This window comes from Peromyscus californicus, unplaced genomic scaffold, assembly GCF_007827085.1.
Source record: "Peromyscus californicus insignis strain IS unplaced genomic scaffold, ASM782708v3 Scaffold_20__1_contigs__length_68692818, whole genome shotgun sequence".
Taxonomy (NCBI): Eukaryota; Metazoa; Chordata; class Mammalia; order Rodentia; family Cricetidae; genus Peromyscus; species Peromyscus californicus.
The window spans coordinates 43,412,458-43,482,548 of NW_026294503.1; the positions used below are offsets into that span (position 1 = coordinate 43,412,458).

The following is a 70,091-nucleotide window of genomic DNA, read 5'->3' on the forward strand; positions in this document are numbered from 1 at the left end:
CATGTATGGATGGATGGATAAAGGGATGGATGAATGGATAGACTGATGTATAGATGAATGGATGTATGAATGAATGGACAAGTGAATACACAGGTGGATGCATGGATGGCTACATGGATATATAGATGTATGGATGAATGGATAGATGCATGGATGGATGGACAGATGAATGCACAAGTGGATGGATACACATACGTGTTTATATGTATATATGAATGGGTGGATTCATTCATGGATGGATGGACAGAGATGGATAAATGGATAGATGCCTACATGGGTGGCTGAATGAATGGGTGGATACACAGAGATATGGATGGATGGATGGACGGATGGATGGATGGACAGACGGATGGGTGGGTAAGGGAAGCTCCCCTCTTCCAGATACATCCCCTCTCTATTGGCTGCATCTGCTGCTCTAGAGGTCCCCAGCTCTTCCTACTCTCTGAGACTGGTCCAGTGTGGGGCTGAGACTTCTCCTCACTCAACCTTAGGCACCCCATTGGCCCTTCACACTAGCCTTCGGCTCATCCATCCTGTTAAGGACACAGTCATCCCGGTACCCTAGCCACCCCTAAGCAGCACGTTTAAAGCTTTTGAAGCTTTAGGTAACGCTCTGATATTTCCCTATTACATTTGAATGGGAAATATGTTCGCACAGTCCAAACTCTAAAGTACTTAAAGGGCTTGTGTTAAGAATGCTTTCTGGGATCTGGAGAACGGCTCAGGGGTTTAGAGGGAATACTGCCCCTGCAGAGGACCGGAGTTCAGTTTCCAGCGCCATCAAGTGACTCACAAACACCTGTAACTCCAGTTCCAGGGGGTCTCACCCTCTTCTGGCCTCCAGAGGCAACTGCATTCATGTACGCGTACTCGGCCCCACATACACATAATTTAAAAGTAATAATAAAATCTTTTCAAAAGAATACCTCCGGCTAGTGTCCCTGCCAACTGGGTCCCATCTTCAGGTGGCCTCCATAGCTGATTCCTCCTGTCCCCATTTAGACTAATCCAGGAGAATAAAGCACTCTTTACTTCCTGTCCACATTGTCCTCTGAACCTCCTTGGTTTCCATTAATTATTCACCCCTGAACTTTGTTCCCTATTTGTGAATAGCTTCCTCTCTTCCCATCCCCAAGTACCAGCATGGGAATGTCTGAGGGGTTCCCGCTGGGCGAGGAGGTGGGTCCCCGCCTCTCCCAGCTGCAGGGCTACAGCTGTGCGCATGTGCATTCTGGCAGGCGGGGCTTCTGGAGGCGGCTTTCCCCCACCTTCTGGGTCATTGGATTGGGCCTAGGCCCTTGTTCTTAACTGCCCTCCAAGACTCATTCAGGTTCCCGCAGGCAGTGCCTTAGCCAGCCCCTCTTGTTCCCTCTCACCAATTCAGAGGTCCAGACTGTTTTTGACAGTCGGGCAGGCAAAAAAGAAAGAAAGAAAATGCGAGTGGGTTGATTGTGATTTGCATTGGGCTTCCTCTCAGCTAGCATCTTTCCAGCCGGCTTGGAGCTCACCCAGTTTCCGCCCCCACCCCACCCCCCCGCAGTGTTTTCTTATGCTCTGCCCTTTATATCCTTCACGTTGGCCTTTCCTACTGATTTCCTTCCTTACCCGGGAGACTCGCTCTTTTTTATCGCGAGGGGCGGGCACGGTTCTAGCTTCATGGAGTCTGGGCTGGTTTACCTATCTCTTCCTTCATGGTTTCTGGGTGGGAGCTTCCCGGAAAAGCTTCTGCCGTTCTGGGCCATGTTTTAGAAGCATCCTTCTGTGATTGCTTCTCCCAGGTTCCTGGTTTAACATTTCACACTCGCTTGCCTGGGACAGCTCATACCATCCATCCGTGTGGAGCGCATCCTACTTCCTATTTTTCCAGATGGCCACCCATTAGCCAGCCGTTCAACCTGGTGATGTGTGTCTCCACAGTGACACGCTTCCTGCCTCCCACTAAACCACACTTAAAGTCAGGCTGGCCTGGGCTGTCCTTCTTCATACTTTTCCCTCTGAGTCCCAGCACACAGGGCTCTCAGGGCCCTTAAAGTGTCTCTTCTTAAAACATTTCATTTCATTTCATTTCTTTCTTTCTTTCTTTTTTGAGGGAGGGTGAAGTGGGGGTGGGGAGCAAGGTGTCCCCATGAAGCCCAGGCTCGTGTCAAACTCATGACTCTCCTACTCAGTATCCCAAGCGTTGGGGTTATAGATGTGCACCACCATACCCAGCTATAAATATTTTTGGAAAATCCTCTCACTGTGCCCCTCAAAACGTGGTGGGGGACAGGAGAGGTGCCATCAGGTAAGAGCAAGTATTACTCTTGCAGAGTACCTGAGTTGGGTTCCCAGGATCCACATCAGATGACGATCATCTTAACTCCCTCTCTGGGATATACAGTGCCCTCTTCTGACCGGCACGGGTACCTTCATGCATATGCACACACAGGCACCCAGGCACCATTTAAAAACAAACAAAACCCCTTTAATCCGGAATGAAGCTCTTCTGCGAGGAATGTGGCTTGGTGCTGAGGAGAGCGAGCTTTGAGTCTTCTGGGTGGCGGTGATCCTGCCTGTGAAGGCTGTCCTACTGCGGCCCCATCAAGTCTCCCAACTGACTGCCTCTGGCTTCCCTCCTCTGGCCTTAGCCAAACCCTGGGACAGGCCCCTATTCAATGCCCAGCCTTTTCCCAGCAACCGTGTCCCTACTTCCTGCCTAGTAGTCCAAGATAGTTTCTAACGCCCTCGCTCACCTCTCACTTTTACTCCAGCCTCAGCCAGAAGGTGACCCCCGGGAGCAGCAGCCTCACTCCTAATCAGTCTAGCCACCTGGAAGCCCACACAAGAGCTGCAGGAACACACTGAACCCAGGGACCGTCTGGATTTGCCTGTGTGCAGTGGAAAGCCTGGTGCCCGCATGGTCTCCAGTGCACCCCTCCTTCCCTCCATCTGAGGGAGGTCTCAGGTACTCTCCCCGCCCTGTGTCCCTCCCTGGGGATGGGGGGGAGCTTCGAAGGCTGGAGGAGAAGGGACCTAAAAGGAGAGCATGGATTGGTCCCCTACCAGCAAATCCCACGTGCACTCTATACCTAACATTCTGTGTGTCTCCTGCAACATATTTAAACAGGCTTGCGCAGGCTCCATTTGGACAAAGTGACATCCCTGTCCCAGGGAGCTCTCTTAGAGACAGACAGAAATTACAGTAGGTTCATCTAAGGAACCTCCCTGGGAAAGGGAGATGGGGGAGCTGGCAAAGGGATGTGAGGATTCAGCTGGAGGTCTCACGGTGTCTCCAGGTCCACCAAGGATGCAGTGGGGCTGGAATGAATCACACAGGGTGCACAGCACCAGGTCCCAGAAGCACACACTTAAGGCTTCTTTGTATTCTTTTCTGTCGCAAAGTGAAAAACCACAGGATATGAATTCCACTGGCGCCCTCTGGTGGTCATATGAGGAGTAGGCCAGGGTGCGTGGGGCAGAAATCAAGGGAAAGGCTGGGACTGCTACAGGCTGGGTAGGGATGAGCTGCGACCAAGGAAGAGATGTGGAGGATGGGTGATGTGGACAGACTGAAAATATGGATTCTAGAGTCTGTGGGACTTGATAGTGGTAGAATCTCCTATCTGGTGTCCAAAATGCCAGACTCTGACTGGGTAACGGCACTCGCTGCCAAGGCTGACTACCTAAGTTCCATGCTCAGGACCCACACAGTGGAAGGAAGGAGCTGACTCCTGCACAGTGCACCCACACACAAACACAATAAATAAATAAAATTTGAAGTGTAATATAAATTTTTTTAGTGCCAGGCTCATCATCCTTAGCAACCAGTCAGGTGTGGCGTCATTTAACTCTGAGAGGGTAACAACCAGAAGGGGAGGGTTGGACCCCAGAAGGGCTCTTCTTTCCTGGACATTTCAGCTGAGAAACCTGTCAGACCGATAAGTCTGGAGAAGGAGGAAGGTCCAAGCCAGAGGATGCAGTGTGGACCCGCCCCTTGCCATTCTCTAAGGACTGAGAGTGAGGACCCGAACTCACGTCCTGAACCTGAGCCCAGTGTGACGGCATTTGGAGGCAGTCCTTAGGAGGTGGCGAGGTCTCAAGGGTGGTATCCTCATGGATGGAAGTAGATTTTTATGGTACAGTCCCCTCCACCACATGGGGACACAGCAGGAGGATGGTCGCCATGAGCCAGGAAGCAGCCCTCCCCCCAGATCCTGACCTGGCAGAGCCCGGACTTCCAGCCTCCAGAAACACAAGCTGAGTTTCTATTGTTTATAAGTCATTCAGTCAGCGGCACTTTGTCATAGTGACCAAAAGAGACAGATTGAGGCTCTTTGGCTGACAGGTTGTTTGAGTGGTTGATGATTGATTGATTGATTAGTATAGTATAGTGGAGTGGAGTGTATTATCGTATTGTATCGTATCGTATAGTATACTGGTATAGTGTGCTCAGGTTTACTTTAACGCACACAGTTACGGTAAGGTATGATCAAATAAGAATTATATACACTTACCCAGCCTGTTGGGGTACATGTATGCATTGTGGCATGATGAAAGCAAACTAATGAACATGCCCATCACCCACATGGTGTTTTATTTTGTTTTGTTTGCAGGGGTGAGAACACTTCAGCTCTTGGCAAGTTCCAAATACACAATGCATGCTGTAGAGCAAGCACACTCTTCCGCTTCGAAGGCCTCACCCCGCTCACCCCGAGCATCTGTTCCCAGCTCTCAGCTCTGTCTTGGCTGTAGTGAACGGTGCCGTGGTGCCTGGTTCCTGATTGCGGATCTGCGACCAGCTGTCTGCATGTCCCTTGCGAGCCTCTGAAGACGTGAATATTGCTGGATCATACGGTTCCATTTTTAAGTTTTGAGGAAGCCCCGGGCTGTTTTCCACGATGGCTGCTCATTTGCATTCTCACCAGTACTTCAGGGCAACCTTCCTCTCATCCTCCACCACAGATCTTCCACGGGCTGCCTTCCCAGTCTGATGGCGGAGTCTCCTTGCAGCTCTCATTTGGATTCCCCCTGGTGACTTACGGAAATGAGCTTTGTGTTCACGTGTCTGGGACCACTCTTGTTTTGTTTTGAGACGTGTCTGCTCAAGCCTTTGCCAGCTTTAAGATTAGATTCTCCTCCTGCTATTGAGTTGGGTTTGCTCTTTATATATTCTGGATAGCAGCCATCTGACAGATGTGTGCCTTGCGAATCTATCTGGCTGCGTGCACTCTCTCCATTCGGTTGATTGCTGGCTCTGGCACCTTCCGATCTGGTGCATCCTCTGTGTCTTTCTTGCCATTGTTTGCTGTCTCTTCAGGACCACATTTTAAAAACATCACTGTATGAGGCAACGCCAAGCACTCTCTCTGCTTTTCTCCTACCACATTTGCAGTCCCACATTCATGGCTTTTATCCATTTTGAGTCCATGATGAAATGTTGTGTGAAATATGGGTTCATTTATATACCTTTATTATTATTTTATGTGCACCGGTGTTTTGCCTGTATCTGTGTCTGTGTGAGGATGGAACATCGCCTGGAACTGGAATTTAGTTACAGACAGTTGTGAGCCACCATGTGGTTGCTGGGAATTGAACCCGGATCCTCTGGAAGAGCAGCCAGTGCTCTTAGCCTCTGAGCCATCTCTCTGGTCCCTACTCTACACATGTGAACATCTAGCATTCCCAGTACTACGTAGTCAAGAGACTGCCCCGACCTCCTCACATGTTCCTGAAAGCCGATTGGCTATAGATGTGTGTACACTGATTTCTGAGCTCGCTGCTGTGTCTTGTTGGTCTGTATGTCTGCTTTTAAGCCAGCACCATGCTGTTTTGACTACAATAGCTTTGTAGTATATTTTGAAATCAGGTATTGTGATGTCTCCAGTTCTTGCTGCTCAAGATTGCAGCATGAGGTGCAGGCCTGTAATCCTAACACTGGGGAGCTGACGCAGGAGGATCACAAAGAGAGGGCCATTCTGAACTACATAGTGGAAATGAAACGCTATCGTGTGTGTGAGAGAGAGGTTGCTTAGATAGTCCGCTATTCAGGCTATTTCATGATTCTATACCTATTTTAACAATTTTCATTCCTGTGAAAGATAACACGTAAATATTGACAGGATCACTACCAATTCTATAGAGTACTTTGGTTAGCGGGGGCATCTTTGTTTGACTGATTTTGAGACAGGGTCTCACGTAGCCTAGACTGACCTCAAATTCCCTATATAGTCAATGAACTTGACCTTCTGCCTTCCTTGCCAAGTGCTGGGATTGCAGATATGTGCCACCATGACCAGTTTATGGAGGCTAGGGATGGAACCTAGGTCCTTGAGCATATCTAGAGAATCACTCCAGCAACTGAGTCACATCCCCAGGTCAGCATGGGCATTTTAACAGCAGGGGAACTGAGTCACAAACTCAGCGGTGATCATAGGATACTACTTACTGTGTCTTCTTCCATTTCTTTCCTGACTCCAGAGGCTAAGATCTGCAGAGCTCCCAGGTGGCTCCACCTCTTAAAGGTCCCTAATGTGGGCCTAGGAAGAACCAAGCTTCCAACACACCTCACACATCTTACAGAGAATCAGCTGAGGCCTCATTTCCAGATCACTGGCTGGAAGTGGGGGCAGGGTTGAGGCCAGTAGGGTTGGCCTTGACCCAACTTGACGAGTGTCTTACGAAAGGAGATAGGAACACAGACAAGCACAGAGAGAAAAGTCATGAGATTTGGCCATGATGGCTTATACCTGTTGTGCTAGCACTCAGGAGATGGAAGCAGAGGATCCGGAGTTCAAGGCCAGCCTTAGCTAGGTACATGAGATTGTCTCGGGCTGGGCGGGGGGAATATAGAGAGACAAAGAGATCAAGTTGTAAGCATGTGAAGATCCAGGGGGAAAAACTGCCCTGAGCCATAGAGATGCCTAAAACAATCCAGGGCTGGTGAAATGACTTAGTGGGTTAGGTGACTGCCACCAAGCCTGATGACCTGAATTCAGTCTCTGGGAACCACATAGTAGAAGAAGACAGACTCCCAAAAGTTATTTGACCCTTGACTTCCATGTGTGCACGGTGACACACCTGCACACACACAGAAACACACACACACTACGCTTAGGGGAATGCTCTGGGGCAGTCCTCCAGGAAAGCTTCCAGAAAACCAAGGGAACTACTGCCAAGACATAACCAGGAAAGGAAGGAACCAGGGTCAAGCCAGAGGTTGGACACTGCCACCACCACTGTTTCAGTCACTCATCCCTCAGAAAGCATGTGACACAGTGCCCAGTGCTGCCACCTACTGTCACCTCTTTTCCACACTCACAGACCCCCTGGCCGGTGGCTGCCACCAAGAGCAGCCAGAACACCCCTGTGTACGGCACATCCTACTGACAGGATAGCTGCAAGGTATCCAGGACACAGCATTGTGACTGCCTATCAAGGCCCTGGCCACACAAGTCAGGGTGCTCCCCCACCATCACTCTCTGACTGTGTGATTCAGGGAGACTCACAGAACCTCTTTCAGGCTCAGCCCCACTCACAGGCTGGACGGGGTTCTTGCAGGGTCTCAAAGGGCTTTGGAGACAAAGGTGTGAAAGCCTTCACCCCACTGAGGATCTGGCTCGAGAGAGGTTTCTCCACAAGGCAGGTCCTTCTTTGTCAGGGGAAAGCAAGAGGTGTAGATGGGTCCTAGTGCCTGGCCTCTCAGCCCATTTCCTTTTGAGACTCATTCCTCCCCCGGCCCCTGAGGCCACAGGCACACACTGACCTACATGCACATGTACACCGAGGTCACAGCTTCACCACATGGCTTGCACAGGTTGTTCCCACCCACTCTTCCCCCTCCCCAAAAGGCCCTCAGACCCCCTCCAGCCCACAGCCCCTTCCTAGGTTCTCCCCAGGGAACTGTTGATGTTGTCCCCTGATACTGTCCCATGTGGTAGTGGATTAACCCAAGGACTGTCTGCTCCCAGGGTGGGGTGGACCTCACTGCACCCCAGGTGAGGCGGGAACACTGTCTCTCATGTGACTCAGATCAGCATCACTCCCGCAGAACCTGAACACAAAGTTTTGTTCTCTGGTAACAAAGAGAATCTCTGGCTACAGACAGTTGTGAGCACTAGACAGGAAGAGCGAGCGGGCGGGCTGATGGTTGTCCATTGTGTCCAGGAGCACAGGGACACTGCACAAGTGACTTGTACCCCCATGGGGCGTGTTCTCACAGGCGAAGTAAGGGGCAGTTGGCCACAGAGGACAAGCCTAAAGCCACTGTGGCCTGTGGACAGACGGACAGAGAGGCAATGATGGAGGGTTGGGGGGATGGTCAGAGGTGAGGGAGGGAGGGATGAGAGAAGACAGAGGGATGAACAAAGGTGGGTGGAAGGAGGGAAGAGGATGGAAGGGAGGAAAGGGAGGAGCTAGGGTGAGCAGATGAGCACACTGGAGGACCATCCCAAGACTCCCTGTGAGAGCTTTGCATTTTGACTATACCCACCATTCCTACCTCCCTCTATGGGGCATGCGGGGGGGGGGGGGGTGTGAGTGACCCCGAGGAGAAGCTAAAAACTCACAGTTGATAAACAGTGCCCATGCCGTATCATTAACTATCAGAAGTAATGGGAGGGGGGGGGGCGGGTGAATGTCAAGACGCATAAAATTCTGAGTAGAGAGTGATAGGATCTGACCCAGAACATCAAAGGCCTACATCATCAGCTCTAGTCAGACCCAGCCTCCACCCCTGCAGCTCCTGACTCCACACAGCCCTCGGGCCCCAAGGCCCTGGCACCCTTCACTCTGAGACCAGCGATGGAGATTCAGGAGGATGCATGGAGAAAGAAAGACAGAGGTGGAGCCCAACCTCGGGGTCCCTTGGGTGAAGGTTGAAGGTGAGCTTGAACCGGGAACCCAGCAGTATTTCTGTATGTGGTCCCCACTTCAGCCACACGAGGGCGCCAGCATGCCAGTGTGCTCAGAGTAGATTAACTGCCTCCCTGGCTTCCTTCCCTGTGGCCTAGACTCCTAGGTGCCCACCGATCCCAGGCCTAGCCCTCCCACTGCAGCTGGCCGTGTTGGCTAGCTGCTAAGTCTGTTCCATGGACATTGTTCCACAAGATCCTCCAAATGCCCCTTGTTAAAATAATCGCCTCCCCTTGTGGGGCTGTTGTCAATCATTACTCTCATTCTCACAGAACAGGAAGCTGGTCCCTGTCCTTGGAAGCTGGAGGAAGCAAGGGAAGAGCTAGCAAAGGAAGAGGACCCCGGTTCTCAGTTTCCATAGCACCCCCATCCCCACCCCAAGACCACAGAGCACCCTGAACCTGTACAGGGGATAAATGAGTGATTGTTTCCACATTACAACAGCTCCATTTTTTTTTTCTCCTTTTTTTGGAGGCAGGGTCTCATGTAGCCCAGGCTAGCCTCAGACTCACTATGTAGCCAAGCATGACCTCCGATGATCTTCCTGCTTCCACTTCCCAAATGCTGGGATTACAGGGTGCACCACCACACCCCAGTTTCTGGGGTGCTGGGGATGAAACAAGGGCTTTGTTCATTCGAGATAATCACCCTACCTCGGAGCCATGTCTGCAGCCTACAGTACCTCCACTTTGTGCAACAAGAATAGCAAGCTCGGCTTTCACCTCGCTGCTAGGGCAGAGCCCTGGTGGAGGCCTGGGATGTCTGACCCCAGTCCCCCGGCCTCAAGTTCCTGTCTGGAGTCCTTGTCCCATACCTGGGAGGCCCACAGTCTCCTGAGGGCCAAGTAAGGATGGCTTCCGTCCATAGATAGGTCATGAGTTCTCATCCCCCTTGATGCTGAGTGGGCAAGATGTCCCCCCATGTCTGTGCCAAGGCTGTGGTGGACCCTGTTAGCCCAGGAAGTGTTTCTCAACCCCACCCCTTTGGAGGTCACACATTAGATATTTAACATCATGATTCATCACAGCAGCAAAATTATAGTTATGAAGTAGCAATGAAATAGTTTTATGGTTGGAGGTCACCACAATATGAGGAACCGTATTAAAGAGTCACAGCGTCAGGAAGGTCGGGAACCACTGGCCTAGGTTGACACTGAAGAGCTGGGTAACTGTGGTCCTCAGCGTTCTGACAGTCTGGCGGGCCCAGAGACAAATGAGCAAAAAAAAAAAACCTCGAAGTGGTTCAGAGCCCGGGGCCACAAAGGAGGACATGAAACCTGGCCGGGGCTGGCAGTGCTGGGCCGAGCACCCCACCTCGCTTCCTCTTCTGTAATTATAGAGGAGACACTTGGGCTCCTCCTGTGGGCTGCCCTGCCTTCAGAGGACTACAAACTCATTGCCTGCACACGGCCTTAGTTATTTTCTGGCTGCTGTAATAAAATACAAAAGCAATTAGATCACAGTTTGAGGGCGCAGTCCACGGTCGTGGAGGATCAAAGAGACCAGAGCTTGGTGTATCTGTTCACACAGCGTGCACAGCTGAGAAGCAGAGAGCAAGGAACGCTTACACCCGGTTCGCTTTCTCCTTTTTGTGCGGCCCAGGATCCCAAGCCAGGGAATGGTGCCACCCACAGTGGGCAGACCTTCTCCTCACTTTAATTTACCTCATCAAGGCAATCTCCCACAGGCACACCCAGTGGCCATCTCCCATATGATTCTAGAGATCATCAAGTTGAACAGAGATATCAACCTTCACAAGCTACCTTCTCACCACCGCTGAGTGGGACTCCCTCCACCCAGCCCAGGCAAAGGCAGGCTTTTCAGCAAGCAAGAGCTGTGGAACTAGCGGCCTCGGAGTGAGGGCATAGAACCCCACCTCACACCAGGAAGTACGAAACCTGTGGCTTAGCCCAGGGCCTTGTTGGGAGGGAGTGTCACCACCTCCAAGTGACTAGGGAAGAGATCCCAACCTTTTGAAGTCACTCCTTGCCTTTTGCTGGGGTGGAATGTGGCAGCTGTGGGCTGTGGGAAACCAAGGACCAAACGGCCTCAGAGCCATGGGCTCATTCAATAGACCCTCCACATCCCACAGGCAATGAGCTAGCCAGACGGTCCCAGAGTCCACAGCGAGGAGTGTGGAGAGGGCAGAGAGTCTTGTAGGGGGTGTGGGAGCCACTGAAGGGATTTTGTTCTGTTCCCTTTCAGGAGGCTTGTTGGAGTTTTGTTTGTTTAGGGCCAGCAAGAGGGCTCAGCAGGTAAGGGTGCTTGCTGTCAACCCGGATGGCCTGAGTTCGATCCTCAGGACCCACGTGGTAGAAGAAGAGAACTAAGTCTTGCAGTTGTCCTCTGACCACCGCACACACGACCAGGTACCCACATGTTCCTCAACACACATGCACACAAATAATTTTAAATGTAATAGAGTTGTGTTTGTTTAAATTGTAGTAAAATAGGCATAAAGTTTACCATTTTTACCAGTTTGAAATGTGTACTTCCTCATCAGGAGCATCCACACAGGCAACCAGCATTTCCAGCCCTCTCTAGAAGGTCCTCGCCTTTCAGAACTGGAATTGCATTCATTCAATAGCAACTCCAACCCCTCCCCTGAGGCAACCATGGATCCTCAGTCTCTGGATCTGATGCCCTAGGGATGTCCTTTAGTGGAGCCCTGCCGTTCCGTCCTCTGCGGCTGCCTTACTTCCCCAGCTTAGTATCCGCATGACTGATCTGTACCATAGCCCGTGACAGGATGCCTTCCTTTTGAGGGGTGAATAATATTCCACTGAATATGTGCATACCACCTACCGCAGTCCATACATGCACTCATTTAGCCGTGGACACTTGACTCCACCTTCTAGCTACTGTTAACCTCTATGGCCAGATAGCCGTTGGAGTCCTACTCTGGTTTCAAGTCTAAATCATCAGATTTGAGTTTTAGACAAACACTTCAGACACTATGGAAGTGGGTGGGGGGCGAGGTAGGATTGGAGGGGGCAAGGCTAGGAACCAAAGGACTGCCACAGCTGGGAAGGTGGCAGTGGCCCTCGGAGGTGGGGTGGCAGTAATGGCAATCAAATTGTGTCCTGGGCCACTCAGTTTTATTTTTGTTTAAGGTTTATGTTTATTTGTGTGTGTGTGTTTGTGCAAATATGGAAATATGTGTGCGGTGCCTGCAGAGGCCAGAAGGGGGCATCGCGTCCCCCAAAGTTTCAGAGGGTTGTTAGCTGCCACGTGGGTTTGGGTGCTCTTAAGCACTGAGCCGCTGCTCGGGCTGCGTGGCCAATGCGTTCTGCACACACCGCCCTTGTGTGGTAAATCGTCTTCTCATTTTCCCTCCGCCCTGTGCCGTCAATTCTGAGGAGAAATGATCTGAACGGCCAAGACACTAAGCGCTGGAACTGCTGATTCCAGGGTAAGCAGCCAATGCGCTCTGCCCCAGGCCTCTCTGCCAGTCATCTGTCCCTGTCGCCTCTCACAGCCCGGTTCATCCGATGCTCTCCAGATGACATTGAAGTGTGGCCCAAGGGCTCCCTAATCTTGATCTTTAATTAAGAGTGGACGACGCGCATTGCAGAGCGATGGCGTGTGGGTCTGGAGAGTTCTAGGGGACTGGCCTAGGAGCTGAGAGTCGATTGCATCCCAAGGACACTCCAGCTTAAGGACAAAAAAGACACCGGCCTTGAATAGTAATGGCTCGCTCAGACTTGCTGCCCAGTGTCTCCGGCACCCCCTTCTCCCCAAGAGAACCTCCTGCAGACCCAGGCCCTCTTAGATGCTCTTTGTTTCTGGGGGCAGCCTCTTTTGTTCCCATTTTCTGGGGCCATTGAGTAAATGGGATTTCCCCCCACACACCCCGACTTCATAGATATGTGTTGGGTGATCACAGGGCCCAAGAACACACAGCATGTCGATGCCTAGAATTTGGGTCTGGCTTCCTTTGCTGTCACCGCCATACTTCATCTAGCCAATTTTTCTTCCTCTTTCCTTCCTTTTGAAACCGAGAATCTGCCTCCCTAGGACCACACTTCCTACATCCACAGAAACCAGCGACAGGAAACTTGGAGGGAGCTACGCCACACTGTGGGGGTGCGGCAGCTGACCTTCAGATTTGCCTGAGCTTCCTGGCAGCTGAGGCAAAAAGGGAAACAGAGCAAGGGCCTCAGTTCTCCTCACTGCAAAAGGAGAAGCATGCCAGAGCCTTGGTGAAGCCCATCTTCCAGACAGCCCGATACTCTGAAGAGAGTCCTGGTATGTGCGGTTCCGGTTGATGTCATACCTCTAGCACAGCACAGATGCGCTTCCTCATGTCTTCCAGTAATTTCATTGCTGAAGGCTACAGCCCAGAGTGTGTGTTGGCACCTCCACAGGGACAGGAGGACATTTTGTCGCTTGAGTCCCAAGCATCCCAGCATACGGGTGACGGGGGGCCCCCCAGACCACCTCACAGGGTCCCCACGGGATCCGGCTGCAGCTGTGGAGAGTCCTCTGCCCTGACCAACTTTCCTAAATCCCAGCAAAGGCAAGCAAGACCCTGCCTATGACCAGGTTGGAGCAGCCTGGGAGCCCAAGGAGGGGACAGTGGCGGCAAGGAGCCAGCATCGTGTTACCACCACTCCCCCACCCCCAAGCTTCAATGAGATACTGCTGTGTCCCATTTTAGAGAGAGGTATGCTGGGCCTGGAGGCAGTCACCATGGCTCAGAAGCGGGGACACTGAGGCCGGAGCGTGGCAAGTCCTCAGGGTCCCATGAGCTGCAGCTGACACCCTGGTTGTCCCTCCCCACCAGCCACCACATTCTCGACCCTCCACAGACAACCTGAGCTTCGTTCCTCCCAAAAGCAAGTGTTGAGCACCGACTGTATGCAGGTCTGTCCTACTGTCGGGGGCATGGTAAACCCAGCGCAGTCGCCCTGTTGCCCGAGGCATCTTCGCTCTGTCTTACGGATGCACAGAAGACACTCGTGTATATAGCGCTGTGCTCCAAGCGGTACGGCCGCCATCCTCTTCGGATCACCTGCTCCTGAGGACCAAAGGCCGTGGCAGCTGAGCTTGTTGACTGACACTCTATCACAGAAGGAGGCGTGAGGAGGGTCACTCTACGCTCACCTGAGGTTCCAGCCACTCCCCCCAACCACTTGTGGATAATCCTGACTGCACACGGCCCTGGAGTCTAGGCAGGTGCTAGAGTATATAGAATGGAGGTGGTAGGGAGGGCTCCCGCTCTGGGGCAGCCATCATCCATGCTGGATGAAGATGTTCAGAGGCTTCGGGTCACCCCACCCCTCAGGCAGCCCCTCCCCCAGGCTCTGTAAGTCAGCCCGAGAGACTCACTGGTTCTCCAGGATGAACTTCAGTCATATTTTGGGTTGTCTTTGGGACCATAGGAGAAGGGGGTAAACGTTTCTGTCTCCTTGGAAGGTGCTCCGGCATCATTCTCATGGGCAGTGGGACCCCCGGTGCCCGTCTCATGCCTGGCATTCCTCTGCTCTGCCGGCCCAGGGCTGAGCCCGACAGGGGTCCCTGTCCCATAGCCCAGGGATGTCTCCCCACTTGGGCCCTCTGCCCCAGAGCCCTCCCTTATACGGCCTTGGGGGCCCTCCTCTTGGGAATTCTGTGTCGCTTCATCTTCTTTCTTAAAACAATTCTATTTATTATTCTGTTTGTGGTGGGGAGGGAGGGATGTGTCCTCACACGTGGAGGTCAGAGGACCACTCTGTGGAGTCGGTTCTTTCCACTTTTCTGTGGAATCCTGATCATCCGGCCTGCACGGGGCCATTTGGTGAGTCCCTATTTATTTAATTTTAATATGGTGTGTGTGTGTGTGTGTGTGTGTGTGTGTGTGTGTGTGTGTGTGTGTGCGCGCGCGCGCACGCACGCGCACGCAAGTGAAGGCCAGAGGTATTTTCCTCAGTCTCTCTCTACCTTATTTTTTTGAGGCAGGGTCCTCTCTGTGAAGAAATGCCCTGGTGACACGCAATAGCAATGGGATAGCTGTGGCTTCTTTCCGACCACTCCCTCCTTCTCCCCTCCCCCTTTTTCTTTTCTTGAGACAGGACAGCCCAGGCTGCCCTCCACCTCACCGGTGTAGCCAAGAATGACTTTGAACTCCTAATCCTCCTGCGTCTACCTCCTCAGTGTTAGGATTCCAGATGTGGGCCTCAGTCAGTGCTCAGCTCTTCAGCTCTGGTACCGATAGTCCCCCGTCCAAACCCAGCCCTGACCCTCAAGGATTGGGCCAATCAGTTCCCCCTTGAGGCCGGGCTGTGTTTAGTATCAGGGCCGGGAGACGGCTGAGTTGTAGTTCACCACCATCAATGTCTCAGACGCTGTCCTAGCGTTGGTTTGTTTCCCTGTTGCTGTGACAAAGCACTCTGACCAAAGCAGCCCGAGAGAAAGGGTCCGTTCCGCCCACCGCTCCACGGTCCAGTCCACCAGGACAGGGAAATCGAGGCAGCAGGAGTTTGAAACAGCCAGTCAAATCCCACCCACAACCAGGAAGCCGAGGAAGATGAACACATGCTGTCCCTCATCTCCCTTTCTCTGTTTTAACACAGGATCCCCAGGATCCCAGCCAGGGAGTGGTGCCACCCACAGTGGGCAGGTCTTCCCACCTCAATGAACAAAATCGAGGTGCCCCCCCCCCCAGGTATGTCCGGAGGCCTGTCTCCCAGGTAGCTCTGGACTCTGTCAAGTTGACAGCTAACAGTAGGCATCCTGATATTATCACCCTAGTCACAGTCCCTTTAATGTCAGGCACTGACTCCTCCTACACAATGTAACTGGTCTGCATTCCCCAGTCCACAAACCTTCTGATGTGCCCCACATTAGCTAAGGGCCAGTGACGCTGGGAGGAGTCTCGGGGGCAGGGGCAATTCCTAAGAGGTAACTTAGACACAGCAGTGGGACCTTCGACCCCTGACCTCTGCTCCTCCTGCAGCTCCTGAGTCACCCCGCCCCCCAGCTCTCAGCTCCCAGCTTCCTGCTATCTATGGTCCTTCCTAATCCCGCAAAGTCCTGTGGCCAACTTGGATGGGAAGTGGCAGGTGTGGGAGACACAGGGCATCTGGGAAATCGGAGTGCTGCAGAGCCCAGCCTGCCCTACTCCACAGGCCAGTTGAGTCCAGGCCCCCAGGGTGCCCCCTGCTGTTGATCCTCGGGACTGTACCATGCCCTCTGCTAGGTTCTGTGGGTTAATAGCTCAGACTCCAGAAGAGCAGACCCCACCTCCCTACCTCCTTTCATTTTTAAAAATTTATTTATTTACTTATTTATTTACTTATTTACTTACTTATTTACTTACTTATTTACTTATTTACTTATTTATTTATTTATTATTTAGTGCAGGGCCTTGGATATGCTAAACAAACTCGCCACCCATGAGCTATGTCCCCAACCCTCTTTTTGCTTCTCATTCAAAGATAGGCTTTCCACTAAACTGCCTGGATTGGCCTTGAATTTTCAGTCCTCTGCCTCAGTCTCCCAAGAAGCCCGGATGACAGGCTTATATCACCAGAAATGTCTGCATCGCTGGAGGAGGGAACTGCATGTGGGCTCTGTATCTTCCATACCACCTCCCCTCAGTTCGTTCGTTCATTCATTCATTCATTCATTCATTCATTCACCCTCACTTAAACACTCCCATTCTCCTCACATTTTAAGAGCTACTAGGACACAAAGGTGACCTGGCCCTCAGATCAGTAAGCCAAATTGTGGCCTGAATTCCAAGGAGTAAGCGTTTATCTGATGGACGTTTCTTTGTGCCACCCCGCTTCCTCTGTGGGATTTAAACCAACACACCAGAAAAGAACTAAGCAATGGTGTTGTGGCTTTCAACCAACAATGGAAAAAAAAAAAAGCTAAAGCCAGAAAGAAAAGCATTTCTTGAGCACCTACTATGTTCCAGGAATCTCACGCTGCCCTTTCTACATTCCCAAGATGGAGTGTGGCCACTCCCTTCACAGGCAAGCAAAGTGAGACTCAATGCCGATGCATGACTAGCCCAGAGTCACGTGAGTCCTGAGTGGAGGAGCTGAGAGAGACCACTGAATCTGGCCCCCAAAGTCACACGGAATAATTGAACAGATTTGATGGTGAGTTTCCCAGCAGCCTGGGGAGAAAGGGAAATTAGATACTTCATGAGATGGGGCTGGGGGAGGGAGGGGGAGGAGGGAGGGCGGTGGTGCACATTTCTTTGAAGGGAGGAAGCCCTGCCCTTCACTGAATGAATTTGTCTTTTCTCGGGTGAGAATTGATAAAAGAGTTCAGGGATGACCCTGGAAGCAGGAAATCCTTTGGCTTGTATATAGGGTGGTGTCTGGGTAAAACCCCACACACTCCCAGAGAAGGTCTATCCTCAGCACTGTGTGTGTGTGTGTGTGTGTGTGTGTGTGTGTGTGTGTGTGTGTGTGTGTGTTTCTTTACCAGCTCCCACCCCAGGTCTGTCTTTTTTCCACTTCCCCGCCTTCCTAGTACTCAGATGCCAGGGTCCTGGCTAGCCTGTGAAACACAACTGTCTCTAGGAAGTGTGTGCTGTGTCAGGAGCCTGCGCACAGACCCCTGTGGCCAGGGCTGGCTTCCTCCCACAGGGTCTGGGCGGGGCGGGCAGGAAGGTGCGGTGACCAGCCCTGTCGGCCACCCACCAGAGCAGCAGCTGGGCTAGCAAGACAAACAGCTGGACCACCTTCCCCCAGGGCTTCAGAATGGACCTGTGTCGTGCAGGTAAGTGAATGGGGCCCAGCCATGGGCCTCAGCGTTTCCTCCTGCAGAACAGGGAAGCAGTGGGAGCCTTGAAGGGAGGGCCCTGGACGCCACAGAAGTAAAACTGGTTTGAACCAGTCCCAAACATCAAATCTTGTGTACAGAGGCAGGCACCAGGCTGGGCTACTGGTCCCAGGGTCTCACAGGGATCCGAGTGGCCGCTGACCTCCTGGGCCAGCTACGGGATGGACGGTGATGTAACAAGTGGGCTTAAGAACAAGACAGGACATGGACGAGGGAGGAAGGTATCGAGAGGCCTCCAGGGGACACAGCTTGAGTGCAGAGAGGATCCTTGGGAGTTCTGAGCAAGAGTATTCAGGCAGAGGGAAGAGCCTCCGTGAGGGCCCAGAGGCAGCTGGAAAGAATGACTTCTGATGAAGGTGAATACTGTTGGTGGTGACGTGGATCTGGATGGTGCAAGGGCCCTATAGCACTTTTTCTGCTCTTGGGTCTGGTGGCCTTTGAGGGGGCTGGGGACATTGTCTGAAGGAGTAACATGTACAGTGAGGCCCTGATGCGGTAGGTGTCATTCACTCAGTGGCCAGGGTGGTGGGTCTGAGGGACACAAAAAGGAGGCTGCCAAGCTGATACAGGAGGGACAAGCTGGTGTGGTTCTCCAGGGGCAGAGAGCAGGGCTGCGGAAGGAGCCATGTCCCTGTACCCTGAGCCTCAGAAAGTTGCCCTGGAGCTCTAGGCTCTGAGGGACAGTGGCAGCTATCTGAATCCCCAGGTCTATGTAACTCTGAAGTGGTCCAGACTGATGTCTTTCTCCAAATGAAACCTAACCCTGAGCAGCCTGGCCCCACCCACAGGCACCGGGCACCCCCAGAGGCTATGTATGCCTAGTGCTCGGGATCCCAGAAACCTGGAGACCCATCAGGCTCTTTCAACAGCCATTCATTTATGGACCAGACACAGGCAGGAGACTGTGAGGGATGTGATATAAGGGGAGGCTGGGGCTTCGGTCACCTTGCCCAAGGATCTCCTTAACCTAGACTCTCTCTGTCTCTCTGGGGGCTTGTGGGGGAGGGGAAGGTGAGTCCAGTCCCTCAGAGACTGAGTGACTAGGTTGAGGTTCAGGGCCACTGAGAAGGCAAAGGGTGACAGATGACAGGCGGGTCCCACCCCAGGTCACTCGGGGGCAAAGGGAAAGACAGAGTCCTTTACTCATTGGGGTCCTGACATCATGGGGTTACAGGACAGTCCACACCTGGTGTAGAGAAGGAAATTGAGACTCTCAGAAGTTAAGGGTGAGATCTGACTAGGCTCAGGTCATAGGTCAATAAACAACCTAGCAAGAAGAGCCTAAAAGAAGGGCCCACCTTAGGCAGGGGCTGCAGAAGGTGGGATGCACTTCAGGCCAGCCTAGGACAGACGGATGGACAAGGGCCAATCTGTGGAAGGTTTGGGGTCTCCACGGACTGGTTTGTCTTTCGGTTCCATTTATTCAGTCACTTTACAAACAGCTTCAAAACGCAGGGACTGAATGGGAGCAAACACTCCAGGGTGTTGGGTGGAAGGAAAGGGGACTGTGACCCACACCTGACCACACCCGCCTCTGGCACAAACGGGGACAGGTGGAGAGGGGGCTGGGACTTCCTGGAGGAGGCGGCTGGGAAGGGTCCCGCAGAAGTCCATGGTGGCGGGGGACTCCCCTCAGATTCACTGTCTGTGAATGGCTGGCCTTTGGTCCTCCTGGCCTGCCTCTGAGAATGTGGAAGTCTGTCCTGCAATGCTGGACTTCTTCCTTCAGCGGGCCTCAGTCTCCTTGGGACGTTTACGGATAGGGATGGTGACAAAGACTCTCCCAAGCTGTCCCCCCCCCCCAGCTCCTGCCATGGGCCTGGAAGGCAGGGCAGCAGGTCTGAAGCAGGTCACCCTCTGAAGGTGAGCCCTGAGCACAAGAAAGCTCGGCCTGATGAAGGCCAGCGGTGGACAGAAGGAGGAGGGTGGGCTAAAACCAGGGGCCTGGGGGGGGGGAGGAAGTTGCACTCGTGGGCCCCACTTGCTACCCTGTCTCCCTAATGTCCCTCAGGAGAACCCTCCCTGTATGCCCAGCGGTACCCCCTCCACCGAGAAAGGGGAAGTGGAGCCAGCTGTCCTGGAAGCAGGGCGGCAGGCACTAAAAATAAGATGGAAAAGAGGAAGGGCAAGGGGGAAGTGGTGAGGAGCGGGGGCGGGGGCTCCAGGGCACTAGGCACGGGGCACTCACTGGCCGAGACTGGAGCACAGAAGGTAGAGGGGCAGGAGTGAAGGGTGACGGGAGACTGGGGAGTACAGAAGGTAGAGCGGGCAGGGGTGAAGGGTGACGGGAGGCTGGGAGCACAGAAGGTAGAGCGGGCAGGGGTGAAGGGTGACGGGAGGCTGGGCAGCACAGAAGGTAGAGCGGGCAGGGGTGAAGGGTGACGGGAGGCTGGGGAGGCTGGGATGCTCATGCTATGGTGGTATGCCTGTATGTTTCCAGTGTTTAAACTGCTTCAAATCAGGCCCTCCCAGGACCCTAACCAGTGCCTGAACCCCACGCTTGGTGGGTCCCGTCAGAGGTGGCCGCTGCCTGGCAGTGTCTGCATCGGCCTCTGATCTTAGATCCTTAGATCTGGAACGGACAGGGGGGTGAGGGGGAACCTCTGCTTTTTGACAAGCAGCTTGACGAACAGTCGGAGGGTCCTTGTGGCCCCCACGACCTGTGGAGATCATGGCCTGCTGTCTTTGGCGTTCAGATGTACGTGTACAGCCGAAACCCACTGACGTCAGGGCTTGGGGAGAAGGGGACAGTTTCCTCTGAGGGTCCCTGAATACTTGGCCGCCGCAGAGCCTGAGGACAGCTGAGCAGGGGAAGGTTCAGGCCACACCTCACTGCCCCTACACTGTCCACTCCCCTAGGAACCCTATTTTCTTGTATCTATTTCCAGCCACCCCTGTGCCTCAGTTTCCCCAGATGTCCACTGACTTGTAGGACAAAAGGAGGTCCTGCTGCTGGCAGCTTCCTCCTCTTCACACTGTTGTGGTTGGCACAGGGTTGGAACACCCGGGCTTGTGGGGTTCACAAGGTTACAGAAGGGTTGTAGGCTCCGGCCCCAGGTGGGTGGAGTGTGAATCCCAGCTCCACCACCATCCAGCTGTGCTGGCTGAGGGAGGTCATCGAACCTCTCTGAACCCCAAGAGTATCACATATAGAAGGAAGTTAGAAATCCCTTTTTCAAAGCAGTGGGGATTGAGAGACAGAAGAAGGGCACACAGTGGGTCCTCAGCAGAGGAGGAGGCGTCGGGAGCACTCAGGGCTGGCACACACAGGGAGGCAGGGTGGCACTGGAAAGCCCAGCTTCCACCGTGGTAGTTGGATGACGATCGGGGCCATGAAAATGGAAGAGTGACAGGACCTGGTGATGGCTGGCGGGGTCTAAGGGTTGGAGGGAGGTGGCGTCAAGGTGCTTGGGGTCAGGGTGCCACCCCTAGGGCTTAGGAAGAGGTTGAGTGGAGGGGAATTCCCAGAGTTGTTTGGGACCCAGGTGGGGCTTGCCAGCCAGCCAGTCTGGGTTTGGTGAGAGACGCTGTCTCAACGAAGAAAGATAGATAGTGATAGAAGAACATGCATAGTGTCAGCCTCTGTTCTCTACATAGGTGAACATGCATGCTCATTCACTCTCACAATACACACATGCATGTGCGCGCGCACACGCATGTACACACACACACACACACACACACACACACACACACACACACACACACCAGGAATCTCATACTGCCTCTTCCCAGCTGTGCGACCTGGGATATGTCACCTCATTTTCCTGAGTCCCTGTGTCTTAGACTGAAAACAATCCCTATTAAAAAGAAATCACAAGGACTAAATGACTTGGTTTCCTCGGGTGTTTGGGGGCTTGGACTTCAATGAGACTTGTGTCTCAGCCCTTTCTGGCCCGCCTTGAACAAGACCTCTAGCCTGGCCGGGACAAAAAGAAAGTCCCATTGAGCCACCAGGACAGCACTCCTGCTTAAGGAGCCTGCAACCAGCTGCATGCGTAATGGGGAGGGGCAACAAGTGTCCTGGAGGGGCCAACCAAGCAGGGGACCTTCTCCGCTGCACCTCCCCATGAGGCTGCTCCGTTCTCCAGCAGGCCTTGGTGGTGACAAGTGCGGGGGGGGGGACGACAAGCAGGTCCCACTGCACACAGCCTTTGCTGGGAAAGAAGCCCTTTGGTTTTCATGTGGTCCCATGGTGGTGAAAGCCCTCAGGTAAAGGAGCAGAGCCACCCATGTCTACATGAACTTCTGCAGACTCCAGCCAACATGAATAGCTGGGCCAGGATGGGGCTCAGTGGTCGAGAATCTGTTTGGCATGTTCAAAGCCTTGCGTTCTATCCTTAGCAATACAAAAATAAAAATAAAAATAAAAAAGGACTGGCTAGTCTTTGCGAAAGCAAACGTTCAGGTCCATGGACCTGCCAGAGAAATCGTGGCTCAGTGCCAGTGCCTGCAGCTGGCTGGTTGGACATTCATGAGTGGTAGTCAAGGGACCCAGAAAGGAGTTCAGCTTCTCGCCACACCATGCGGCCACTTCCTTCACCGTGACAGAGCTAAGGTGGCCCAGTAGGAAGCTGGTGACCAGGTCATTAGCGGTGCTGTTTTCACACTCTTCCTGCATGCCTGCCTGCTGGTGACCCCTGTAACTCTGTGCTCACTCTCCTCCTTAAAGCCACCCATGTCTCCTCCCAACCTGTGCCCACCATCTTTCCACTGTCCTTTTTCTTGGCCTTGGCCTCAGCTAGTCACTACTGCCAGGAACTCAGGGGCACCCTCTCTTCCTGAACCACAGGAAGTGGTGAGCCAGGTACCCTGGCCGAGATCTTCAGTGTGGTCTTTCTGGGAAGGTCTGGAGTTCCTTAGCTGCCCACATTGTTGGCCATAGTTGGTTGTTTGCTTTTGCTCTTTTTTTTTTTTTTTTTTGAGACTGTGTCTCACCCTATAACCCAGGCTGGCCTCAAACTTGTAATCCTCCTGCCTCAACCTCCCAAATGTTATGATTACAAGTGTGAGCTGCCATGCCTGGCTCTGTGTGAGTGAGCATTGTCTGGTGGGGGAGTCAGAGCCACACTAGCTCTAGCACCATGGGTCTCACTTTGTTTTGGGGGCCAGTGGGATGGCACAAGATTGGAAGCCTGTCCAATCCAGGGTCCCAGCAGACGTAGTGGCTTCACCCCTGTGCAATCTTAGCCAGTTTTACTTCTCTTTTCTGAACCACAGTGTCTGAGAGCAGAGACTAATGTTCACCGCCCATTCTGTTTCCCCTTCTTACAAAGTCAGGACAACAGGATAATCTTAGTAAAGTTCATTTGCCAGCCTCCCTTGCAGCTAGGTGTGGCCAGGTGACCCCACAAAAGCCACAGGAAATCTCTCTCCAGGGAACAAAAGGAATTACGATGGAGAAGTGGGGCTACCCTGGACAGGGATGTCCAAGAATGCCTCTCAGTGGTGGTAGCATTCAGTCAGGCCCCAGGGGTAACTGCAAGTGACTCACTGCCTCCAGCACCGTGGTTCTCACTTTGTTTCAGGGGCCTCCCCGGGAGGAGCCCTGTAATACAGAACCAAGCAATCTTCCTCTCTCTCCAGATCCAGCTGAGCTCAGCAGTGGGGAGGCCAAGGAGCTACAGCAGATCAAATGGCACCGGAAGCAATTACTGGAGGACATCCAGGTATGTGGACACACATGTTCACATTCATAGACTCACACACACTCACATGCAATATAGACTTATACATGTTCACACTCAGACCCACATCTTCACACTCACAGACCTATATATGCTCTCTCTCTCTCTCTCTCTCTCTCTCTCTCTCACACACACACACACACATTTATAAACCCAAACATGCTCATACTCACAGACCCATACACACTCATACTAATCACCAAACTAAACACACTCACAAGCCACTAAACACTATCATATTGCCTACTCTCCTGACCAAATGCTCAGAAAGCCAGCCAGACCTTGTCTTCTCCCCCACTCAAAGGCCCAGGCACCAGTCCCCAATTCCACCCCCAAGACCCAGACATCAGCCCCCTTGCCCACCAGTCCCAGACCACTGACTCTTCTCATCTCAACCCCAGGTCCCAGAGTCCCTCACCCTAGCTCCAGACCCCAGCCTTACTCTCACCTTTGGACAAGGTCACTCCCACCCTGGGCTCAGCTCTTGTGAGTTTACCAGTTTCTTAAGATGATCACTCCCACGATTATCAGGGACCTTCAGATTCCTCAACCATGCCTTGCTCAGTCCATCCTCTGGGCCTTTGCATACACTCCTACCTCCACCTGGGGTCCCCCCTCCCAGTTCTCACATTCCTGCTCTTCTCCTTCCCAGACAAGGTTCTACCTCCTCCTCCTCCAGGCCGCCTGCCACCTAGACACACATGCACACTTGATTCCACACCAAAGCACCCACTCTGCTAGTATCTTAGTGAGCACGTGCATGTGTCAGGCTCTTTCTCTGCCACTGCTGTGGTCACTTGCTGCAAAGTTACTTCCTTCGCCCCTTAGCCACCCGCTCGTGATCCCAACGTCCCCAAACTCGAACTCCATGAAAACAGAGCCTGGGCCTTGCTCGCCACTGGATCCCAGTGCCATAGCTGTAGCATATAGGTACTCATTAGCACTAGTGAGTGTGCCCCCATTAAACCTGTGGGTGGAAGCCAGGCCAAGATCCCTGGGAACAGGATCTCTGTGACCCCGGAGCAAGGGGTACTGTGCCAGTTCTGATTTCCAGGAAGAGCCCAGGAGTACCACATCCCAGCACCCCTCATCTTGGGGAGAGGGTGGGTGCCTCTTGGGCCACTTGCCCTGTTCATCTACTGCCTGCAGGGGGTACCAGGACATCGGCCCTCCTAGCAGTCCAGCAAATGTTGGTTGGTGGGCAAACTGGGGGCCTTCTCCGCACTGGGCAGTCCCTGGAGTCAGGCTGAGGCAGGCTGGGGTGGAATTGAGAGCAGCGCAGGCCTGGAGTCAGCACAGCAGACATGTGGTTGCTTGATCGGCCATGGCCATTTCCTCTTCCCTTTGATCCATGGAAATGCACAGCTTCTGAGAGGCCTGTGCTGCCCAGGCCCTGAGGTACCCATAGCACCCGGCATGTGACAGGCACTTACTGACAAGTGACAGAGAAGATGTGATGCCAGACAGGAAGTGTGTGATCTGTTCCCTAGGTGGCCATAGAGAGCCACGGAGGGATTCTGAAGGAGGGAGAGCCGTGCCATGCTTCTGTGGGAAGCTGCCAGCCAGGTCGAGCGAGGGGTTGTTGGTGGACATAGAGGGTAGTGGCTGGCAGTGTGGGAAGAGAGAGCAAGCTGGAAATAGGGTCAGGTGTGGGCATAGGGACTCCCACCCCTGAGGCAAGGGCCCGTGGAAGGACAAGGGCACACAGGGGCACTGAGCACCTGCTCTGAGGGTAAAAAGGCATGGGAAGGAAAGGGTCTGAGAAGGCTGAGGGAAGCGCACAGGGAGCGGCCCGAACCACAGGCTGAGTGGGGGCTGTGGGGACATCCTGACCTCCAGGCTGACCGTTGAATGTGTATCCACAGAAGCTGAAGGATGAAATTGCAGACGTGTTTGCCCAAATCGACTGCTTTGAGAACACCGAGGAGAGGTGAGGGGCCTGGCCTCTGGGAAGACAATTCCTGGGTACATCTCACTCCCCCTGTGCCACGGGTGGTGGGAGGACCCAAGGAGACACCACAGCCCCATCCAGACTGTGCGGACCACTCCCCACTGACTCTCAAGCGACCCCCATTCTCTCCCCCTCCACCCCACCTCCCCACACAACCACCCTGGTCAGGGGCAGCTGGAACCAGATGAGCAAAGAAACTTCCCCTGCATGAGGGTGAAGTAACTATGGTAACTGGGGATCAGAAGCCTGGCCTGGAGTAGGCCCCACTGGCCCACCTCATCCCACATCCATCATCCCTCACACAGGAAGGGTCCTGCTGATTCTTTGCCTAGGTCAGGGCCTTCTCTCTGGGCCTCAATTTCCCCATTCGTATAAGGAGAAGGTTAGGTTCTCACACAACCTCCTAGACCACAGCCTCTCCACACTGTAAAAGTTACTTCCTTTGCCCCTTAGCCACCCACTCGTGATCCCAACGTCCCCAAACTCGAACTCCATGAAAACAAAACGACATTCCGGCTACAAACTGGAAAAAAAAAATCTCAGTGTTTTAAGTAAATTTGCCTTTGTGTTGAGTGGCATTCATAGCTCGCCTGGGCCAAATGCAGCCAGGTGTGGCCAGTAGGCTGGACGTGCTTGCTAGGACTCTAGGGCACAGAACTACAGATCTACGCACGGTGTGCAGGTTGCCGGCCCCACCTCCAGGACCTCTGCCTCTCCAGCATCTTTTGTGCATGCACACCCATGCATGCACATGAACATACACTTACCCTGGGTGAGGGCTGCAGGGGGTTCTTGCAGAGAAGGAAACTCAGGCCTGGGAGGGATGAAGGGACTCACCTCTAGTGGCCTGGCCCAAGAGTGTAGCAAGACTTATGCTCAGGAGTAGCCTACCTTCTCGCCGGCCCCATTATGTCCCAGCGTTCTGCATCCTCCCCGGTGAGCTCTGCTGGGCTCCTGCGGGGGCTCAGAGTTCAGTGCTCGGCTTGCAGCCCCGCCCCTCGGCACCTCCCACCCCGTTCTTGCTTTCCCAGGTGGTCCAGACCACAGGGGCTGGGGATTCATGTGGAGTTCCCAAGGCATGTTGACTCTCCTGAGGAGGGCCCCCTGAGGGCTTGTGGGGGACAGTGGCATCCGGAGCCACCATGTTGATATGCCCCCTGTTCACAGCCGGATGGCGCAGAAAGAGAAGGAGATGTGTATCGGGCGGAAGAAATTCAACATGGACCCTGCCAAGGTACATATCCAGGGGAGGGGACATGGATCCCACCAAAGTGGGCATCTGGGTGGCCACAGGAGGGGGGCATGGGCCTCTTCAAGGTGCACAGCTGAGCTAAGGGAGGAGGCTGCCTTCTGGGTACCTTTGTAGCTGATCCCACAACCCACCCAACGGAGGAGCAAGCTGAGACCCCTCAGGGCCAATCCTTTGGTTCCCAGCTGGGCCTGGCCTTTGTCCACTCCACAGCAGTGCAGCCCAAAGATGGGAGGCTGTGAAGCCCCCTCCCCCATTCCCTTTCTTCCCTGGCCCTATGCCCTCCTCTGGAACAGGGTTGGGGCAGTGAGGCCCTTAGACAGTCAATTCTGTCCCTAGCATGTCTTCCAAGCCCAGGCTGCAGAAACCCATTCTGAAGCTTGGTTGCCCATGACCTCAGAGCCAGCCTGCAGCCCTTCACTCTGCCAGGTGGCCACAGGCTCCCTCTGCAGCAGGGGCAGCCACAGGAGGAAGCCACACACTGTGCTAGGGCAAGGGTCCAGGCGGCCACAGAGAATGTCGAGCTCTGGCTGAGACTGCCTCGGCTGCATGTGTTCACTTGTCATAGCCACAGATCCAGGACCACGGCTCCACTTACCTCCCCTCAAACAAACGTGCACATATGTCCCCGGCTCTGGCCGCAGGATGCCCCGCATCCTCAGCCTTCCATCTAAGAGCAGCAGGGACACAAGAACCCAGAACACCAGAGACCAGTCCATGACCCCCACACATCAGAGGGGCGATTCTTTGTGCCTGGGTCGCAATGAGAGGGGGTCATGAGCCTATGAAATGAGCAAAGCCAGCTTCAGGGTGACAGGAGGTGGTGGTTTGCCCTCCCACCTCCTGGAGAAGGAGAGTGAAGGTCATCGCCATGGAAGCTGGCCACCTCCCAGGTGGGGTCTGTACAGTCTCCTCCCCTTTTGATTTTGCTGGTTTGTGCGACTTTCACACAATGGGCCTAGATTGCTAGTGTGATGAAATGAAACTATTGGAAATAATAAGAGTTTGGAGGGAACAAAAGGAGAGGCCGAATCACCAAGTCTTAGCACTGTGACTCCCAGCAGCCACGGGAGGGTGCGGTCTATGCATGCCAGACTGGAGAGACCCCGCCATGAACATACTTCACTTAGCGCTTCTCTTAGCATACCTCCAGACACAGGGGGCTCACCACCTCCCAAAGGCAGCTCGAGGGCACTGTCCCAGAACAGGCTGTGCGGAGTCCAAACACCAGCCCCCCCCTCCCCTCCTCCCCGACCAGGGGCCTATGCTATGGGGGCTGCACATGGGGCTCTGTGTCACCTCCAGGGCATCCAGTATCTCATTGAGCACAAGCTGCTGACCTCTGATGTCCAGGACATCGCCCAGTTCCTGTACAAGGGTGACGGCCTCAACAAGACGGCCATTGGCACCTACTTGGGGGAAAAGTAAGAGGACCCCAGACAGGGAGCGGGAAGCGGGGGGTGTGGGGGTGGAGGTGTCACTCAGGGTGCTTGGAAAGCCATCATGCTTGGGATTTGAGCCCTGACTCTCAGGCTGGCATATTCATTCATTCATCCACTCACTCACTCACTCATTCATTCAATTCATTCATTCATTCACTCATTCATTCAATATGTTGTTTGTATCTACTGTGCTCTGAGATCTCTTCCAAATGCTAGCTGTATAAGACAAGACGGTCAAACTCCTGTCTTCAGGGACTGGTGCTTTCTGCCCGGGACAGGGACAGAAATGAGCTCTGTCTGGTACACAGAAAGCAGCAGAAAGCAGGCCAAAGAGCACAGGGCTCTGAGCTGGGGCTCTGGTTTCAGTTCATGTGGAAGTGGGGGCAGTGCCCACTGGAGGGTTCCAGGCAGTGAGAACAGTCAATGCCAAAGGCCCGAAGGCAGAAGCAGCTCAACTCACAGCAGGTTGAAGAGAATGAAGGACCGTGAGGGAGGAAAGGGAGGAAGGGGGCGAGGCAGGGGGATCCGTGGAGGCTCTAGACAGGAGTGTCTGACTGGTGGAAGGGACAGGCCACAGCTGAGGAGTCTCAGTGAGTCACCCGCCCTTCTCCCACACTTTCTGAGTGAGGCGGCACACAAACCCCTGACCTGAGAGCCGGGGAGGAGGAGGAAACAGACAGCCCTGCTTCTCCTGCGGCTGATGAGGAAACTGGAGTGTGGGGGTGTCCGGGGCTTGAGTAGGGTCACCAGGCAGGAAGTGACCAAGGGAAAACTTGACTCAGGGGCCCAAGAGGTCCAAACCCAGAGCTTACCGCCCAGGGCTGGGGTGTATGTGTGGTGTGTGTGTGTGTGTGTGTGTGTGTGTGTGTGTGTGTGTGTGTGCAAGTTACCAAGTATCCCCCCTTCCCCTGTCCCTCTCCAGGGACCCCATCAACTTGCAGGTCCTACAGGCCTTTGTGGACTGCCATGAGTTTGCCAACCTCAACCTCGTTCAGGCCCTCAGGTGAGTGGTCCAGGCAGGAGACATGGTGGCCGTGGGGGTGGGGATCCAACCCAGGGCTGCATGCAGAGCAGGAAGCTTGAGCTGGGAGAGCACAGCCCTGCAGAGCTGAGGCAGGAGAATCCCAGGCTTGGAAGCCTGCAGCTGCCTCTCATTGCTCCACCACCATTATTAAGGCCTGAGATATTTGCAATCGCCCTTCCTCTGGGCCGTCTGGGGACTCTAGTGCTGTGTGCTAGCACTTTCTAGACAAGCGCGTGTGCACTTTATCCCCGCGTCCAGCTCCATGTAGAACATGGCTGCTATCGCTTATGATGGCCTGATTCCAATACTGGTCACTATGTGTGTTTTCACATTCATGGGCACAGCGCGGTGCCCGAGTCAGCAGCACGTGCCCCCGAACCATAATGTCCTCTCCAGACCCTAGCTTTGCCATTCATTCCCCATGTGACCCAGGGCAAGGCACAAATAAGAAACCTAGGGGTTGAGGATTTAGCTCAGTGGTAGAGCACTTGCCTAGCAAGCGCAAGGCCCTGGGTTCAGTCCTCAGCTCCGGGGGTTAGGGGGGGATGGAACCTCAATGCTGGGTGTGGTGCTTCACACACATAATCATGACACTTGGGCAGGAAGATTGCTGTGAGCTCCAGCCAGCTTGGAATACGTAGTAGGTTCCAGGCTAACCTGGGCTACTCCCTCTTAAAAAAGAAAGAAAGAAAGTAAAGGAAGGAAGGTTCCCCGAGCCAAATCAGCACCAAATCCAGAAGGCAGAAGGACTAAACAAGGAAAGACTTGTAACCAGCCATAGCTGGTCACTCCCATGTGTCATCTCTAAGTCTTAGTAAAACTTCATGTCGCTTAGGGAGTCTTAAAGCTGCTGCTGGAAGACTGCTCCCAAGAGAGGCATTTGAGCTGGGCTTTGAAGGATGAGTAGGAGTTTGCAAGGCAGAGGAGGAAGAGGTCACTGCCATCCATCCAGGGAGTATGGACTTCCTGGGGGAAGAGCCTAGGAATCACTCATCTCCAGTCATTCATTCATTTATTCCTTTACTCATTCAATAAGCTGTTGCTGAGCAGGTTTTAAGTGACCTGTGGCGACAAGAAAGCTTGGCTGACACCAAGTCACACTCTGTCCCATTCATTCAGAAGGACAGAGGCAGAGCACCCCATGTTGGGGGCCTAGAGGAGGTCAGAGTTCTCATTCTCAGTGGCAGGTGCCACTGAGGGCCCCACCTGACTCCCTGACCATGGCCCTGTCCCCCTAGGCAATTCCTGTGGAGCTTCCGGCTGCCTGGTGAGGCCCAGAAGATTGACCGCATGATGGAGGCCTTTGCTGCTCGCTACTGCCTCTGTAACCCAGGTGTCTTCCGGTCCACAGGTGACAAGCTCCTCACACTCCATGCCTGTCTGGAGCATGGTCCTGGGGGGAAGGGGCAGGGAAAATCGGTGCAGCGTGCGGCAGTGTGGAATACAGGAAGGCTTCTGGGAGGAAACATGGTCTAGCGAGGTTTTCAAGAGTAACTAGGAGTTCTCTAGGAAGTTACAAGGGGAGATGCTTTAATGTCTCACTTAAAGACCCCAGTGCATCCTTGGAAGGGCAGATTTGGGGCAAGGGGCATGGCGGTGATCCACAGGCGCAGTCTCCCATACCTCCATCTCCAAGGGACACTAAATATTGAAATAGGGACAGGATGGGGGCCACCATGCCCCACCTACCATGCCTCTTCTTTGGCTCAAGAGTTACCACACAGCAATAGCCAAGCGTGTGAGGGGGTTCCCGTGTTCCCGGCACTTCATACGCAATGCGCCTTTGGACCTTCTTGTCAGGGTCATTAAATCCCAACATCACTCCCTAAGCTCAGCAGCAGATTGTCCCTGGTGAAGCAAGAGCCAGAGTCCGACGGGAAGCCACTTGTCCCAGGGCAGACTGCTCCCTCTCTGCTGTGCGGAGGACAGCAGAGAGCTTTTGCCACACTTGGCCACGACCTAAGAACCGGCATTTGCTTGCCTGCAGGTTTCACACACCTAAACACTCGATGAGGGCAGGACATCAGTTCCTCTTGGTCGCCTGCGACTTCCAGGGGTGGTGGCACACACCTATAAAATCAGCATTAGGGAGGCTGAGGCAGGAGGATTGCTGCCAGTTCAAGTCTTAGCCTGGGTTTCAAGTGAGACCCTGTGTCAGGCAGTCCAGTCAGTCAGGCTAGGTTGAATGGAAGGCATTTTAATCAGCCAATCAGTTTGTCACTGCGTGACCTGGAGCACGTGACTCAACCTCCTTGTGCCTCCGTGTCTCATCTTTAAGATGGAGGTGTAGCCACCGCACCTGTCTCCCAGGATAGGCCTGGAGGTGCGAGAGCTGAGCACAGGACGGGGCCACTGCTGTGGAAAGGAGAATCATCACCGCTTCCTATAATATCAGCTTTCGAGAGTCACGTGGGCAGGCTGAAGGTCAGGGCATTGGAACTGCCCCCTCAGGTTCTGGATCCTCAGAAGACCCCGAATGGCAGCCACACCCCCAAGCCTGCACACACGCACGTCTGCACAATGCAGCAGACTGCTGGCAACGAGACCCACCAGGCAGCTTAGAACAAGCCACTAACTAACGGGGCGGCTGACAATGAGCTCCCGTTCCCAGGAGGCAGAGAACAGAGTGGGCGGGCCTGGAAGGGCTGCAGCTGATGGCAAGCAGGATCTGAAAGGGAAGGAGGGCAGAGCCGCAGGGGGCAGAGCTGCGGAAGCTGCAGCTGAAGTTTGCCGGAGTGGCAGGAGAGGCTGGGCCTTGAACGTCTGCCGCCACGCTCAGCCAGGGGCGGGGCGGACCTTCAGGGCCTTGCTAGGACTGGGACAGAGGAGGGGGACAGTGACCTGGGCCAGGACTGTGACCAGTGCCAGTTTCCACAGACACCTGCTACGTCCTGTCCTTCTCCGTCATCATGCTCAACACCGGCCTACACAACCCCAACGTCCGGGACAGACCGCCCTTCGAGCGCTTCGTGTCCATGAATCGCGGTATCAACAATGGCAGTGACCTGCCTGAGGAGCAGCTGAGGGTGAGAACATAGTATCTTACTGGTCCTCTGGGAGTCCCATCCCGGGTGCGAGGGTCCGCCAGGCTAGTCACTGCTGTGAGGTGGCCTCCTCAACATGACCTCATCTCGACAAGGATGGCTGCAGGTGGACCCCAGGAAGTCCTTCAGATTTAGATTTTGGGGAACCCTGGCCAGCCGTTATTTACACTTCCCCCGAATAATACTTGAGGCTGGGAGTGTGGCTCAAAGGCATATGCACAGGCCATAGGATCCATCCTGAGCCCCCCAGGAAAAGAGGACAGTGCCTCCTAAGCACAGAATCCCAGCTTCTCTGTAACTCAGGGGAAAATGCTTGGCTATGGTCCTCAGAGGGAGAAAGCCAGTCTCCCAAAAGTCCCCACTAGCTCTACAGCAAGGCTAGTCCCAAGTCTCTTGTCCCCGTATCCCAACACCCCATTCCCACTACACTGCACCAGTGTTCTGGGCATAGGGACCCAGGGATGACTCCATACAGATCCTGCCTAGACCAAGTCCCAGGGATCTACACATGAATTACACCCACACTCAACCCCCGAAGCCCACTGATGTCACCCATGCTGACTGTGGGAGCTTTACTACAGAGAGGTGTGCTGCTGCCATCTTGGGGGACAGGCAAAAGTGTCAACCAGAAGCCTGGCTGGGGCAGGGGGCTTCCATACTGGGCTTAGACAACTGGATAAGATTTGTCTTAGGGTTTCTATTGCTGCAGCTGAACACCCTGACCAAAAAGCAAGTTGGGGGAAGAAAGGGTTTATCACTTAAGGGAAGCCAGGACAGGAACTCAAGCAGGGCAGGAACCTGGAGGCAGGAGCTGATGCAGAGGAGGGGTGCTGCTTATTGGTTTGCTTGCCCTGGCTTGCTCAGCCCACCTTCTTATGGAACCCAGGACCACCAGCCCAGAGATGGCACCACCCACCTTGAGCTGGGCCCTCCCCCATTGATCAACCATTGAGAAAATGTCTTACAGCTGGATCTCATGGAGGCATTTCCTCAAGTGAGGCTCCTTCCTCTCTGATGGCTCTAGCTGTATCCAGTTGACACACAAAACCAGCCAGTACAAGAGTCTTACTGGAGAAGCAAGGGCAAGGGCATCCCAGAAGGAGAAAGCAGAGTGTAGCTGGGAAAGGAGTCAGCATCCAGTGTGCTGCCCTGAGATGGGGTCGATGTGGGCAGGGTGTCTGAGTGCTGAAGGCCAGCCTCAGGAGCACACAGAAGGAGGTGGCTGCAAACACCAGACGCTTGGCCTGGTGAGAAACAGTCATACCATTCAACGACGACAAGAGACATCTGGTACTCAGAGCGCCAAAGTTCCCCCAGGATCACAGTCGTCAGAGCGGTGAGCAAGGACACAGCCCGCAGATCAGAGCCTGGCCCCTCCGAGTTGAGCACTGCATCCCCGTAGCCCACAGAACACAGGTCCCCCAGGAGCCACCTGGAGCTCCGGTCAGCCCCATCTCCTTTATGCACCTGATGGGTGGCCTTGGGTGGTTCCCTGGGGTTCAATCCACTGCTCCCTCCTAGAGTGGGGGGTGATCAGCCTGAATCACGGCTGCTGTGATCAGTCTTTTTTTTTTTTTTTTTTTTTAATGTTAAGGGCAAGGCCTGCCCTGCTCACAACCCAGGCTTAAAGGCAGCCCAATATCATCAGAAAGAATAATTAAGAATAGACTGGGGATGTGGCTCAGTTGGTAGAGTGCTTGCCATGCCTGCACAAGGCCCTGGGTTCAATCCCCAGCATAAACCAGGCATTGTAGCACACACCTAGAATCCCAGTACTCAGGAGGTAGAGACAGGAGGATCAGGAGTTTAAAGGCAGCCTTGGCTACATAGCTTGTTTGAGGCGAGCTACAGAAGATGCCATCTCAAAACAAACAAGGAAAAAAGAAGCCAAAAAAGACAAACAAACAAACAAACAAAAAAAGAACCAGCCCTCCAAGCAGACTGGAGCGTCAGAGGTATGACGCTTGGGGGCATCACACATTAGAGGCATCACACTTGGGGGCAGAACCACCATGCCTCCCACAGGTGCCCTGAATGTGCAGGGCCTCCTGCTGACAGATGGTTCCTGCCTTCCACCCTGCCTTCCTCTGCACCATCCCCTCCTCATGTTCCCAGGCTGGAACTTTCTTGCAGGTGGCCTACTCTGTCATCTTCATGTAACTCCACCCCATCCAGGAGGCCTGGGAGGGGTCGGGCGCCCTGGTCGGCAGCCCAGAGCCAGGCAGAGCCTCAGCCAGCTGGCTGCCCGACTTTCAGCCTGCAGCTGGACTCTGGAACCCCTCCAGCAGGAGTTAGCAGAGCTCCTAGGCAGTAGCTGGTGAACAGAGAATCCTCCCCAACTATGTCACAGAGGGCCCAGGCCTGCTCAGAGAGCCATCCCAGGTTTCCACAGGCAGCCACGTGGACCCAAGATCCTCTCACCTTCTCCCTGGCTTCATTTGAATGTTTTTAAAAAGCCAGAACCCAGTGTCACGTTGTCTCTTTGCAGAAGTGAGTTCTCCATGGACCACTGTTGCTCAACTCTCTAGGAAGCCCCAAAATGCTTTAAAGTATACCAAGAGGCAGAAGTAAATTTACACAGATGTATGCCCCAAGAGAGGTCACCCCAGGGTCACACAGCCCTGGAAGGTGTTCTTGTAGCAAAGACTATGAGAGAGATACTGTGGTTATAGGGAACAGGCAGGCTGGGTGGGACACAGTACTTAAAAGGTTCTAGGTGAAGAGTTAGGAGCTGGGCACAGGGATGAATCCCAGCTTCTCCCCGGGCCGTTCTGGGCTTCCCTGTCAGAGCAGTGTCCTAGGCATACTGTCATTGTGCCCCCCGACACACACCCTGTTCCCAGGGTCCAGCTAAGGTCACAGGGTGCCACTGGAGGTAGCTAACCCGAGACTTCATGTCTGTAATAAGAGAGTCCCAGCTTGAGCCGTGTCTGACTCCAGAGCTCCGCCCCCTGCAGAGACCAGAAGGTAAGATTTTTGAGGACAGAGGGCCTGAGCATGCTACCACCCCCTGTCACAGATGAGGAACTGAATCCAGAAGGGGTCCACTGAGGTTTCCAGGCTCTTGTGTCCCAGAGCACAGAACTGGGCCAGGGACACACGGATCGTGATAGAAATAGAGTTTATTAAGGAAGGAAAAAGCATTTCTGGGAATGGAGGTGGGCGAGAGAGCTGGGACAGGACTGAGAGTCAAGGGCTACAGGCCACCAAGTCCTCTTCCTTCGGGGTCCCTCACACCTTCTCCACCATTTGGAGATGGAGGGTCTTCTCATATGTGTTCTGTACATGTATGTAGGTCAGAGGACAACTTTCAGGAGCTGGTTCTTTCCCTCCAAAGAAATGAACTCAGGTCTTCAGCTAGGCAGCAATTGCCTCTACCCATTGACCCATCTTGCTGGTCCATCATATGTAAATTTTTTTAATTCTTTTTTTTAATTTATTTTTATATGCATTGGTGTTGACCTGCATCTTTGTGAGGGAGTCGGATTCACTGGAATCTGAGTTACAGACAGTTGTGAGCTGCCATGTGGGTGCTGGGAATTGAACCTGGGTCCTCTGGAAGGGCAGCCAGTGCTCCTAACCACTGAGCCATCTCTCCGGCCCCGTATGTAAATTGTGATGTCTCCTCATGCCTTATCTGTCCTGCCACACTGACTGGGAGAATCACAACTAATATCTCTAAGAATATCAAGGGATCCCTTTGCCTTCAGACTGTTGGCTTTGGGTGTGGCGAGATCCAGGGGCTCGGTGGCCTGAGGAGGCTGCATGTCACAGCAAGCTGGACTTGCACACTGGCTGTCTCTTGGACCCTGGCTACTGCAAAGATGCCCAAGCAGCTCTAGGCCGATAGCTTCTCCCGGAAAAATTAAACCCCTGGAATTAAGTCCTAGTGACTGGTTGGGGTCACGTGTTTCTATCTAAACTAGCCCCTGTAGCACATAAGATGCAAGGCTCTACACAGCCAAAGCGGAGTCACTGTCCCCTCCCGGAACCTGGGGATGGAGGAGGGTGCCCAACACACTGAACAACCTAGACAGAAAAGAGAGGAGAAGGGATCCTGGGACAGGGCACCAGAGCCCCAGGGAAAAGAAGGCCATGCTGTACACCCAGGGCCCTGAGAGGTCTCTGTGCAGTGGTTTGTTCAGTGACGGGGACTTCAGGGTGTTTTCAAGACACAGGAAGTGTGGGTGTGCTGCTGTTTCTGTGAGGCGGAATACACACGATGGTACTGTGACCGCAGAAACTTCCAGGTACTCCTGTGGGTTTAGCAGAGGCTGAGGCCCCGTCTGCCACCCTGAAGCCTCCTTGGGCCTGGCTAATACTTGTCTGAGCAGACAGCTCACCTCCTGCTAGGGCCTTCCTGTCTCAGATTCCACCAGCTAGGCCACCTGGGGATTCCCAAGGTAAAGACTGCCACCCCCACATCCATGCACCCCTACCTCCACCCCAGCCAAAGAGAAGCTGATCCCCACTTTTCTCTCACCCCCCACACCACATGAGGTTGCGAGGGATATTAAAGGCTTGCTCCAGCCACACCTACGTAGACTCAGGAAAACTAGCTTTAGGCCTGTACTCCATGGGGACCCCCGGACAAAGGACAGGATGGCAGTAAAAAAGGGGAGTCAGGCATCCATTCATCTACCAACCCATCCATCTATCTATCCACCCACCCATATATACATAAAGGTGTGAAATCATCCATTGCAATACTGAGAAACACTTCTGCAAAGCCAGATGCACTGATCGGTAATGGCTGCACACTGCCTTTTGGCTTTAACAAGCGGGAACACGTTAGATATGTGCCACCATGACCTCTGTCAGGGGAAGGAAGGTATGCAAGCCAAGGATGAGATAGCTCCTACCCTAGGGAGTGGGTGCAGACCTGCCAGAGTGTTTTGAATCTCCTTGGGGCACTGGGCTCCCCCAGCACTGGGACTGGCAGCTCTGCAGATCTTAGCCTCTGGAGTCAGGAAAGAAATGGAAGAAGATACAGTAAGTAGAGAGCTAGCCTATGATCACCGCTGAGTTTGTGACTCAGTTCCCCTGCTGTTAAAATGCCCATGCTGACCTGGGGATGTGACTCAGTTGCTGGAGTGATTCTCTAGATATGCTCAAGGACCTAGGTTCCATCCCTAGCCTCCAGGGTCATACCTTGTGTATAATAGCAGCTTTACCAGACAGTTATCCACGGAGGACTGAAGTCAGCTCTTGGGGGACCCTTTACATTCCAACCCCTGTAATCAGAGCCCATCCTGGATAGACACTGTGGTCAGCACTCCACTGGGGACCTCTCTTGCTGGGGCCTCTGAGCCTGAAGCAGTCAATTCCCTCCTCCCCAGGGCCTTCTCTACCCTCGCCCCAGCATGTGTGATCTAGAAGGGTCTACTGTCCACCGAAGTAGAAGAGGGGCATCTCCCAACATCAGCACCGCCTGAAGCAGTCTCTACTCCAGCTGCTGTGCCCGGGGAGGGTGGGGATGTGTGTCTGTGTCCCCATGTGCAAACCTAAGGCACCCACCCTGCTCACTCTGCCCTGGGGCAACACAGGAGAAGGCACACAAGGGTATGGGTGTAGCCAGTGCAAAGGAGAGCATCAGTCACCTGAGGCGACAGGGAAGCTTTCACAAGAATGGCCCAGGAGTAGGTTTACTGGGAGAGCAGGGCTGACCTGCTCAAGGACACACAGGCCAGCTGGTCCAGGGCCCAAACTCAGTGGACTAAATCCATCCTTTCTATCCCCTTGGACAGAACCTTTTTGACAGCATCAAGAGTGAACCCTTCTCCATCCCCGAGGATGATGGCGGTGACCTCACCCACACCTTCTTCAACCCTGACCGTGAAGGTTGGCTACTCAAGCTGGGTAAGACCTCTGTGCACGCACTCTGATAAGCTCACTTGCACACGTGTGGCTGACACACATGCATATACCTCAGGAGTGGACCTGCACAGTGTTTGGTCACCTGGCCCCCAGCCCAGCATCTACTTACCCTTTCTATCCTTCCTCTCATTTACCCTCCGAGCCACCATATACCCACCCATTACCCTACCCATTCATGCCTACTTATCCATCAACCTAGCCACTCATCTGTCTATCCACTCATCTCATCATCTATTCACCTATCCACTTAGCCATCCATCCATCTATCCATCCACCGACCCCTCCACTCACACCCTTCCACTTACCCATCCATCCATCTACCTACTCTTCTATCCACTCACACCCTTCCACTTACCCATCCATCCATCCACCTACTCTTCTGTCCACCCACCCATCTCGTCATCTATCCACCTATCCACTTATACATCCATCCATCCATCCACCCTTCCCTCCACTCATTTATCCATCCACCCATCTATCTACCCACCTACCCATCTATCTATCCACACACTCCTTTTTTTTTTTTTTTTTGGTTTTACGAGACAGGGTTTCTCTGTGTAGCTTCGTGCCTTTCCTGGATCTCGCTCTGTAGACCAGGCTGGCCTCGAACTCACAAAGATCCGCCTGCCTCTGCCTCCCAGTGCTGGGATTAAAGGCGTGTGCCACCACCACCCGGCCCACACACTCCTTTATCCACCCATCCATCCTTCCACCTACCCATCACCCATTCATCTATCTACCCATCCATCAACACATCTACCTATACATCTACCCATCCATATATCCACCCACCATGTATACATAAAAACAACTACCCTTCTATCCACCCATCCATATATCCACCCACTCATGTGTACATAAAAGCACCTACCCTTCAACCCATCCATCTGTACATCCACCCATCCATCTATCCACCCACCCATGTATATATAAAAAATGCTTACCCTTCAACCCATCCATCTATCCACCCACCCATGTATATATAAAAAATGCTTACCCTTCAACCCATCCATCTGTACATCCACCCATCCATATATCCACCCACTCATGTATACATAAAAGCACCTACCCTTCAACCCATCCATCTGTACATCCACCCATCCATATATCCACCCACTCATGTATACATAAAACACCTACCCTTTTACCCATCCATCTGTCTTGGGGGTGCAGGTGGCAGGGGGAGGCTGGATGTAAGGGAGCAGTAGGGGACAGAGGCTCCACGGACAGTTCTGTTTCTCTCCCAGAGGACGGAAAGAAGAGTCTAGCAGGGTCCCTCTGTTCAGGACTATTGAACATGAGGTGCTGGTCCTTGAACAGCCCAATTTTGGGGTAGTTTATTCTCTGGAAGCCAAGACTCGGCAGGGTTAGGGCATCTTCTCAAGGTCACACAGCCAGCAAGGGTCATACTTAGGGCAGCTGAGGGCTGGATGTCCCTGAAGCAGGAGGAGGGAGAGAGGGATTGTAGCTCAGACAAAGAGCCATGATGAGTGCTCCCCGTGGCTGAGGGAAGCAGCCAGCCCTGCCTCCTCCAGGAACAATCCCAGGAGCCACCCTAGCAGAACCAGATAGCCAGGGCCTGTGGTCTTCTGAGGTAGGTGAAGAAAAAATGCCTCATCTTGGAGGAAGGGTCTCAGCTGGGCAGTCTCCATCACTTACTGTGTACCTAGACTATGGCAGACTCACCCAAAAATCCCAGATGTCCACCAAGCCTTCTGTGTGTCACCACACCCCAGCCTCTCCTCCTACAGGCCTGTGGGCCTCCTGTACTGCCCCAGACACCAGCTCTCAGCCCCCAGAGTATCTCCAAGTCACAAAACCAGCCAGTAGAGGGGCAGCAGAGCCTCATGGCGGAGCTCACAACCCCACTCTTCAGCATCAGTTTCTGCAGTTGGACTGTGGCGACCATGACCCAGAGAGTACTAGCCACATAGCAACGTGGCTGAAAGCTTGGGCTCCAGGGCAGCAACGTTGGCGTTTGAATGCACAGGACCGTGGACACATGGTCTAGCTTTTCCCAGCCTTGGTTTCCTCATCTATAAGAATGGGGTGGCCAGTGGCCCTCCTCCTCCTGGATGGCCACAAGGATTCACTTCCTCATTTTTTCCCATGTCTGATAAAGCTGTGTTAGCTACGGTTCCCAATGCTGCAGCAACATGCCTAACACACACGCTTAAGGAAGGAAAGGTGTGCTTGACTCTGAGGGAAGAGCTCCTTGTGGCGGGAGCTTGAGGTGGCCGGTCACATCGTGTCCACAGTCAGGAAGCAGAGAGCCGTGAAAGGCTGTTGCTCAGCTCACTCTCTCCCTTTTCATTCTGGGACTCCAGCCCCGGGACAGGGCTGCCCACATTTAAACTGTGTCCTCCCACCTCAGCTGACCCAGTCTGGAAACTTCCTCACGGACATGCCCCGAGGCTCGTTTCCAGAGGACTCTGGATTCCCTCAGCTTGACAGTCAATGCTATCCACCATAAACACATAAAGCAAGCCTCGGTCTGAGTGGACTCTGGTGGGGGTCAGGTGACAGTGGCCACTGTCCCCTCTACCTAACTCTGGGAACCCAAATGCAAGGCAATGGGGTGATGGGAGCTGCTACGCTTGGAGTCTAGAAAGGATGGATCTGGAGGCCTGGGGAGCAGGGGAGGCACACAAGGCTCCACAGCTTGCCTATGGGGGAGCATGGTGGCCCAGGAGGAGGAAGGCTGACCTAACACGCTCTGCCGGCTTCTTTCAGGGGGCCGTGTGAAGACATGGAAGCGACGCTGGTTCATCCTCACAGACAACTGTCTCTACTACTTTGAGTTCACCACTGTGAGTGTGTCGGGGGTGGGACTAGAACACAACCAGCCATGATGAACAGGTCCCTCCAGCCGCTGCCACCACCAGAGAGTGCCGGGCCCTTTCAAAGTGCTCAGCCCCCCTCTACTCCCATTTCACAGAATTAAGGGGCAAAGAGGAGGAGGGGCTGGGAAAGAGGGAGCACCGACTTTAAGTTGTGGGGCTGTAGATCCATGTTAGAATGTGGGCCTTACATGTGTGAGGCCCTGGTCAATTCCCAGCACTGAAAAAAAAATCATTGTTCAAAGATGGATGGATTGCCTAAAGGCTAGGCATGGGGGTTCATACCCATAATCCTAGTGCTTAGAAGGCAGAGGCAAGAGGGTCCTAACATGTTCAAAGCCAACCTGGGCTATACAACAAGATCCTTCCTCAGAAAATAAATAAATAGACAGACAGACAAACAGATGATAGATAGATAGATAGATAGATAGATAGATAGATAGATAGATAGATAGATAGATAGGCTGGAGAGATGGCCCAGCAGTTAAGAGCACTGACTCCTCTTCGAGAGGACCTGGGTTCAATTCTCAGCACCTACATGGCAGCTCACAACTGTCTGCAATTCAGTCCCGGGGGGAATCTGACGCCCTTTTCTGGCTGTTGTGGGCACTGCACACATGTGATGCATTTACATGCATTCAGGCTAAACACCCATACACATACAATAAAAATGGAAAAAAAAAAGTTTAGTTGGGTCTCCCAGATCCCAAACAGGGTCTAGTGCTATGTCTGTCTATGACTGGGAGGTCTGGAGAGGTGATCTGGGGAGGACCTAAGCTCACATTTCCTGTCCTTGACCTCACTTCATCAGGACAAGGAGCCTCGGGGGATCATTCCTCTGGAGAACCTCTCAGTGCAGAAGGTGGATGACCCCAAGAAGCCGGTGAGAGTCAAGCTGGGGGGTCCCAGCAGAGCTCGGCCCCATTCTGTAGGCTCTCTCCTAGAGCTCTGGACCCAGGCTGGTCAGCGTCATTGAAAAGGGCAAGCCTCAGCTGTCTTGTGGAGCTTGGCTCTGGCACAAACTGGGGGACTTTTCTGAGCCTTGGTTCCCCCACCTGTTACATGGGATTTTAGGGAGCCTGGTACACAGCAGGTGCCTGGTGTCCTCTCCCCCTGAGCTGTGGGGGAAGGGCATTCTGTGGGATGGCTGCTCTCGCCTCGGTGTCCCCACACACCGTGGGGAGGGGGTGGCCTAGCCTGTCCCTCAACCTTGCCCTCACCTGGCCCCTCCCACAGTTCTGCCTGGAGCTGTACAACCCCGGCTGCCGGGGCCAGAAGATAAAGGCGTGCAAGACTGACGGGGATGGTAAGGTGGTGGAGGGGAAACATGAGTCCTACCGCATCTCAGCCGCCAATGCCGAGGAGCGCGACCAGTGGATTGAGGCCATCAGGTGAGAGCAGCCGGGACACTGAACGCCTCCTGTCACCTTCCTGCTTCTTTGGGGTCTTCTTTCCTTGTCTGTAAAGACTCGAACTCCAGGTCTCCCTCCTGGAGGGAGGCCTTTGGTGGGCAGGTTCTTGAGCCAGGCACCACGTCAAGTCTAGTTAATACAGAAGGAAGAAACCAACTTCACGGGCTCAGTGGGAGGGCCCGGGAACTTGCAAGGAGCTCAGCCAGAGGGGAGACATGGGTAAGTGGAAGACCTGTCAGCTAGAAGGCATGTGTGGCCACTGGACAAGGACCATGTCCTAGAAACTTGAAGAATTAGAGAGGCCCAGAGATGGCAGAGCCTTGGCCAGAGCCCCACAGCAGTGAGGGGCCCAGCTGGCTCTGCCATGAGCTTTCTTGCTTCCCCCTGCTTCTCTAAAGGGGCTGGAAAAGGAATCTGGAGCGGGGCGGTCTCTGCTGGGCTCCCACCTCCTAACCTGAGGGCTTGTCCTTGCTGGGCCTGCCTGAGACGAGGCTCACAGAGCAGAATTTCCCTATATCAGTCCCTGGCCTTTTCTGTGCATCGGGGTGAGCCAACACCTCCCTGGGGGTCACACCCCCCAAATCACAAGTCCGGAAGTCCTACGTTCCAGCAAGCCCTGAAGTCTCATTTCCTCCCGTACCCCCAGGGCCAGCATCACCCGTGTCCCCTTCTATGACCTGCTGTCTGCTCGGAAAAAGAAGATTGCCAGCAAGCAGTGAGCTTCCGGGAGGCGGCTCTGGCAACCCCGTAGGGACTGTGGTAGCTGGACAGACACCTCTCACCCACTGCACCTGTTCCTGCTCACAATCCCACCCCTCCCCATCACTGGAACTGGCTACGGGGGATGTGGAACCTTGGAGGGCACAGAGCTCACAGGGAAACTCCTGATACCTGTGCTGCTTGACAAAAGGAACCTGTGGAGCTCCACCCTGGACCGCTGCAGCTGAGGGTGAGGACGGGAAGATGAGCCAGCCCAGAGCCCACTACCAGTGTGTCCCACCCTCTCCTTCCCCAGCAGGAGGACCATGGATTCCTTGGAAGCTTCTAGTTCAAAGGCACCCCGCCCCTCAGATTGGGCCAGGCCCTCCCTGCCAGCACCAGGTACCAGCAATACACACCAGCTCCGAGCCTGAAGCTTCAAACACGGCCCTCTGCTGAATCACAGCCCTTCTCCGGGTCTTACAAAATGCGGTGTTTGGACAGGAAACATCTTGGCCCTGGCTGCCTTTGGTCAGCTTGGCTTCCGGGGGGAGCTGGGACACCAGGTGACTGAACCAGACAGACTGTGCTGGGAGGTTCTGAGGACATTGCTGGCACCATTTTTAAGGGCGTTGACTTGTGAAGAGGAGCAGGAGAGACCCTCGAGGCAGCGGTGGCATCTGCGGCTGGCAGATCTGAGCTACAGCTGAGAGAAACCGCTCCGGGCTCTGCCCACCAGGAGGGCTGCCTGGAGGCCACAGTGAGCCAGCTGGTAGCATAGGAATCATGCTTGGACAGACTCTTGCAAGCCATGGCACCACTACTAGATGCCCGGCCGGCAAAGCTAGGGTAGGGAGGGGCTACAGAATGGTTCCTTGTTCCTGCCTCCTGCCAGAACAAAGCCAGCTTTCCATACACAGCACGCCCTTGTGTCCCCAGGGAGGCCTCACCTGGAGACTTCTCCCCTAGAGAGCGCTTGTACCTTCTCTCCTGCCTGAGGAGCCCCCCACCCCCCAGAAAACTCCTCAGCAAGGCTGCAAGAAACGGGGCTCCCTGTGTCCTGGGCCAACCCGGGCCCTAAACAGAAGCAGGAGGTGGCCAGGCTGCCTCATCCTCCGCAGGAGCCCACATGTGCACACTTCCTCAAGGTCAGGAAGAGAAGTGTGGTAGGAGGGGTGAGACTCCTGTCTCTGGACGGACATACTCCTGGGAGCTGGGGCACCGACAGGCAGAGCCCTTGCTGGACAGTTGGGGACTTGAGCTGAGCCCACCTCAGCTGCCCCCGTTTAGGAGTTAAATGACCCTTAAATGTTCCTCTGCCTCCAGCATGTGTGTGTGCACAGAGGCTGTGGGACCTTTGCCGGCCCCCCCTTCTCTTCTTTCCCAGCACCAAGGTGGTGGTGGGGCCATCAGTTTATTTCCTGTTCTGACACTTGGAAGCAAGAATAAAGCTCATGATCCAACGTGTGGCCAGAAAGCTGTCCTTTCTGTGATTGTGTCTACCATCCCTAACCCCTCCCAGATCCTCTCCCCTCATCCAGGAAGAGTGAGCACTCAGTGGTCCCTAGAACCTTGTCTTCGGGACACTGGGGGAGGTGCCATGCTGGACAGAAGTTCCCCCAGGAGCTGGGCTTTCTCTGGGCTTCTTTGGGGCAGGGGTAGGGGCTAGGCTGAGTTGATTCTACTACACCCAGGGGAAGACAGAATTTTCCAGAAGCCAGCTCTATCTACAGATAGAGTGGCTGACATAGAAGAGAGGTAGTGATCCTATTGCCTCTGGAGGGATGCAAGCACAGGCTGGCTCAGGGACCAGTGTGGAGCAGGATGGTGTAACCTTTGCTGATGGCCCTCCCACAGATGTTTATAAAGTGTCCCTGCTGAACCAGGAGCTGGCAGGCCAAGACAGAATCCCTGCCACCTGGGCTCATGGTCCAGTGCTCCTGAGTCCTAAGGCCACTTCCTGCCTCCGTTACCCAGCCCCTGCCTAAAATCCCACCTTTACAGCCTTCCTTGAGGATCCTTGTGGCTGAACCAGCTCAGCTTGCCTATACTTTCCTTCTTTTGGTCCATGTACTAAGTGCTTATTGTGTACCAAGGTCTCTGTAACAGAGCCAGGGGCCCAAGGATTCCTGTGACCACAGTCACAGCCTTGCCCTCAAAACAAGTTCAAGTCTGGAGGCTGGAGAGATGGATCAGCAATTAAGAGCACTTGCAGCTCTTCCCAGAGGACCCAAGTCTGGGTCCCAGCACCAACATCAGGCAGCTCACACCACCTGTAACTCGGGGGACCCAACCTCTTCTTCTGGCCTCTACAGGTGTACAGTAAACACACACACATACACAAGCACACACACACGTGCATGAATGTGCACACACATACATATAAATAATAAAAATAATGTAAAATAGCATGCTGAGTGTAGCGGTACACACCTTTAGTTCCAGCACTTGGGAGGCAGAGACAGGTGGATCTCTGTGAGTTCAAGGCCAGCATGATCTACACAGCAAGTTTCAGTCCAGCCAGAACTACATAGTAAGACTGTCAAACAAACAAACAAACAAAAGCAACAACAACAACAAAACCTTCCTTTCTAATGGGCGAGACAGGTGAGACCCAGCCAAACTGGCATATTCAGGGTGCAGAACTGGGCTGAGCCGATGAACAGTCCATGAGGAGGGTGTCTAGGCCAGGCAGCCAGGCCTGTGCTACAGTCACCTCATCCTGCCAGACTGTGAGGTCCATGCAGGTCTGACTGTTCACTTGCTGAGCACCTGGCACACGCTGGTTTCATAATAATCGTTAGTTTGACTGAAGTTACCTGATTAGAAAACAAAATGAAAACAACAACAACAACAACAAATCCCACAAAACTCGGGGCCTCAGCATCAATAGGTTCCAGGGTCTGGTGGCCTCTGAGACAGTGAGACCAAGAAGACAGATATTTATTTCGAGGGGCAGGAGAGGGTCCAGGACCACATCCCTCCAGTACTCTAGGAGGTCCCTCTGACTCTGGTCCCGACCTCCCTCGTGGGTGGGTGGCTTCTGCTTCTTTGTAAATCAGGCCAGCAGGGGGCGCTCACCACACACAGATGAGCACTTTTCCCGCATGGAGAGACAGAGCCTGGACCCATGACCAGCACAGAACCTGGGGTGGGCATCGTGGATCCGGGAGACACCTGGTTGACTGGGGCCTGTGGCCGTAAGCAGCCCTGTAAGGGCCTCCTCCTCCTCCCTTACAGGGACCACACGCTCCTGCCTCTCCCACCCTCTATCTGGCTGTGTACCTCAGAACAGGCTGCCGCCTCTTGGGATTAGATTCTCCTCCCTGAGAATGCTTTTCATGGCACTAACCTTTAGTGGCGATGTCTACAGGCAAGGGGGTCTCAGGCATGGACCTGGTGCAGCTCCTGCCCTAGGCTGGATCAGCAGGAGCAGGGTGACAGCAGGTCTCCCCATGCCACTTACTGTGAGAGGCTGCAAGGGCAGCCACGAGAGCCACTCAGGAGGAGGCCTGGGTTCAAGGGCTGACTCTCTCCGCGTCTGAAGCAATTTCTTCAGCATTCAGATCCTCAGACTGCCCACCTGTAAAATGGGAATAGCTAAGTATATATGAAATGCTTAGGCCCATGGGGCCAGCAAAGTGGCTTCACGGGTAAAAGCACTTGCCACTGAGCCTGAGGATCTGAGTTAGAACCCGGGGACCCACACTGTGGAAGGACAGAGCCAACTCCTGAAAGTTGTCCTCTGACGGCCGTATCTGTGCTGTGACACACATACGTGCATATATGTGCAAGTACACACACACATGCACACACACACACACACACACACACACACACACACACACACATGCACACACAGACACAGAAAGCTGAAGACAATGATGTGCAGTTCCTTAGGGGTCTATTACATGCTGTTTATTGCAGTATCCTCACAAGGCACACAGCCTAGATGCTGTCACAGGGAGACAAAGGGTCCCTGGGGGAGGGGAGACTCACCAAGGGAGGGAAGGAGGTCATCGGGAGGCTTCCTGAGAGAGGTGCCATGAAATACAAGCCCAGGAAAGGCCTGGGGTCCTCCAGCCAACCTGGCCTGTGAGAGACAGGATGAGGTAAGATGTTTGGGGAACTTCCCTGGGCCCCAACACAAGCCCCTGTGGGCCAAGAGGGCGCTGAGGTGGTGGTCAGGGTCAGGGCTGAGCTGGGGCGGATGCTGCTAATCCCCTGCCGCCTCCATGCCAGGCAGTTCCTAAGTGCAGGAAGCGCTGAAGGGCTCCAGGGCCGCAGCTGTTGAATGCAGGCCAGCCCAGCACGAGGAGGCCTTGCCTGGCCCAGAATGCCTGGGGAGAGAGAGGAAACGGCCAGGGGACCACTGCCAGGAACCTGGGGGCTGGAAGTCTCTGCAGTGCCCAGATGTCGGGCGGCAGGAGACGGGGGCAGGCAGCCTGGAGTCGGAGGCAGGTATGAGAGAAATGGAGAAGTTGATTTATTAGGGACGATGAAAGAGGCTAAATGTGTTTGCCGCTCAGCGATGACTCAGGCATTCCCCAGGGGTTCCAGAGAAAGAGCATCAAAGAACCAAAGGCAAGCCGCCTCCTACCAGAGCAGGGCCAAGTCCCTCCCCCCCAAAGCAACACAAAACAGCCACGCTGGCCCACTAGGCCCAGGCACCAGCTGACCTCACCCAGAATGGCTGAAGAAAAGGCCCCTCAGAGAGAGACAGGTCCAATCCTGCATTTTCTCCAAACTTCTATGTGATCTTAGTCCGGTGGCTGACCCTCTCTGTACCCACACTCACCAGAAAGCACTCATCCGCCACGGACCGGGTCCCACCCTCTTCTCTCATCCCATTGGCTTCTCCCAGAGGCTGAGGGATTTTTCCTTTACCAGAAAAGCTCCCAACGGCTCTCCAGGAGAGAAGCCAGACTCCACAGAACCTGGGAAAGAGAGGGCAGCTTTCCGTGCCAAGCTGCAGGCCTGGCGCTGGGAGCCGGGTTGAACTGTGTGCAGCTAGAGGTCACAGAGATGACGGGACAAGAAGGGAGCAGGGAGTGGTGGTGGCGGGGGGGGGGGGGGGGGGGCATCCCCGCCTGTAGGAGTACTCTGGGAGGTGTGGGAACCCCCCCCCCCCCCCCGAACAGCAGCTAGACAAGTGTGAGAAGTGAGGATCGGGTTTGGTGGACAGCAGGGACCTACCTTGGAACAACGGGATATGGAAAGCAACGGAGAGGCCCATCCAGGCAAGCATGCACAGCCTTAGACTGTGGGGCGGTATCCGGAGCCCCTCTGAGGATACTCCATAAGGATGGATTAAGGAAGCCATGGGGGAGGGTGGGGAGGAGGGGACTGGCAGGTACAGAAGGAAGATGGCGGCGGGGTAGCAGCAGCCTGAATGTCAGGTGGCCTCCAGTCTCCCCCACAGCCTGGTACAGGGCCAGGCTCAGGTCACAGTCTGTGGAGGGGGCTGCAGGACCCCCTATTGGAACTGTCATCTAGGCTAGACAGGAAGCCCTCCCCTTCCTTTGCTGTAACCCCCCCCAACCCCCCCAACCCCCCAACCCCCACCCCCGTCCTCCAACTAGTCCTCTCCTGATCCTGTCCTGTCTCCCTTTCTTGGCCACCCTGCCCTGGCCTGATGGCATATTGTAAGTAATTGCATACCTGATCTGCAATCCCGGCTTCCCAATGGCCAACGGCGTGGCTCTGGGCCGTGCCAACTCATCTGCTGCCACTGGAAGCCGGGGATTCCCAGCTGCAATCCTGGGACTGAGTCTACAGCTGACCTGCTGGCTCAGGACAGCCCCAAGGAAGAAGTAGAATTTCCATGGGCCTCAGAAGTCCCTGGCCCCTCCCAAGCCCACTGGCTTCTCTCAACTTAAAGGCTGTGGTGAGTAGCCTTAACAACCCTGTCACTAATGACCCTAGAAAGGTCCCTTGATTTTCACTTTCTTAAGAGGATTGTTTTGTGGTTTGGGTTGCTTGAAACAGAGTCTAGGCTGGTCTAGAACTCATGGGCAGTCCTCCTGCCTCAGCTTCTTGAATATTGAGGTCACAGCTTTCTGAGATAGGGTCTCACTCTGTAACCCAGGCTAGCCTCACCTCACGGCGATCCCCCTCCTCGGCCTCTGAAATTCTACGGTTCCCAGTAGAACCTCCTCACTCAGCCTCCCCTTCGTTTCTAGAAGATCCAGTGTTCCTCCACATTAGGCACAGACAGCCCAGTCCACCCAACCTTGGCCAGATGCTGCAGCCCAAGATGCCAAGCACATATCAGCCACCCCGCCAGGGCCTCTGCCAGCATGCCCCATTCCTCCTCCTACATCCTCCAATGCAGGGACAGTTACCCTGTGCCATAGAGTGCCAGCCCAGCTGGTCCCAAAGACTCCATCCTTTCTCTTGCCCCAATAATGTGGTCACAGCTCAGCTTCTGGTACAACAGCGTAGAGGTCTGAGGCTTCCCTCATGGAGAGTCAAGTGCTGTGCACCTGGCTCCAAGGTGCTCCGTCCCATCTCCAATTTAACCCCAGCCCCATCCAAGGATGTCTTAGCCAGTAACAACAGCCTGCCATCCTTCCTTCCTCCCTTCCTCCCTTCCTCCCTTCCTCCCTTCCTCCCTTCCTCCTTTCCTTCCTTCCTTCCTTCCTTCCTTCCTTCCTTCCTTCCTTCCTTCCTTCCTTCCTTCCTTCTTTCCAGAGGAAACAAAAGCTCACCGTTGTTAAGGCACCAACACACTTGCCCCCTTGAGGAAGCCAAAGGAAGAAGATTCCTTCATCTTGGGAACATATCGTTTCCTCCCAGCAGCCTCCAGGGAGACAGGACCACTCCCATCCAATAGACCTCCACAGCCTGCCCATCCTCCGAGGCTAAAGTCTAGCCATCCCATCTCCCTAAAGCAGTGGTTCTCAACCTTTCCAATGCAGTCCCTCATGTTGTGGTGACCCCCCCCAACCATACAATTATGTTCATTGCTACTTCATAACTATGATTTTGCCACTGTTATGAGTCCTAATGTAAATATCTGTGTTTTCCGATGCTCTTACGTGACCCTTGTAAAAGGGCTATTCGACCCCCCCATAGGGGTTGTGACACTGCCATAGAGGCTATCCCCTGAGTAAAGGCCCAGAAAGGACCCATCTCTGCTGCAAAGAAATTATTTTTTAAATAAAACATCCACCATCCAAAAAAAAATTATAAGACATTCTCCATGTAGAAAATTGGACACTGTAATAGAGAAGAAAATAAAAGTCAGGAGATTTCCTTTACTATACCTGATATTGCCAGCATTTCCCAACCTGTCCAGCACGCCCACACATGTAGTGAGTTAGGTCTCCGCTGTAGTACTGCGGATACAATTTGGTGGTCTGCCTTCGTCCTGTGGATCCCCACGTCCCACAGGACTAACCAGTCAGAGGAAGTGAGGGCATCCTGCAGTAACAAGTCCCAATCCCTTACTGTTGTGGAGCAATTTCCTGCGAGATAAAATGTTCCATCCTGGAGGGAAGCTCCTTAAGACACAGGCTATTCTAAAGAGAGACGAAAGGTTCCATCCTGTCAGGCAGCCCCCTTAAGTTCAGAAGCAAACCACTCAAAGGCTTCAGGGACTACTCAAAAGCTTCAGGAAGTCCCTGAAACTGACTGGGGTCTCTAGGCCCCTCCTTTAGTATCTACTAGCAGTAAGACCTGCCCTCCAAGCTGAGCCACCTAAAAGAGGCGGAGACCAGATGAGTGACCTGGAAGAGGCTTGGACCAACTGAGCTACCTGGAAAGGACACTCTCGAGCCCAACCAGCTGCCTGCAGGCTGTGCACTGAGCTCCAGGTTTCCAGCTGTGTGAGCTGTCACCCATGCTGGGGTGGGCTTTGGTGATGCAGCTGTCTTTGGGTCATTTCTGTCCCTGTCAGTAACTCTTCACCCACACCCCTGTAAGTAACCCCAATAAATGCATTGGGCCACCAACTAGACTAGACTTCGGTGGCATTCATTCTTTGTCGTTGGTTCCCTGTCTGGGATAGGTAGACCTTTGTCCACACCTTCCCAGGAACACTTGCAACGAAGGGCATGCCTTATGCTACCATGGAGGGAGTTGAATAAGGGTCTCTGTCACAGGAACTCAGGGACTCAGCCATCTTGGTAGGTGCCATCTTGGCACGGACCACCAGGAACGCTGTCTGGGAAGGACAGTCATTTCCCCTCAGGTTTCAAAGTCGTATGGTCACCTAGCTTCAAGAGAAGTGAAGTACCATGCTACTCCCTGCCCAGAGAGAGGACAGAGCAGAACAATTCTGCCTGCAGCATTAACAGCAGTTACACCTTGGGTGGCCATGTGTCCCCATTTGCTCAGGGCCGAGGTGGTTCTAGGATCAGGATGCCTCATGCTGACCCTGGGGAAAGCCTTGGGCGGAACCAAAACCCGTTGTGCCGTGCCGTACATCCTTCACCAGCCACCTTTTTGCCGCATAGCAGCCATGCTGCACGATCCCATAGCTCTCACGGCTGGAGGCTCAGGTTGCTTCCAGTTTTACACATTTCTAAACCCAGTGCCAGGCTTGGCAGGTCAAGGTGCCCGCAGGAGAAAGGGAACTAAAGCAGTCAGATGGGCATCGCTTACCCCCTGAAGCCAGAGAGAGCCGTCCCAACCACACCATCCCAAGGAGCACTTGAACAAATAGATGTGAGGTCCCCAGGGTATCCGCTGAGTCTTGGTTGGAACTTACTAATGTGGTTTCCAGCATGTGCCTAGGCCATGTTGATGGTTCTGGGTCTGAGATCACACTTTCGAGCTCTACCGACCCAGCCATTCTGTGCCACCTGCTTGCCACCTGACAGCCGACGATGAGGTGACTCATCCCTTCTCGGTTTCTTCACCTGTGAGTTGGGGCCTGTACCCACATGGCAGGCTTTGAGGGGACGCCCAGGCTTGTGACGAGCTGTTGAAGACAGTGAGTGTTCTTCAGTGGTAGATTAAATAACTTCATGTTTTAAAATATTTGTTCATTTGAATGGAATTGCATTTATTAAAATTTCCATGGCTTTCAGAGCTGAGTGGGAATGAATTATCTCTGTGCCGCGGCTAGGCGCATGTGTTTCCTCTCGCGCGCGTGAATCACCAACTCCTGCCTTTTGCCGTTAAGCTGCAGAGCCCCTGCCCTTCCCCACCTGCTCCATCCAGAGCAGACAACCCACCCCCACAGCCTTCCTGCTTGCTGAGAAGATGTGCACAGCACAGGAAGCCAAATCCACTCACTCTGTTTCAGTGGGTTTTTTTCCCCCCAGTCAAGGTCAAGCTTAGTGGATGATTGGTCCAGATTGTGACAAACAGAAAGTGGGTCTGAAGGATGGATGCTGTGGATTCTGTATGCTGTGAAGGTGTTGCTCTGATTGATTGATAAATAAAATGCTGATTGGCCAGTAGCCAGGCAGGAAGTATAGTGTAGGCAGGATAAGGAGAGAGGAAATGCTGGGAAGTGGAAGGCTGAGTCAGGAGATGCTGCCAGCTGCCGCCGCCACCATGAGAAGCAAGACGTGAAGGCAGAACTGAGAAAAGGTACCAAGCCACGTGGCTAAACATAAATAAGAATTATGGGTTAATTTAAGTGTAATATCTAGCTAGCAAGAAGCCTGAGCCATTAGGCCAAACAGTTTTAATTAATATAAGCGTCTGTGTGTTTATTTGGGTCTGAGCGACTGCGAGCCAGGTAGAACCAGGAAACTTCTGGCAACAGATGGGACTCCCTGCCTCTTGGTGGCTGCAAGAGAAAAGGAGTGTGCTCCTGGCTCACTCCAAAGTCTGGTCAGGAACTGGGGTCTCTCTGTCCTGCACCTACTGCCACCATGGGCTCTGCCGTATGCTGCCATGTCCTATCTCTCTCTCCCCACCTGCAGGTTCCTTCCAGAAAGGCTCCTGGGAGGTTCTATTGCCCACTACCAGCTGGAAGCAGGGGCATAGGCTTTAAGAACCGATCCCATAGCCCTGCACTCAGAAGACAGAAGCAGGTGGATCTCTGGGAGTTCTGGTCAACATAATGAGTTCCAGACCAGCCAGAGCTACATAGTGAGACTCTGTCGAAACAAACAAACAAAAAGAGAAAGGCCTCATAACCCAGCACGGTCCCCCCAGCATGGTGCCCTACCTCAGAATAAACAAGAACAGCCCCAGTTTTAGACAAGGCAGTTGAGTTAGCTGAGTCCCATGAACCTTGACTCTCTAGGTCCCTGTTCTCCTGTATATACTATGTCCAGGGGGCTGGAGAGATGGACAGCTCAGTGGTTAAGATCACTGGATGCTCTTCCGGAGGACATAGGTTCAATTCCCAGCACTCATGTGAAATCTCACAACCATTTTTGTGATTCCAGTTCCAAGGAATGGGATCCAGCACCCTCTCTGGCCTCTGCAGGCACCAGGCAGATAAGCATACAGGAAAATCACCCATTAAAATAAAATAAAATAAAATAAAATAAAATAAAACAATACAATGTCAAAGTCAGCAGAAGGAGTTAAATTGATCCACAGCTACCACAGCAGTTAAGTGGGGTTTGCCGTTCTGTCTAGTTCTGTTCCCAGGGTGATGGCCTTTTCCTCTATTTGAACTGATAATGGCCAGCTCTCCAGGCAAGCTCCCCCAGGGGCCCCTGCCACACTGCCACCGAGGGAGTCCTGTGTTTAAAAGCATTTGAAGCACCACCCAGAGGCTACAGAGATGGTAGTATGTCATTCTTTAGTCATTAAGGAAGATAATTGAAAAGATGGAGGACTGAGGCACTTGGGAACCGGGCACCTTCCAAGGCACACCCCTGGTGAGACCTCCCAATGACCCGACAGGTGGAGGAGTCTTGGAGATCTCAGGTCTCCCCACTGGGGAGTGGCTGGAAAAAGACCCTCTTTTAGGTGGTGGGCTTGGGACTGGTTTTCTTCACGCTGCCTCCTAATTGAGCTGGGTGTTTGTTTTGAGACAGGGTGCCACGCTATGGCTCAGGCTGGCCCTGAACTCACTACATAGCCCAGCCTGAGCTCAAATTCAAAGCAATCTCCTATTGCCTCAGCCTCCCAAGTTATTTCTTTCATTTTTATTACATCTATTTGGAGGGGCCCCACAACCCAAGGCCATGCTTTGCTTTGTGTTTTTTTTTCTTTTCTTTCCCTTTTTCTTTTTAGACTGGATCTCACTATGTAGCCCAGGCTGGCCTCTATTTCTCTGTAATTCTCCTGCCTCAGCCTGTGTGTGTTGGGATTACAGGCATGCACTGTTAGGTTCACACAAACATTTGTAAAGGAAAAGAAAATGAACATTTCCTGCCTTGTGAAGTTTGTATGAGCTTGGACTTTCTGGGTTCATGTTAGTACACAGAGTAATTGCTTTGCAGTGCAGAGGGTGGAGATCAGGGCCTCTGTGGTGCTAGGCTGGCACTGCCCACTGGGCTTCACCCCCGCGCCACAGCTGTGTTTAAACACAGCCCTTTTGGTGGTGGTGTTTCCATGACAATAGCCAAGCTGGGTAGTTCTGCCCACAAGGTATAACTGCAAAACCAAGAATAAGGACCGTCCAGTCCTTTCCAGAATCTGGCTGCCATCCCTCACTAATGGGACAAGTGGCACGCTCCCAGCCTCAGTTTCTCATTTGAGCAAATGGGAATGCTGGTCAATGAGGGGTAAGTGTGAAGTCTGGGTAAGCTCCCAAGGCTGAGCCCCGTGCCCTTTCTGCACCTCCAGTGAAAACACCTGTGTTGTGTAATGGGTGCCGAGCACCCACTCTTGGGTGGCCCTCACTCCTGACCACTGCATAGGGGTGAATATCCTTGGAAGATGAAGCATCTGGCTCACACTTGTTCTCTGGATCCCTGCTCCCTAGCTGAGCCTCCATCGTGGCAAACCCAGTCTATGCCCAAGTCTAGCTGGCCTCATCTCCAGCATCCAGAGCACACATTTCCTGGACGGTGGGGCTGTGAGAGGCCTGAATGGCTGCCGTTGTCTCTGCTCTCTGCTCTTCTTGTGTGTGTGTGTGTGTGTGTGTGTGTGTGTGTGTGTGTGTGTGTGTGTATCTTTTGTTGGCGGTGGTTGGTTGGTGTTACTTTGCTGTTATTGTTTTGGTGGGACGGACAGAGTCCCATGTAACCCAGGCTGGCCTCGAACTCACTATGTAGCCAAAGATGGCTTTGCACTTCTTGTTGATGTGGTGCTGAGAATTGAACCCACGGCTTCATGCATGCTAGGCAAGCACTCTACCAACTGAGCCATTCCTCCAGCCACTTTCTTTTTCATCCCAGACTCTCAAGACAGGTGGCCTGCACCCCTCTGGCTCCTCACTGCCCTGACACTGGAGGTCATAGCCTCAGTCAGTACCTAAATACTGTGAAATGCTATCTTTCTCTGATCTCACCATGACAGCCTGCTCTTCCTGAACCAATGGATGGGTCTTTGTCCTGGAATTCTCTTCCTTATCCGAAGTCCAGTGTGGACCCACATCCTCTGTTTGTCTCCCCCGCCAGTCTCAAAGCAAGCCCTAAGTCTAGGACACCTCTACAGATCTGTCCTCAACCTCCCGGCTGCCCCTGGTGAGATCTTGCTGTCCTTATGAATATGTATGAGCGCCTCCTGTTGCCCTTATGAATATTCATGAGTATCTCCTGGTGCTCCTGTTAGTCCAGGGAGCACCAGGACTTGGATTGGTATTTCTGAACCTTCAGTCCCAGCAAAAGTGTGGACCAGACTTAGCTAAATGTGTAATAGATGAAAGCCAGATGGGGCGGCACGTACTTGTAATGCACCATTCAGGAGCTGAAGAAAAATTGTGACTTTGAGGCCAGCCTGGGCTACTGAGACAGGCAAACACTCTACCAAATGAGCTATATCTCCAGTCACTTTCCTTTTCACCCCAGACTCTCAAGACAGGTGGCCTGCACCCTGTCTCAAAAAGAAAAAAATAAATGAAATAAGCCATTAATACAGCTAGGACTCCCACTCCCCTTTTGCTCCTGGTTCCTGCTCTGAAGGCTTCAAGCTCTCCTCAATGAAAGGGCATGGGTCCGCTCTCTGCTTATCTTCCTTGTTCACCGCCCCCCGTTTTATTTGCTCTGGCCATCCTTGAAGGCTTCACGGGACGTCGGGAACCCAGGAACATCAGAGAGTTCGGGGAGCTGGGACCCCGATGTCAGGATGTCTAGTTGGGTGAATCCTGCCCGCTGTCCCTCTGGGGAAGGGCCTCACCTCCCAGAAGAAGACCCAAGGCCTCCCTAGCTGCCGGGTTAACGAGTCGATGTTTGAAGTTCCAGGTCTGCAGTACCCAGTGGTAAATGTGATTGGCCGTCTGGCTAGACCTGGCCTAACCTGTCCTGCTCAGACCCCAGACTGAGGTTCAGGCAGCCACCCCAGAGCACCCTCCCAGTCCCCTCCCAGTCCTCAGCCCAACCTCTCTACCTCACTCCTTCACCTGAATAGCTCCGGCAGCTAGTGTACAACTAAGGCTGCTGTGTCGAATGTCAATGAGGCCAGGCCTGAGGAGTCCATCTGGGGACCAGAGACCAGGCAGAGGTTTAGAATGAAGAGGATGAGGAGTGTGGGGGGTGGGGGGAGTGCAGGACAGAAGGCAGGGTTGGAGCGGGAACCACAGTCAACAAAGCAGGTTGGGACCGGGGCCAGGCTCACTGTAAAACTGCCCCCAAGGGCAGGAAAGGGGACAGGGGAGAGAGGGGGCTGTCCCAGAACAGAGAGGAGGAGGTTTTAGGGGTTGAGGAAACAGAGGGATGCAGTGCCTGGGGACTCCAGTCTTCTTCACCTGTGGTTAGGGACGCTAGAGATTCTGTTGGCCTAGGCAGAGAAACCCTGTGTCCAGACCTGGGGGAAGCAGGGCAGAGGACAGGGTCGTTCAGAAAGCAGGTGTGGCCCGAGCTGGCAAATCGGAAAGACCCCAGCCTGCCATGCTTACTGGTGACCTCATCACAGTTTGAGGGCAGACCCCCGCCCAGAGTCACCCACCCTTCCTTTGCCTACCCAGTGCCCTGCCTGATCCCCTTCATTCCCACCCCACCATTTGCTCAGCTAAGCTTTACCCTGCCGACTCACCCATCGCTCCAGCCTGGCCTCCCTCAGCAGGGACTCTCTCCAGCCCTCAGAGTCCCATGCTGCAGGACTCCCAACCCTTATGTCCTGCTGGCCCGGGGGGTCCAAGCTGTCCCTACTAACTGCTCTAAGTCCTCACAGTGCCACAGAGAAGCCTCTGGGCCTAGTGGTTAAGCTCCCAGGCTTGGGATGTGCCTGGGCCAGGTTCAGCGCAGGGCCCTGGAACTCCAGTTGCACACAGTAGGTGCTTCTTCATACATGCTAAGGCCTTCCTCCCGCTGCATCATCACGTGTGCACACAGCAGGTGCCAGTGACGGCTCTTGAGCTGAGGTGACTCCATTGGGGAGGCATAGGTGCCACCTCTGTTGGTGGCCTCCCAGGCAGCCCAGCTTGGGAGAAAGCTCATTCTCCTTGAGTCTGCAGCTGGGGCAATCAATCGGTTGCCGTGGAAACCAGGCACGAATCAGAGGCAGGCACTTCTTGGCTAAGCCAGCGCCACCTACCCACCCACTCAGGCCTGGCTGTGAAGGTCCCTCACTTAGAGCTGTTGGGGAAGGTACAGAAAGAGGAGGAGGGAGGCTCTGATATGACTCGGAACATCAGTCTGCACCCCCAGTCTCTGAGGCCCCCAACGACTAGGTGGTATCTTGCGGGAACTGACCCTCCCAAGTAGTCCCCTCTCCTCAGGTTTTTACAAGGCTCACCCCTTACATTATAGCAGTGGTTCTCAACCTGTGGGTCATGGGGATTGTCGAATGACCCTTTTTACAGGGTTTGCCTAAGACTATCTGCATATCAGGTATTTACAATATGATTCATAACAGTATCGATAATAAATTTTATTGTTGGGGGGGTCACCACAACATGAGGAACTGTGTTAAGGGGTCGCAGCATTAGGAAGGCTGAGAACCACTGCATTATAGCCTTACCCGTTGGTACTTAGAGCAAGACCTGAGGGGAGGGGTCATGGGCCCATTGGGCAGAAGGGAAAACTGAGGCACAGCCCGGGAGTCCCTGGCAATGCAGGTCTAAGCCCTCTCCCTGAGCCCCATCTCCCAGTCTCTCCTCCCCAGCCTGAGAGGTGAAGGCAGGGGAGGAAGAGTGGACAGAGGAACTCTGCCTTCCCACCAGATGAGAACTTGAACTTAGCACTTCCTGTTCCCATTCATGACAGGCCTACCAAGGGCCATTAGCCAAGCCTGTGGGCCTGCTCCCTCCTGCCCACCCACGCAGCTGCAGGCTCTGACTCCTGCAGAGCCGCCAGAACTGGACAGAGCCCTGGCTCCACGTCAACCCAGCCAAGCCCATCACTAGGCTCCTCACTGGGAGAAGCCTGAGTTTCTCAGTTTGGAAAATGGGAGTGATTGTCTCTGCCTCACCGAGTAGTAATGAGAAGCCGGCCCAAGGGCAGGGAAAACTTAACACAGTATCTGATACTTCATGTATACTCTGCAGACATGAGCGTGAGGCCAGTTCCCCCACTCGGAACCCAAAACTGTCCCTGGGAGCTGACCCTCCCCAAGGCACCCAATTTGCTGGAGGGGCAAGAGGATGAACGCTACCAGCATGCACGACCAGCCAGGGACAAAGAGAATTGCAGGTGCCATGTAGAGATGCCCCAACAGGACTCCAGGCTAGCAAGGGGTCTGACACCATCCCAGGTCTGCCTGGTTGCTGCCAGTGCCGAGCTGTGGTACAGGAGGGAAGTTGAGTGGGTGCCAGATGCCGAGGAAGGGAGAAGCTAGTCGGACACCTAGAGAGCTGCAGAGGTGCCCTGCCACCCAGGAGTGGGCTGTTGCCTTCTGACCCCAGCTCTGTCTGCTGCCATCCAGAGTGTGTGGCCCCAGAGCCATCTGGCACTTTGGTCCAAGCCCTGCTCAGCAGGGTGCACGGGGCCCAGCCCCACCCTGGCTAACTCCCCCTTCCTCTCTTCCTCAGCGTGGACCTTCTACAATCCAAAACAGTCAGAGAGGCACGTTTACAGAGCACAGCGCTGCCCCGCTCGGGGTTGTCCCCTTCTTAGACATGGGGCTGGCACAGAGACCTGTGGATGTCTCGCGGTCACGCGGCTGACGCGGCTGGTAAATACATGGCAGAGGCAGGGTTTGGCCCCAGGTGTGAGAGGCTCCCAAGCCAGTCTCTAAGGAAGATGGTGGGGTCTCCCCTGGGGGGGGGGCTTCGCTCTCCCTATTCCTCTCCATGGCTCCCATAGAGCAGGATGGAGCAACAGGACCCCGCTACCCTCTCTCCTTTCCTTCAGAAAGCAAATGGATGCACCGATTAGACTTTAGTCTTTGGGGGTATGGGGAGGGGGGTGTGCGCTGACTGGCACTCCGGCAGGAAGCAGGTCTGTAATCAGCCTCAGGGCCAGGTGCCCTCCCCCAGCCAGGGCACTTTTGCGCATTCTAGAACCTCCCGTGATTAAAACACTAATTGCTGCCACGCTCTCAAATTGAAGACTTTAATTTTCCCCCGAAACGAAAAGTACATTTCAATCAGTTCCTCTCCCGAACCATTCCTCCTCGGGAGCCAGGGTGGAACACAAGCCCCTGGGGACTGAGGAGGAAGCAGCTCATCCCGCCACACACACACACACACACACACACACACACACACACACACACACACACCCCAGTCCCTCTCCCCCCTCCACCCCAACTCCCCCTCTCCCCTGCCTACAGCAGGATCCTGGGCACTTGGAGTGTGGGAGGAACACTTGAGAGACCTGGGGTTTGAGGTAGCACACACCTGTGACTCCAGCATTCGGGAGGAGGATGCAGGAAGGTTGCCTTGAGTTCTAGACCAGCCTGGAAGTATCAGATACTGTGTTAAGTTTTCCCTGCCCTTGGGCCGGCTTCTCATTACTACTCGGTGAGGCAGAGACAATCACTCCCATTTTCCAAACTGAGAAACTCAGGCTTCTCCCAGTGAGGAGCCTAGTGATGGGCTTGGCTGGGTTGACGTGGAGCCAGGGCTCTGTCCAGTTCTGGCGGCTCTGCAGGAGTCAGAGCCTGCAGCTGCGTAGGTGGGCAGGAGGGAGCAGGCCCACAGGCTTGGCTAATGGCCCTTGGTAGGCCTGTCATGAATGGGAACAGGCAGAATCATCACCCCTGGCCACCGAGAGTAAAGCTGGGCAAGGGAACCAGTAGAGCAGAGAGGCCTGGGCCCAGGGTCCTCATCTGTCAGAGGCCAAAGCTGGACCCTGACTCAGTAGCCAGAGGTCTTTCGGTCTGCGCTTCACAGGAGCAGTGTCTGGGCCTGCCGATTCCCTCAGGAGAGCAAGGGTTCCGATTCCCATGGGGTGTGAGGGGGGTTCAGGAATGGGCAGGGTACTGACATGCAGCTAGGGTTTGGTTGTGAGCCTAGCCTTTAACAGCTGAGCTATCCCTCCAGCCCGCAGCTAGGGTTTGAAAACTGCTGAGTGACAGGTCTGAGTGAATGTGGGCCCAGAGAGGGTGAGTGTACACCCGAAGGTCACACAGCAAATCATAAGGTCAGTGACAAGGACTAACAATCTCTTCCTTCTTTTGGACATTTTCAGAGATGTGGGTGAACAGAGTGACCGGGCACAATGACATATGCCCAATCCCAGCTGTTCCAGAGGATGAGGCAGGAGGATGCCTGGAGCCAGGAAGTTTGGGAATCCCTCTGGTTTTATATGGTGTGGGAGTCATGAAATCAAGAGGGAGCTGGGAATTCCTAGTGGTCTCTCAGACAGACTCCGGGGTCTCCAGCATCAACCTCAGTAGCTACCGACTGGGCCCCTGCGAAGTCCAGGAGCCGGGCTGGAGGGCCATAGGTCAGGGTTACTTCCTCCCAGACACTTCACCTCGGTCCTCATCGGTTCTCCTGCTCCTGCCCAGCTCACAAAGGGGAAAAACAGCCCTGTGTGGGTCCACACCTGCAGCGACTCTGCCAGACCACACGCTAGGACCCAGGGTGGGTTAGCCCAGGGTCCAGCTAGGACCCAGAGTGGGTGTGGCCTCAAGCTGCAGTGAAGCCAGACCAGGGTCAGGGGGTCCTGGGACCTTCCCAGGGAAGGACAGAACCTTCACGGGATGAGGGAGCGGGTGACATCCTCCTCCAGTTTCATATCCTGACACTGCCTGCCCCCACTGTGCGCCCATTTACCGGATGGCACTTGCCAGCTCCAGTGGCCTGCAGGGGGACTTGAGCAGGGATGGGGCAGGGCGGGTGGGAGGTAGAGTCAGCCCTGCGCCCTACTCCCAGGAGGAGAGATGAGCCCCACCCTGAACCACTGCCCACCCACCCACCTCTTTCCTTTTTCATCCCTTGCCTCTTTCTGGAAAATTATCCCGACTCGGCTAGCCCACACCATAGGTGTACTGTGGTGGTTGGACATCCTGCCACCAAGCTGTGTGACTCCAGACCAATGTCTTAACCTCTCTGGACTTTGAGTAGTGTTCTTAGCTATTAACTAGATGCTGGTGGGAAACCGCCATGGAAGCACCCCCCCCCCCCCCCCCCCCCCCCCCCCCCCCCCCGTGATAGAAGGCTGCTGTCTGAGTTAAGGGGGAGAACAGAAGGTCCTGTTTGCTTTTCTGTGCCTGTGTTTGTTCCTCTAGGCAGACACCTTGGAGGGGAAGTCGTTGGCAAAGCAGGCTGCCTCCGGGGAGGGAGTCTGGTCCCTGGGGGAGGGGAGGGGAAGCTTCCGTATGTCACACACTTACCTTTTAAATATTGAAGGCGTAAATGCACCGGTAATTCCAGCGAATAAACAAATAAAGCACAAACGTTTACAAAACGGAACTTTAAAAATAACACCAGCGACAGGAGGGTGCGAGGACGAAGCCAGGGAAAGGCGGGCGTCCTGTGCAAGGGACGACAAAGACGGGGCGCGGGGGGGGGGGGGGGGGGGGGGGGGGTGCGGCCCTCACCACACCGTCTCCTGCTCCCTCCCTGTGCCCCACCCTGGGGCGCAGCCCGTACCACTTCCTCGGAGGATGGCAGAATCCATCACAGAGAGCGTCAGTCCCGCCACCGGCCGCAGGACTTGAGAGGGGATCCCCAGTCCAGCTTCAGGGGTCTGCAGGTACAGCCCCCAGAGGACCTCGGGACCCTGTCCATTACCCAGCAGGCCTCTGGTGTACACACAGTATGTCCCAACATCACTGGAATGATCAAGGGACTCTCGAACACTCACCGGCTGCTCCCTCTCTCACCTCAGTGGCCCCTCCCTCCAGCTCTCCCTTCTTGTCTGGAGTTGTCCTCAGAACCCAGTGCCCGCCACCAGCCTGAGAGTGGCAGGCGGGGCAGGCAAGCCCCTGCCTTAAGCATCCCCAGGGCTCTGGATAGGGAGTTCCAAGGTGGGCCTGGGGGCACTCAGGGACGCCAGAAAGCCTGCCCGACGGCTAGGGCTAGCTGGAACCCCAGCACCTCCAGCCCTCCGTCCAGGCCCTGTCTCTGATGATGATTGTGAGTGGCCTGTTGCAAGTTCTCCAGTGCTCGTGGGCCTGGCCTTTTAGTCCCAGGAACCAATCCTCTCAGGCTGGAGAGATGGCTAACAGTTAAAAGTGAACACTGCTCTCCTAGAGGGCCCGAGTTCAATTCCCAGCACCCATGCCAGGGGGCTCACACTCACCTGTAACTCCAGCTCCCAGAGAGAGAAGACAACACTTCTAACCTCCACAGATGACCCCACTCACACATACACACATATAAAAAAAATTTTTTTTAATCTCTCTCAAAGTCTTAAGTTTCAAGTCATAGCTTAGGTTGACACTCAGGCCTATTGGCCCTGGTGGGCATCCTTGCACTGTGCACAAATTCTGTCTACAAGATTCTGTGCCCACAACAGCTCTTAGAACCTGCCCGATGCTTTCTCTACCTCTCCAGCTTGGAAGGTTCTTGAAGGTCCAACCTCCCCCATGCCTGCTCCCCTCTCCCAGCTGGGGCTGAGTGCCAAGCCTTTGGAAGAGGCTATGCAGTCTGCAACCCCAGTTCAACACCCAGTTGGGACCTAAAGGCTAGAGAGATCCTTGAAGAGTCAACAGTCAAACCTCAGGCTGAAGAGGGCCTTGCAGGGGCCAGACCACACTCGGAGCAGTGGATAGCATCCAGCAGAGAACACCAGCCCTCGGGCTGTCCCTGACAGGATTGGTCTGCCCAGCAGCTGAAGATGCCTGGGCTCGGGGAAACAGTTTCTTCGGGCTCCATGTCAATGGTTTCCTGTGGGATTGGCGCGATGGACAAGCAGGAGGCCCTGGAATGGGCTCTTGAGGGAAGCTGGGAATCTCCCATGGGTTTGCCCCAGATGAAGCTTGGCCCAAGACTACTGCTGCTGCTCCCTCCAACTGCGCCATGAGGTTCCATGGTCTTAGACTGTAGTGATGCCACCTGTTCCTTCCCAGGACCTCGGCTCCCAACTCTCCTGTGTTGTCAGCTCCCTCGGCTTTTTCCGGTGGTCTCCGTTTCTTAGGACGACCCCAAATGCTGCTCCTGTGGAGAAGGGTCTTCCTGAAGCACGGTGTGGTGGCACTGTCCACGCCTCTCATCTGTGGCTTCCTAAGACAGCTCCCTTGAGGGCCCTCTGCAAGTGGTGACCTGTCCTCGGAGAGCCCTGCGTGTGGCTGGTGCACTCAGCCTGCCACTCTGCCCACTGGACTGTGTGGAGTCCCAGAAAGAGCAGCTGGGTGAGTTGGCCTGCCTTGCAGCTTGGCAAACCTGTCCAGCACTGTTCCTGGGTACAGCTACCCTTGGCCTTCAGTCAGTCTTCACTGAAGGGACAGGTCTGCAGGTGCCACTATGGCAGGACCTGCTTGTGAGTGGACAGACAGACACACACACACACACACACACACACACGCACACACACGCTCACACACACATACGCTCACACTTCCACATGCACACAGACACAGACACACATGCACAAACCATGCACACACTCTGAGCCTCAGAGGCCCAGACATGGGAGTGGGGGTGGGGCCTGTCAGGCAGTGGAGGTCACCTGGAGGCCAGGGCCGTATCAGTCTCTCTTTTGCCTGAGGTGTCCCCTCGGGCCATGTTGCTGACTACCAGCCTGTCCCCTCCCTTAACCACACAGCCCAGGAGAAATGATGTCAGCACAGCCTGGGGCAACCCGCAGGGCCTGATCTCAGGGTCGGCCTCAGGGAAAGAGACACTGGGACCAGCCAAGAGGCAAGGCCATCCTCGTACCTGTCACACTCCACCTGCGGAGGAGGGCTGAGCAACTCTTCCAGTCTCTAGTCAGCCCGGGCTCAGAGCACGCCCCTCCTCACAGGTTCCTCTCTTTTCTCAGCAAGGTGGGGCACGGCAGGTACGCACAGGAGCAGAAGAAAAGGTACAGGAGAGACATGCAGCTTGAGCACCAGAGCCTCTCTGTGCCTCGGTTTACCTATCTGTTAAAAGAGGTCATTGGAACATTCACTGAAGGACAGAGTCTGTGATTCTACTTTTGGGGGTGGGGTTGCTGGAGAGGAGTGTTGTTTTTGGTGAGTACAGGGCTTGGCTGGTAGTCAAGGAGGGCTCCAGGAACATGGCAGATGGCTGCCCAATACAGTGAACGTGTGCCACGCTGCTGAAAAAACTCAAGGGGCACTTTGATGATCTCTCTCTCTTACACACACACACACACACACACACACACACACACACACACACACACACACACACACTCCTCTTCTGCCCTTCCAGGGATGGCTGGGTCGCTTGTCACATCAGGGAAGAATGGATGGGGTTCGAGGGCTGGCTGGAATAAACCTTGGTCTTCCTTGACAAGTGCCTGGGTACAGGTGGGGCATTGAGGAGGAGCCAGGACCCAGTGTGACGCCAGAGGAGTGTTGGGAGCCCTTGCCCCTCCTCTCACTTCCCCCATACCTCCTCCCGAAGGCAGCCAGCAAAGCTCCCCTCCCTCAGGATCCTGTCCCCCCCCCCCCCCCCCCGTGAGGTCCTGTGGTCACATGGCCACCCCATGGAGGAATCAAGCCGCCTGGCCCCTGGAACTGTCCTGGGAAGCACACCGCCCCATCCCTAGGTGCCTTCCATTAGAAGATGCCTCTGTCCCTCTCTGTCATAACCACACAAGAACCACCCAGGAAAGCCAGACAGAGGCGACTTCTAAAAAGCCAGACATCCAGGTGAGACACTATTAACCTGGGGATCTCAAGCAGGAGAACAGCGTGGGCAGGAGGGTGGCTGAGCCTCCTGGTCTGCAGAAGGCAGAGTCAGGGTGGCGGCAGGGTGAAGAGTGCTGGGGTCCTAGGGGTCCCAGGGGTCCCAGGGGTCCCAGGATTGCCACCTGTCTGGAAGGCGTGAACACCTGCAGGTTGTTCACAAGACCCTGAGGTTCAGAACCATGGGTGTGAACTCAACTGAGATACGGCAAGGGATCATGGGCAAGGTCACTACGCTGAAAAGGGCTGAGGAGGCGGGGCTTGAAATGTCAGTGTGGAGCTAGTCTACAAGGAGAGGGAGAGACAGAGGCAGAGACACAAAGGGAGAATGACAAGGATAGACCCCCAGCCATGCTGGGCAGCGTCGTTGGCAGAAGCAGGGATCATATGACTGTGAAGAGAGGCTTGAAGCTGAGGCCTTGAAGGCTTGGGTCCTCCAAGGATGCTCTGGTTGCTCAGTAGGGGGGGGGGATGGAGAGCCCCAAGAGCTTAAGGGGGTTCAGCCCCTCCTGTCCCACTGACACCCATTTTGTATTGCTGTCCAGGACAGTGGCAGGTTGTCACGGTACTGGGCTTCTATCCCTGCCCATCTAGGTCCTGCCATGCAGCCGTGGAATCAGGGAGACTTCAGCCCAGCTGGGCACTCTGCTCTACTCACACTCTGCATCCATGGGACCCAACTAAGTGAAAAAGTCCAGAGGTTTGGTACTGACACCTAAAGCAGAACAGCCATGCAGCCTGGGTCAAGGCAGTTTCCCACACCTGAGCTGTATTTCCAAAGTGGATGATTCCGTCTCTGAGGATTTTGCTGTTTAGCTAGGAAAATCTCAACCACTCACCCCATCCCTTCACTGAGCGCTGCCTGGTGCCCAGCACTGACTCAGAGGCCAGGGATGCTGATTTCTTGGTGTCTTCCTCATCTGAAAAATGCATCAGTGCAGACAGATCCCCTGCCTCAGAATAAGGAAGAGGCACAAAATGAGACCATTAGGGGAAATTCTGCCCACCCCTACCCCCGACCCCCAGGTCAGAGTTCCTGCCAGGCTCAGGCTCTCCCACTCATCTGTGAGATCGCCTATCCAGAGAGTGGCACACCGGTCCCACTTCTAGCCCTCTTCACATCCTTCACCCATGACGGGATGAGGGCTTGGGACCCCAGAGGCCGGCCAGATCTACCCTGGAAGCCCCGTGCTGCAGAGACAGAGAGACAAGGAGGGAAATTGGATTTCCTCACATTCGTCCTCAGCTTACAAGTATTTGATGGCTCCTTGTTGCCCCAGGCATTTCAGGATCCCCTTCAGGATAGGTCCCTCTTCCTGGCACCTGGCACCCTGCTTCTTCAGAGCATCCTGAAGAATGAGGAGGGAGGGGATTTCTGGGCAGACTACGAGGATGACAGAGAGAATGGGCCCCTCCCGATGCACCTGCTGGGTGTGGCGGTCCCTCCAGGCCCCACCCCCAGAGCCCCTGGGTTTTTTCCACTTCGATCTACTTGGATTCCGCCAGGGCCAGGGAGCCACTGGACTTCAGTGTTGATTTGTCACAGGAGATTATTGGCAGCAGGGTCTGTCACCTGCACAATGAAAGGAAAATGAACCTCTCATCAGAGCAGCCCTCCAGGGTTCTGGGAGCCAGGGTCAGGGAGCGGGGGAACAGAGTACAGGGAGGAGAGAAGTGGGGAGGCACAGCACCCCGCTACCCTGTGCCAGCATGGCCCAGGAAGACCTGGGATCCCCATGTAGGAGGGAAACTGAGGCACAGACTGCTTGAGAGTAACCAGAGGTCCAAAAGCTAAGAGGTAGTTTTTCTGGGGCCCCTCCATTTCCTCTGAGTGCTGGAACCTCGGGGTTCATCACCAAAGATGAAAGCATTGACAGGTAGCCTGAGGCTGTCTCCATTTCACTGAGAAGTAGACTGAGGCCCCGGGGCTGTAGAGACTAAGCTTGTTCTCCTGCTCCTCAGGTATCCTCCCTTCCTGTCCGAGGATTCTCTGGGGATGGGGCAGATGGGGGTCCCCAGCCTCAAGGATCTGTCATATTATCCCCTGCTGCCCTCTTCCAATGCTGGGCTCTGGAACCCCAGTTCTGACTAGCTAACTTCTGGACAGCCTGCTTTCCTGAGCCTCAGTTTCCCCATATGGGTGGGCAGCCTGCCAGCCCATTTCTTGGTGTCCTATGACGATGGCCTGCACAGAGAAGGGGCAGGCTACCTATGCCTGCTCCAGGCCACCTCCAGTATGCTGCTCTGCCTCTCAACTGGGCCCCCGAGGCCCTGTTTCCAAAGCTGCCTCCTCTGCCCCCACCTCATCCCCTGCCACCTCCTGCTGCCATCGCTGCTGACACCCCTGCGCCACCCCTGCACTGCGCACCCATCCACCCATGGAGCTGTCTTGCTCCCTCCCCAGTGCTCGATGCTCAGCTGAGCTGTATTCAACACCCACGGCTGCCAGCCAGAGCTGAGCCAGACAGGGAGCAGGAGGGGCCTCCCCAACTGCTCCCCCCACCCCCGGCTCAAAAGCCACCAGCCACAGCTCTCCTACCTCCCCTAGGGTCACCCTCTCCAGCCCGGGGCCCCTTCTACTCCCCTCCTCCCAGCTGCCGTAGCCACCAAGTCTTCCCCAATCTGCTCTGGCCTTTTCCTCTCCAACCTATTTCTTGGGCTGTCCAGTATCAGCAGTGGTGGCTGCAGCAGCAGGCAGCCTTGGGTAGTGAGGGAGGGGCCAGCAGAATAGACCTCCCACCTGGCAGGGCTGAGAGTGACATTCAACTCCTATAATACAGCAACACATCAGTGACAAGTCCAAACCCCCCCCCCCCCCCCCGCACAACCCTGCCCCCCGACCCTGTGTGACACCCTCCCAGGACAGACACCTTTCTACACGGGGCTGGCTGCCCCACATCCATCACACACACACACACACACACACACACACACACACACACACACACACACACACAAACACACACACACAAACACACAACCACACACACCCTGTTCAGGACCGGCTGCCCTACATCCATCACACACACACACATACACACACACACACACACACACACACACACACACACGAACACACACACCCTGTTCAGGACCGGCTGCCCTACATCCATCACATACACACACACACACACACACACACACACACACACACACACACACACGAACACACACACCCTGTTCAGGACTGGCTGCCCTACATCCATCACATACACACACACACACACACACACACACACACACACACACGAACACACACACCCTGTTCAGGACCGGCTGCCCCACATCCATCACACACACACACACACACACACACACACACACACACACACCCCGAGATGCTGAAAGCAGACAGGAAAGAGAGGAGGCTGTGCACACTCAAGGTGCTGGGAAGTCCTTCCTGAGAGCTCACTTCCAACAGTCCTCAATCACCTCTGCACCCACTGTGGCCACAGGTCAGTCACTGTGACTCTGCAGAGGACTCCTGACGCCTCCTACCATCCAGGAAAGACCAGCACCAGCCCTGCCCCAGGCCCTCCCCTCCCCTCCCCTCCCCTCCCCTGTCCCCCAGGCCCTTCGTTCCCCATCCCCCCCAACCGCCCCCCAGGCCCTCCACGCGCCCCCCTCCCCTCCGTCCCTCCCCTCCCCCTTCCTTCTCTCATTTCTCTTTGGAATCGCTTCACCAAAAGTTCATTTTGAAAGAAATCGATTTCCAAGCTCTCGGAGATGCAATTTGGTTTTTCATTTTGAAGATATGATGGTTAAGGAAAAGTTTGGAGACTTAATCACCGTGCAAGGCTTGGGAGATAAAGGATCCTCTGCCCCCAGCCAGGGTGATCGGCAGCAGGCATCTTTTGCTATGACAGCAGAACACAGGTATGCCAGGCAACTGCCGCCATGTGATACAAATGGTCACACTGTACGCTCATACAGCTACAGACATATACATACATATCACACATGTCTACCCATGCTCTCACACAACCATGTATAACATGCATATACATATATGTATGCACAGTCATGCTCTTACAGTCACACATGCACACATGAGATGCACACATAGGCATACACACATGCATGCATACCCATGTGTTCACACAATGACACATATGTGTCACACATGCTCGCACATGTACATATGCACGTACACCCATGCATTCCCACAACCACAACACACATCTGCACATATATTCATACATATGTGTGTGTATACCACACATACCCACAGAAATGTACATGCGATACATTTATGTGCATACACACACACACAGCCCTTACTCAGCACAGTACCCTTTCGCAGCCCCTTCCCTCAATAGCCCAGACAGGGGACTGTAAAAAAATTGCCCTCATTGCCCTAGTCAACTCCGCCTCCCGTCTCCACTCAATCTTGCTCTTGAGCCAATTACAATTGTTTCTAGGCCAGTTATTCCAACAGTCCTTTGCAGATCTGACCCTGCAAGAACTCAAGACCCAGCATTGTTACCTCACTTAAGAACATTCATAGGCCAGGTGTGGTGGTGCACGCCTTTAATCCCAGCACTCGGGAAACAGAAGCAGGCAGATCTCTGTGAGTTTGAGGCCAGCCTGGTCTACAGAGAGAGTTCCAGGACAGCCAGGGTTACACGGAGAAACCCTGTCTCAAAAAACCAAAAACAAAACAAATATTCATTGGCTCCCTATGGCTGGCTAGCCGACGACCACATGCAAACCATGGCCGCAGTCACCCACGCACACATGTGCATACACACACCCCACCCCCACCCATCACTCTCACCTACTCTTTAGCATCGGGAAGATGGCAGGTGTCCATGTGAAGGTAGATATTCCCTTGGGAAACTCCTATCAGACACTCTAAGACGGGAGCCCACAATTCCTGGATCATGGAGCCACAAGAGGCCCTAAACCCCATTCAGTCCCAACCTCTAGCCCGCTCTTGCACACCCCCAGGGCTGGGGAGCTCACCTCCGCCCACCTACCTACCTGGT

The 70,091-nt window shown here is 54.2% G+C and overlaps 1 protein-coding gene and 2 long non-coding RNA genes across 8 annotated transcripts; 1 reads left to right on the top strand and 2 right to left on the bottom strand.

Annotated features, from left to right (window-relative positions):
• Positions 1-17,471: 17,471 nt before the first annotated feature.
• Positions 17,472-44,357, top strand: Cyth4 (cytohesin 4). 4 transcript variants are annotated; one of them, XM_052748280.1, is made up of 13 exons: positions 17,472-17,606; positions 23,256-23,338; positions 25,222-25,286; positions 26,475-26,541; positions 27,862-27,980; positions 28,921-29,001; positions 30,261-30,373; positions 31,900-32,048; positions 37,814-37,925; positions 40,677-40,753; positions 41,595-41,666; positions 42,020-42,174; positions 42,842-44,357. In XM_052748280.1, the coding sequence occupies exons 1-13, from the start codon at positions 17,588-17,590 to the stop codon at positions 42,912-42,914; spliced, it is 1,185 nt and encodes a 394-aa protein (XP_052604240.1). In that variant the 5' UTR covers positions 17,472-17,587; the 3' UTR covers positions 42,915-44,357. The 4 variants fall into 4 exon arrangements, with proteins under 4 accessions (XP_052604240.1, XP_052604242.1, XP_052604241.1 ...); XM_052748282.1 differs by having other exon boundaries at positions 25,225-25,286; XM_052748281.1 differs by lacking the exon at positions 17,472-17,606 and adding an exon at positions 17,788-18,025.
• Positions 35,171-47,882, bottom strand: LOC128116724 (uncharacterized). Of its 3 annotated transcripts, XR_008220574.1 has the most exons (6): positions 47,693-47,882; positions 46,894-46,987; positions 46,361-46,477; positions 42,122-42,324; positions 39,084-39,379; positions 35,171-37,666 (listed from the first exon to the last, which is right to left on the bottom strand). It is a non-coding gene; the product is annotated as an uncharacterized LOC128116724 (long non-coding RNA). The 3 variants fall into 3 exon arrangements; XR_008220575.1 differs by lacking the exon at positions 47,693-47,882 and having other exon boundaries at positions 35,171-37,026; positions 46,894-47,681; XR_008220573.1 differs by lacking the exon at positions 47,693-47,882 and having other exon boundaries at positions 46,894-47,681.
• Positions 47,883-61,911: 14,029 nt separating this feature from the next.
• LOC128116727 (uncharacterized) lies at positions 61,912-67,894 on the bottom strand. The gene is made up of 3 exons (XR_008220576.1): positions 65,943-67,894; positions 64,127-64,329; positions 61,912-63,406 (listed from the first exon to the last, which is right to left on the bottom strand). It is a non-coding gene; the product is annotated as an uncharacterized LOC128116727 (long non-coding RNA).
• Positions 67,895-70,091: the final 2,197 nt, after the last annotated feature.

Bases quoted from the DNA above. Each gene is read 5' to 3' on its own strand.
- Cyth4 (XM_052748280.1), top strand. The intron at 30,374-31,899 runs GTGACAAGCTCC...CAGTTTCCACAG, and splicing joins AGGTGTCTTCCGGTCCACAG to ACACCTGCTACGTCCTGTCC. The intron at 42,175-42,841 runs GTGAGAGCAGCC...CCGTACCCCCAG, and splicing joins CAGTGGATTGAGGCCATCAG to GGCCAGCATCACCCGTGTCC.